Genomic DNA, 72,089 nt, shown 5'->3' on the forward strand with positions numbered 1-72,089 from the left:
ACAAAGAAAAATTGTGTTTTTTTTAAGAAAACAGGCAGAAATGTTTTAATGGAATTCCTCTCCTTATACAGGCTTAATTCCTCCTTAAAATTGTATCATTCCTTGCACATATTAATATTCAAGGTGGGTTTGTATAGAACCTACCTCTTCAAGCTAGAATTTGAGCAAGAACCCCGTGTTTCCTCCTTAAAAACGGCTTACTTCCCCTCTTGTAGAACCTGTTACTGCTCCTATAGAACGCCGATAGGAGGAGGGTGGATGAAAATGATAGAGAACGATGGTTTCGAGGCTATGGAGGTGGTATAGAGCTTGTTGCAACTAAGTGGACGAGGATGAAATGGAAGAAAAGATGGTGAAGGAGTTTCGAGCAGGAGTACTTACGTCTTCTTTGAGATATTTCCGCTGATAAGGTGAGTTGGCAAAAAGGTACGTTGCCATATTTGGACCATTGGTCCCTGCTGCCCTGTCATCATGACTCCTTCCCACAATCACTTTCCATCATTGCACGGAGTTTGTATACCCTCCACTACCAGTTCTTTGTATTTTTTATGAGTTGACTAGGCACACGTGTGGTGGCATCTCCGGATGAGCGCAGTCAACTGGATGAGGGTGGCCAGTTAACTAGCCACCTTTTATCATTCAACCCTAACCATTTCATTCGCTTAAGCATATTTTTGAATTACACAGATGCAATAGAGGAGAGGGTTAGACACTTACATGAAAGTTGAATGTTCGTGTTGTGGTGCATCTTGGTACCTTTGTTGCTGCATGCTTGTATTTCAATTACTGCAAGCCTGTATCTCCTCTATTGTATGCTTTCTGCTCCCCGATGTGTGGCTTATTGCTTTTTGCAGGTATCCTCTGGATGGATCTGGCTTCAGACATAATTTTCAGTCCTATGGTTGCACCTGTTTTGCTGTTGTGGCTTGATTTTAAGGGGATCAGCTGCTACAGGAAATCCTACAAGAGCTCCTGTAGCTTCTTCTCCCTTTAAAAGTTTTAGTTGATTCTTGTGTTGGGAGCTATGAGGATGCTACCAGAGATGTTGATGGTGATGGAGAGGTATTTGGTAAGCTGCAGGTGAGATTTAGAGGTGTTGTTCCTTTTATTTTTTTTATTTTTTTTATTTTTTAACTGGTTTCTGTGTTTTTTTTAGCAGGAAGGGAAGAAATCAATGATGATGAGGTGGTGCAGGTGTGGGATGGATGGGCAGGAGGGTGGATGGCTATAGGAGGGCCTACACGCTCTTCATGAAACTTCTCATCTCCTCAAACTATTTTTTTTAAATCCATTTCGAGCTTTGTGTGATTTCTACAGGAGCCTCTTGTAGAACACACAGGGCCTCCCATAGGATACATAGTGTTCGGGAAAAACACATAGTGAGGTGGAAGAAATGTCATAAATGATGGAGAAGAGTGTGGAGAAGGTGAAATAGGCTTTGTGGCATCTTCTCATGCTTCATGTGGTCCACCTGTAACTTGCAATGCATTTTAAAAGTCAATTTTTCTTCCTTCTTTTCTTTGTTTTTTCTGTTTTTTCCTTTTTTTTTCTTTTTTTTATGAAAGACAACTAGGGCGCCTCAAGGAGGTTTTCCCCTCATTGCCTTCCTGGGTGCCTGTAAGGGAGGTTTTCACCCAGGGATCTTATTCTCTCTCTTTTTTTTTCTTTTTGTCATCACTGGGCCACCTCAAAAGAGGTTTTCAACCCAATGATGGGACTCAAGCGCCTCATGGAAGTTTTCACTTGAGTCTTTATTACTCTTTATTTTTTCTGCTTCTTCTGTGAGTGGGTGGAGTGGAGGCTGAGACCTGCTCCACTACCAACACTGTCTTATTCATATCTTCAATGAACTCTCGCTTGGAGAGGGGCTTCTTGTAAATTTTCAACCTATGTCCATTGACAATCATTGGGATGGCTTCCTCATCAATGGTTTTGATCAGAACTGAACCATTTTCATTGCATTTTTCCACAGTGTAGGGTCCTAGCCATCTTTTCCTCAGCTTGCCTTTGAAGTCTTTATACCTTAAGTCATAGAGCAGTGCCCAATCTCCCTCTTGGAATTGCTTCTCCTTGATATTTTTGTCATGCCATATTTTCCTTTGAAGCTGGACTACCTCTGTGTGGAAAAGGACCTACAATCTTTGTTCATCCAATCCATTGAGCTGGAGTAACCTTTCCCTCTGTACATGGCTGAGGTCTAGGTCCAGCTAAGCTGCCATCCATAGTGTATTTTAGTCAAATTCTATTAACAGCAAAGCCTTCTTCCCATAGACCAGTTCATAGGGTGTGAACCCTATGGTGGTCTTCCATGTTGTGTTGTAAGCCCAAGTGGCCTCTACTAGTCTATCCGCCAAATATTTTTTGTTGCTGCTCACTACCTTGGTCAGAACTCCTTCCAAAGCTCTATTAGTGACTTCCACCTGCCCATTTGCTTGTGGATGGTAAGGGGTGGAAGTCATGTGCTTGATCTTATGATGTGTGAGCAGGTCTTCAATCAAATTGGAAGTGAACTGACTACCTTGATCTGCAACCAGTTCTCTTGGATACCCGAACTTATAAAATATGTTTTCTCTTAAAAAATCAGTGAATTTTTCCTCTATTGTTGCCTTGATTGATTTTTTCTCTGCCCATTTTGTCAGATAATCAGTGCACACAATGATGTATTGCTTCTGTTTTGAAGGAGGGTTGATAGGACCCACAAATTCCATGCCCCACTTCTCAAATGGCTCAAAAGTCACTTGAGGTTGCATGGGCATCTCATCCTTTGGAGTAGGTTTCCCCATCCTTTGGCACCAATCGCATTGGTTGGTATATCTCTTCACATATTGATGAAGAGTGGGCCAATAGTAGCCTGCTTGAAAGATTTTGAAGGCAGCCCTCTTTGCTGTAAAATGGCCTCCACAAGGCCCACCATGACAGGTCAGGAGAATGTCAAAAACTTCCTTCTCCCTTACACATCTTCTCAAGATCTGATCTGGGCCAAGTTTGAAGAGATTGCCCCCAATCCAAGTGAAAGGGCTGCTTTTCATCACGATCTTGCTCTTCTCTTTTGAGGACAAGTGTGGTGGGAACTGTGCTGAAACTAAGTAATTTGCTATATCAGCAAACCATGGAGAGAGTACTGAGATAGAAAATAGGTGCTCATCTAGAATTTGATCATCCACCATTTCTTCCTCACCTATAGGCAAATTTACTCTAGACAAAAATTCAACAACATCATTTTCTTTACCAGGCTTATCATCAATGGTCAAATCAAACTACTGCAGTAAAAGAAACCATCTAATAATGTGAGCATTTACATCTAGTTTATTCATTAAATACCTAAGTGCAGCATGATCAATGTGTACAAAGGTTTGATAGCCTATGATGTAATGTCTGAATTTATTTAAGGAATCTACTATAGCTAGGAGTTCCTTCTCAGTTACCGTGTAGTTTAACTCTGCATTTGACAAATTTTTACTTATAAAGTATATGGAATACTGTAAATTTTCATAAATCTGTCCCAAGGTTGCTCCTATTGCTTTATTCGAGGCATCTATGTGAATGTGGAAAGGTAGGGCCCAGTTTGGACCTCTCAAAATTGGGGCAGTCACAAGTTTGCTTTTCAAGGTATCTAGGGCTTCTTGACAATTTTTAGTCCATATGAACTTGACATCTTTTCCCAAAAGACCAAACAAGAGAGAGGCTAACTTACTAAAATCTTTAATGAATCTTCTGTAATATCTCGCTAAGCCTAGGAAACTTCAGACATCTCTCACCTTTTGAAGAGGTGGGACCCTTTGGATGATGGAAATTTTGTTGGGGTCCACCTACAATCCTTGTTGAGATAATGCATGACCTAGCACGGTCCCTTCAGTCATCAAGAATTCACATTTTTTTAGACTGAGGGACAGGTTCATTTCAATGCATTTGTCCAAAACTTTTCCTAGGTTAGATAAAGCTTCCTGAAAGTTAGAACCATAAGGAGTAAAATCATCCATATATATTTCCACTGCATCATGAACCATTTCAGAGAATATACTCAATAATTCTCTATGGAAAGTGGCTGGAGTGTTGCACAAACCAAAAGGGAGGACCCGATATGCAAGGTACCCCAAGGACAAGTGAAAGTGGTCTTATCTTGGTCTTTCAAGCATATTTGAATCTAGTTGTACCTGCTAAACCCATCTAGGAAGGAGAAAAACTTTTTCCCTGCCAGACCATCTAACACTTGATCTATGAAAGGCAAAGGTAAATGGTCCTTTTTAGTGGCCTTGTTCAGTTCCCAATAATCGACACAGATTCTCCGCTTACCATTTTTCTTTGGCACTAGCACCAAAGGAGAGACCCATTCACTGTCAGAGATGGGGTAGATGAATCATGCATCAAGTAGTTTTTGCAATTCTTTCTTAACAATGTCTTTAAGGGCTGGATTCATCCTCCTTTGAGGATGCCTGACTAGCTTGCAATCTTCCTTAATGTATATGTGATGAGTACAAACTGAAGGGTGCACTCCCTTCATCTCCTTATAATTCCAGGCAAAGGCATCTAAATGCTTTCTCAATAAGCTACAAAGTTCCTTCTCCTGGGAGGTAGATAGGGATGACTTGATTTTCAAGGTTCTTTCTGGGCTGAACTCTATATTCTCAACACGGAGAGAGGTTGGGTCAACCACACAGAGATCAGTTAAGGGATTGTCTTGGGTTTCTTTCACTAGATCTTCTAATGGAAAAATATTGGGAAGTGGATTCTGAATTAAATTTTCGATGATATCATCCTCATTTTGCTATTTCCCCCCCATGACAGTTTCTACTACACACAATGGTGCAGAATAGACTTCATCCTCATCATCCTCCTCCAACCAGAGAGGTAGATCATGTTCTAGCAGGGGTTGGGCAGGAGGGTATAGGATTAGCTGCTTGGACATTTGCCCATTCTTGATTGTCATGTTCCCAACTCAACAGCTGATGTAGGCATCTACAATAGCCAACCAGGGTCTTCCCAGGATGAGAGGATACCTATTGAGCTTTGCCTTCGGCTATAGAACTAGGAAATCAGTAGGGTACTCCCAAGAATCAATGGAGACCATCACATCCTCCACAATCCCGTCAGGGGTCACAGTGGAGCGGTCTTCTAGCTACAGTATGGTCGTAGTCTTTCTCAAGGAGCCCTAGAGGTTGAGTTTGAGCATGGTGTCCTTTGTCATTACATTAATGGTAGCTCCCAGATCAATCAAGATATGCGAGACCATGGTGCCATTGATGTGGACATCAACTACGGGGCATCCAGGGTCTACACCTACCCCAACATCAGGTCGGACAGTTGTCCTATGAGATTGATGATTGGGGCATCTCTCTTGCACCTACCTGGATGCCTGAAGCACTTCTCTTTCATTATCTTATTATATTAGGCACATCCTTTATGGCTTGGAGAAGTGGTATCTTTACACATAATTGTTTCAATTCTCCCAGAAGTTTAGTTTCTTCTGGGGTGGCCTGTGTTGTCCTAGATAATATCTTAGGAAAGGGTGGAATTACTTTTGGTTCACTTTCCTCTTTATCTTCCTCAACCTCCTGAGGGGGAGGCTAGCTATCTGGGAGCACCTTCCCAGATCGTAGGTTAATCTCCTATATCTCCACAGCATAGGTTGGGCATGATGGTTCCCCACTATATACTTGTTGGGTATGTCTGTTGTTTGGGTTCGGGTTTGATTGAGCAGGCATTTGGGGTTTCCTTGGTGGAGCAGGAGGCAATGGTTGTGGTGAGCAGGTGGTGGAGGCAAAAGAGCGAGAGGAGAGTTGTACTAGGGCCTCCACCCTTAATGAGATGCATTCCACTAAGGTTGTGCCTGAGCATAGTGTTATAGACATTTTTGTGCCTTGCATCACTGAGCATGAAATGTCAATAATTAAGGGATCCAAAGTCCCTAAACATGTTGTTCCTACCCCTAGAGGAACAAGGCCAGCAAACCACAGCAATTCACAGAAGTTCTCCACCTGAAAACACTCAAAAACAAGGCAATTCTGGATCATGTCAACTGCTCCACTGAGCATCTGCGCTGAATGTCAACTACTCCACTGTCTACCTGCGCTGAATGTCAACTGCAAAAAAGGCTACCTGCGCTGAGCGTAACTGGACAAGTGGCAGACTCATTTCTCAAGGTGTCAATGCCCAGGAAGCTTCCAAAATGACACTTGGATCAAGGAATTCGACTGGTGATGAGTAAGAGGTTCCAAATCTCCAAGTGAAAGCAAGAACCTCCAAATGGACTCAAGAACTGAAGTGGGAGAGGACACTAGTCAGCTCCATGCCAGCCTCAAGCTGACTCATCCTTTCTCCAAAACTCCTATATATAGATCTCTCTCATGAGGTCATGAGAGGCTGGAATATTGTGAATGCAAAGAATTTCTGTTGGTTTGTGGTTAGATCATTGGGTGTTTATGCTTTGAAAGGGGCTGAAGAAGGAATTCCATTCTGCTGGGAAGGAGATGCTGGGTTGGAACCCTTTGGGTTGTATCTCTTCCTAAACCTTGTTTATCAATCAATAAAGCTTCTTGGTTCTTTCCTATATGCTGGTGTTTATTGTATGATTTACATTAGTGTATTTGATTTACTTCTAATCCTGAATCATTTATGAATATGTATATTTGCCTTTGTATTGTGTCCTTCTCTTGTTGCATGTAGCTGTTCTCTTGTCACAGGTAGTTATTCTCTTGTGATATTGTGGGAGCAAAAGCGAGGAGGCAAGTAGCTGTGGACACGCAAAGAGGAGAGGATCTAGATCGAGGGACAACCGAAAGATAACGGTAAGTCTACCAATCTCCTCTCTTTCATATTTCATAAAGGAAGAAACCGAAGTAGCTGCATTCGTTTGTTGCTAAGGCACTATCACGCCTTAGGTGGATAGGATCGTCCTGCATAGGCATTTTTCCCCACAACAAATTGGCGACTCCGCTGGGGACATTTGTTTTAGTCATTTTGTTTGTGTTTACATCATTGTTTACTTCATAGACTCAACAGCAACAATCGAACTGCTTTGCAAAGTAGAATGTTGTTGCTTTGATCCTTCACTGGGTTTTTGTCTATGATCTCAACAGTGAACTCACAAATGACTTGATGATCCTTTGTGATAGTCTTTAGTACCTTCTCAAAGCATCCCTCTGTTTATACCTTGCTTGTGTTTCTGATTTGGCCTGAAACAGTTGATTTTTGAGCATTTTATGACCCAGAAACCAAGAGAAACAAGAGTTTCTCCTTTCAGCGCAGACACTGTGAAGGCAGTCTGCATTTCAACGCAGGTCCCGTGAAGGCTACCTGCGCTGAATGTCAAACTGACAGTGTTACACCTGCGCTGAACCAGTGTGGCCTTGTGCAGCTGGGGTTCCTTGCTGTCTTTTGCCCTGTTTTGATCTCTGTTTTTGCAGCCTTTAACCAGCATAGGTACCACTTCTGATAACCCCTTTTCTTTGCTTGAATTTCGCCTCATTTTTGTACAAAAAGACTATAAGTGTTTTTATGTGTTTGTGGCGTCATTTACAGTTTTCCTTTGCATGAGCGAAATAGTCATCCTGTAGCCTTGATTCAGATCTGATTGAGTGATTGATTGTGATCTTAGGAGAGAGTTCATTGGCTATTTGCAGTTTGATTATCATTTGCTTTTGCTTATTGGTTTGAATTTGTCACTTTTAAGTGTCGAAACAAGTATTTCTTTCGAAAAATCGCAAAGTGATTGTAATCTCTTCTACCCTTGCTGATTTTGGAAAAAGTAAACTTGTTTATTTTCAGTCATTTAAAAGCAAATTCGAAGTTGTATAAAAAGCTTTCTTTGTAGGCATTTATACTAAGAAAGTGAAAACAAACACCTGCATTGTGCATTTGCATTTTGATGAGTTTGCATGATTGATTTAGGAAGAGTGCATTAGAGTGTGCTGATTGCTCTTTGAGAAAAGGTAGTCGCTCTCTTTTCCCTTAGTAGCTAGGATTTTCAAAGTTGAAAGATTATAAAGCTTGCTTATCATCTTAGACTGCATTTAGGAATTTGTACCAATACATCTCATGGTGATCCTAAAAGACAAACTTTAAAAAGATCAACTTAAAATATATTGAATGAACCTAACAACGCTTTGCAACATAACGCACAACATAGAGGTCTAGGTAGAGATGTGTTCCGGCGTCGTTAAACGTAGTGACTGTCGATCTCTAAGAAGGTGGGTGATTCCTCCTGAGGGACGATAGCGCTAATACGGACTTGTGCTCCCACGTACCGTCGCGTATATATTGGGAGACCCCTATAGGCATATATCCTTTATCCTTAGGAAGCCGTGTCGGCCACCCTACTGATCGCAATGCAGTGAACACAGCATTCACGAAGATCGACCACCCGTACCGTAAAACGTATTCTGTGGTTTTGCGAAAAGTTTGGCACACCCTCTGCCTAGATCTACAGAGCAGTTTCTTTTGGCCTTTTTCAGACTCTATAACAGAAAAAGTCCATCCGAGCATTTGTCACTTCGGGCTCGTTAAAACATCGAAGGAGACTAGAGTCATCTTTAGCTTTTTCTCGACTCTTTAAAAGTGAAAAAGCAAGTTGTGTCTAAAAGCGTCTAATAAAATTCATTCAATTCGGAAACGAAATCTCCCCTTTTGTATTTTAGTTGATCGAGTAATCCGCAATCGTGGAAGAAAGTCAATTGAAACCCCGTCATTCATGGAGGCTTGCGAGTCAACCGTCTTTGTCTCCGGAATCGAAAACAGTACGGACAAAGCGAACTCGCTTAACCAGTTCAAAATCTCCCATCAAAGTTAGGACAACTGTTCCAACAACATCTGAGATTCCGGTTACTCCAAGCATTTCTGGAAACCCTGCCTCTATTGAAGAAGTTCAACAGCCACAGAGGGACAGTAGCACTGATCCTGGTCTAAGAACAAGTACTTGCGTTACTGAACCAGTTCCATTTTTAACCGGTCCAGAGAGTATTGTTCCTCAAACAACTGTCGCTATCGAAACAACCCCTTCTTCGGCACCAGAAATCTTTTACGGACCTGATGGTCTTCCTCTTCCACCTGGTTTGATTGCGATAGAGGAAATTGTAGAGGACCCGCAAGCAAGTACTCCAACTCATATTGGAGTAGGGGTCACTCTTTTTCCTGCAACATCAGAAGTTTTTCCATCACCAGTGGAAGTTCCTGTAGAATCGCTAGGCAATTTATTGGATAGACTTAAAATGTCTGAGCAACCGTCGACATCTAGGACTGTGTCGAACAACACAGCGACGACAGAGCTCCCTGCCACCACTCCGACGATGTTTGCTGGTATACCATCTGTCCCAACTAGCTCTCAACAGCTAGAAGGAGTCCACCCAGGGACTATTTCGACAGTGTGGTCTGTTCCAGTTTGTTCTTCCGGAATAATATCTGGTAATTCTTATGTTGAAACTAGACAAATTGATCCCTATGGAGGTCAATTTGGGCCATCCAGTACCCAAGGGCCAACCATACCCTTGAGTTCCGGATTGCTACCGTATGGGGGGCAATATGCCCTTTCATTACCCCCTCCGAGAGGATACCCATACGGCAGTTCTCAACCGTATTCAGGTTATACTGGAGTTACGACAAGTGGTTGGGTACCTATGCTACCCCAACAGCCAAGAGTTGTGTATTCTATGCAACAATGTGTACCTATGTCGAACATCCCGACGACGCCATTTATTGTAACAGTGTCGCAAGTTCAAACGATGCCTGTTGTGTGTCAACCTCAGATTCCTCAGGTTGTAATGCAACATCCCTTTGACCCTGTGACACAACCACAATCGCCAACTGTCGGGACGACACAGGTCTAAACGGGTACAATTACCCCACATCTTGGTCCGTCGGTTAGTATAGCACAGCAGAACATGGCTTCACAACCGTGGCTGGTGTAATACCAACAACAACAATTCCAGCAGGTGTACCAAGGATCTGAGCAACAGATCTTTGCGAATAGTGGACAACCGTATATTCAAAACAGTTTAAACCAACCGCTTTACAGTGGTCAAGTCCACCAGTCGTATCAGTCATACCAACATCAATTACATTATGCTGGTATGCAAAGGCCTACTGCTCAGGCGATTCCATCGTATCCTGGGTACGCCTCGCCAAACCTGAATCAACAGTTACCATTCGTGGCAACTTTAGAATTACCAGATTTACACCGATTAACGAACGATCCAATTGCTTATGCCCATTGGTGGCCAGCGATTCCTCACAAGCTTCCATCGGACATTCCTAAATTCAATGGAAATCCAGGCGAAGACCCGTCGAATCATGTGATGACTTTTCATCTGTGGTGTTCGTCAAACACCTTGAACGATGATTCGATAAGGCTTCGCCTTTTTCAGAGGACATTGACAGGTCCAGCGGCTAAATGGTATATTGAATTACCTAGAGCCTCTTTCGACAATTTCAGTTCCCTAGCCACGACTTTCTTGACCCATTTTCAGTTACCAATAAGGTATGAAACTGGAACAGAAATCTTAACCAATTTCAAGCAGACAACAACCACACATATATCCGATCATATACATGAGTGGCGTCATCGTCGCAGAATGGTAAAGACTTATGTTCCGGATCAGCTATTAGCTGAGTGGTTTATAAAGTCGCTACTTCCTGCTATAACAGAAGATGTGGCCAAGGGGGGGGTTGTAACAGAGGAGCAGGTTATTGCTCGTGCACAGTATTTAGACTTAGTGTATACTCAGTCTGGCACGCTCTATGACAAGATACCTGACGCCCCCAGACCGGAATTTTCAATTCCTCCTCCTCCTGGATCGAATAGTGACTCTCATGCCGGCGATGGTGCGATTGGCACTGCAAACGCAAAGTCGACAAAGGATTCGTCTAAAAAATCCCGTAAGGCTTCGAATCAAAATGCAAATCAAGAAATTCTTGCTTCGGAAATAAATGCCATATCAGCATATAAAGGCAAAAATTCCAATCAACCAGGAAGAAAGAAGAAGCAAAACAAAGGGAAGAAGAAGAAACAGGGTGAGTCATCCCCTGAGAAAACTTCTTCAAACCCTCCTAAGAAAGGGAAACCAAAAAGTCCATGTTTTATATGTGACGAGGATCATTGGACAGAGTATTGTCCATACAAAGCTAAACTTAAAAAGTTCTTCAAAAGTTCACACACCTCAACTGTGTTAACTGATCCGTTTCCCAATCAAGGTCAAAATCTGGTTGATAGTGGAAATGCTTCCCCGTCGCAAGTGCTAATGTTATTGATCTCTAAGCAACAAAATGATGCTTTGATTTCGACAAGGAACAAAGATTACGGGAATCCACAGGTGTCAAATGACAAAGGTAAAGATCAACCTAGTGGTTCGACAACAACTTCGGCAGAAGTTGTACCCCCCATCATCCCTGAATTAACAATAAAACCGCCAAAGGGAGTAGTACACAAGTCAACATTTAATCCTCGCGCCAGGGCGGCGCAGAATTATAACATAGTGGAAGATTTGGCCCAATCGCCATCCGCTATGTTGAATCTTGAGGTACTACAAAATTGCCCATCCCAAAGGCAGGTGTTGTTATCGACTATTGGTGGAGTGGATCCTAAGGATTCCAATCTTGTATCCTTTGACCACAAAGTATATGATCCTCAGTTACCAGCTCAACTAGCTTTCCTTATCCAAGTGAAAGCCCTCAACAAAACTGTTCACCGAACGATTATTGATGAGGGGGCATCTACATGTATCATGTCGATGAGTTGCTGGAAAACTCTCGGATCTCCAACCTTGTCGCGATCTTCGACGACACTAAAAGCATTCGACGGAAGGACGTACACCCCATACGGCATCCTAAATAACTTGAAGGTTGAACTAGGAGGAAAAACGGTGGAAATTGATGTTGAAGTCATCGATGGCAATCTTGACTATAACATCCTACTGGGAAGACCATGGATATATGCCATGGCAGCTGTAGTGTCGACTTATTTTAGGAAGATCGCATTCCTGTTTGAAGGAGGGATTACGGTCGTCGACCAACAGAACTTCCTCCCTAATGGTTCACAAGTTACAGGAAGCATTCCCATGATCCATGGGAGCGACCATTCAATTCAAGATATCGGAGTAGGACTATTGAAAGACCCCACAATGATGGGAACTTTCGCGCTACCACCTCCTATCTACATAGGAAATATACCGTTTGTAGCAACATGCAACATGATATCTTCCATGAAGGTCACAGAAGACAAAGTCGTCATGGATCATTCGATGGTTTTGCCACCAAGCCCTATAGAAATATTGTAGCAATCAATGTTTCGGGCATGGGAGGCGAACCCAAATCAACGCTCGTCAAGCGTTTGGGTAGATAGGTCTGGAGAATATGGTACCCCATTAGATCCTTGGTCGAAAGTGCATGGGACTGACGAAGGAATCTTACAATCAATGTTGATTGAGGGGACGCCATGGAATGATCACCACCATCGTTCCCTTCTTCCGGAGTGTGAAGAAGATAATCAACACGACCTTTACCACCCTTCAGTTTTTGAATTCCTAACAAATACTGTAAATACGGTGGATTCCGAGCAGTTTTAGCAGCATAGTTCATGCTCGTTAAAAAATAAACATAAGCTTTGAGCAGTTTTAGTGGCGCATTCAAGCTCATTAAAAAATAAACCCATCCCGGTAAATAACCATTGAATATGTAACCTGATCAACCATAAAAGCCTTGGTCGTGTTTGTGTACCGTCACCTCCACTTTTCATTTGGTCGATCGTTTACCTCCATATGATTGTTTACCCATTTTGAGGAACAGCTGCGAAGAGTGATTTCACCTAGCCATCCTTGTGACACTGCCGTGATTGGAAAATTCCAACCTGTACCTGGAATCAGCTGCTATCCCTGTTCATCACTCGTTCCTCAGAAGACGAGTCTTCTTTAAGCTCTTTTCAACTGACTCGTAAAATATGAAAAGATTGCCGAGTTTTGGCCTTCCAGCTCGTTAAACAACCGGAAGAGCTATCCCTCCTATAGATTTTAATCTTTTTGGACCTGAGGGATTATTGCACAAAAAGATCGAGCGCTTGTTTTGTTCGGCTCGTTAAAACTATCGAAAACTCATCCCTTCTGTATTGTTTTATACTTTTTCGGACTTAAGGGATTAGATGACGAAAAAGGAATTGTGGAGTTAACTTTATGTACCTTTTCAGACTCTCTAAAAATGAAAAGGGCCGAGTTTTCCTTGTCGTTAGACTCGTTAAAATCACTAAATAGCGACAAACTTGTCTTTAGACGAGAACGAGTTTCCCTATCGCTAGGCTCGTTAAAACATAGCGATGGGCTTGCCCGAAGGGCAGGTTATAGAACAAGCATATGTTATCCTCCTCAAGCTTGACAAAAATAAAGAGGTATTGGTCAGCAATGACTGGGGAAAAATTGGGAAAAATCAAGAAGTCTTTGATGGTAGCAGGTCGCTCTTGAACATGACACTTTTCCTCCGTACCATATCGGGTTGGGTTGTTTCATTCACCGGTCACATCACCATGGTCTTTGCCACACCATCCATACTTGGGGTAATGCTACCAATCCATCGCATCAGTGTCGCCATATGTTCAAGAGAAGTCGTTCAGAAAGAGTCAACCGGGTCCCATCCACTGCCATACATTGTCCTTCATCCATTCATGACCGCCACCCTGAATCATATGTCACAGATTGTTTTCACCTCCACTAAAATCATTAGCTCCATTCCGTGTCACTGATGTGGGATTCAGTAAGGCCCTCCTTTGACGGATCGCTTCTTGTCGACATCAGCTCATTATCCAAGAAGTTGATCTAGGAACAACCCCTTCAGTACTTTGAAGCTTGCATGCCTCAATGGCAAGTTTCTCACTTCCGGCGACAGGTATACATCAATGACCTTCGACCAGAAGATTTTGCGTGGTGTTCGACGCCAAGTCCTTTATTCACACCACGTGAATTGTACTGCAATACCTTGAGGGTCATTATCATTATCGGTGATTCCTCTCGCGCTTGTTAACGGTTTACATCATTGACCGGTAATCAAGCGATGTCTTTCCATGTTCGACTTCAGCGCAATTCTCACATGGATCGACTTGTACTTAGAGTGAAGATCGAACGAGTTTGAAGACCCCGGATCTAGTTTCATCCATCCGGGCTGCGATATATATTCAAGAAAATAAAGACATTTGACATGTACATCATTGCAGCAGATGATCACCCTTCTCAAAGGATGATAGTTTCGCCAGAACTATCAGTCTACCATCAGACAATCGTTTGTTCTATGTACCAAAATGTATTTATAAAGCTAAGCATGGGAATGCCCGCCTCAGCTAGATCATGAAAGCAGAATGAATCATAATGTATTGTATTGTATCTTATTACAGGTCTCCTCCCAGCAAATGGATGAACTTCGGACTCCCCTGGATAAAGCATTTCACCCGATAAACGGCCTCATACTTTAAGGGGCAACTGTTATAGACATTTTTGTGCCTTGCATCACTGAGCATGAAATGTCAATAATTAAGGGATCCAAAGTCCCTAAACATGTTGTTCCTACCCCTAGAGGAACAAGGCCAGCAAACCACAGCAATTCACAGAAGTTCTCCACCTGAAAACACTCAAAAACAAGGCAATTCTGGATCATGTCAACTGCTCCACTGAGCATCTACGTTGAATGTCAACTGCTCCACTGTCTACCTGCGCTGAATGTCAACTGCAAAGAAGGCTACCTGCGCTGAGCGTAACTGGACAAGTGGCAGACTCATTTCTCAAGGTGTCAATGCCCAGGAAGCTTCCAAAATGACACTTGGATCAAGGAATTCGACTGGTGATGAGTAAGAGGTTCCAAATCTCCAAGTGGAAGCAAGAACCTCCAAATGGACTCAAGAACTGAAGTGGGAGAGGACACTAGTCAGCTCCATGCCAGCCTCAAGCTGACTCATCCTTTCTCCAAAACTCCTATATATAGATCTCTCTCATGAGGTCATGAGAGGCTGGAATATTGTGAATGCAAAGAATTGCTGTTGGTTTGTGGTTAGATCATTGGGTGTTTATGCTTTGAAAGGGGCTGAAGAAGGAATTCCATTCTGCTGGGAAGGAGATGCTGGGTTGGAACCCTTTGGGTTGTATCTCTTCCTGAACCTTGTTTATCAATCAATAAATATGATTTACATTAGTGTATTTGATTTACTTCTAATCCTAAATCATTTATGAATATGTATATTTGCCTTTGTATTGTGTCCTTCTCTTGTTGCATGTAGCTATTCTCTTGTCACAGGTAGCTGTTCTCTTGTGATCTTGTGGGAGCAAAAGCGAGGAGGCAAGTAGTTGTGGACACGCAAAGAGGAGAGGATCTAGATCGAGGGACAACCGAAAGATAACGGTAAGTCTACCAATCTCCTCTCTTTCATATTTCATAAAGGAAGAAACCGAAGTAGCTGCATTCATTTGTTGCTAAGGCACTATCACGCCTTAGGTGGATAGGATCGTCCTGCATAGGCATTTTTCCCCACAACACATAGGAGTGAAATGAATGAGTGGTTGGTTGGGCATGATATTGAGATGGATAGGACCAAGGAGGAGGTGTAGACCAGGAAGGATGAGCAGGGGGGCCCAAGAAGGTATGGAAGTGACTTGATTGGGGTTGTAGTATGCCTAAGATGTCCCCTAAATCCCCTACTAGTATGGTCTAGGTCCATGCGGTCTCCTTTGGTTCATGAAATAGAGTGGTCCAATGGCTCCTTTGGCCCCTTGGTATAAAGCTTTAAGTCCAGGCAGGGAAGGGCACTTATCTGTAGAATAATCTTCTTCACAGACTGAATAAACCTCTATAGAGTTTAATGGACATTCGTTCCTAGGATGCCTTCTGGTGCACCTAGGACAAAAAATGGCCAAAGCCCTCTCTGCTTCCTCTTGTTTCCTTTTGATATGCAAGGTATCCATTTGCATGGAAAGATTCTACAACATCTCACTTTTGAAGTCTTCCAGCATGTGCCCAAGTTCACCTTTGATGGATGAACTAGATGAGGAGGTACTGGCTATGGGTTGACCCCCCCACCTCTCTTTCTGGTTGCCCTAGAATGGATTCTAAAAACAATCTTTATGTCTTCATAAGGTAGTTGGCAGATGTCTCCCCCAGCGAGTAGATGGAGAGTGTCTAGAAGGTCTTCCGAAATTCCCCTGAGTAGGACCAACTTCAGTGATTCGGGGTCAAGTGTGCACCTGGCCCTTTTATAACTAAGCTGGAACCTCTCTTCATAATATTCCAATGATTCATCACTTCCCATGGTCAATTGGAAGATTTCTTCCTTGGTGTCTTTTGACCTACAATAGTCTCGATATTTGTTATTAAAGGCTTGCTGCATCTGAGCCGAAGTTGTGATACTATTGCTAGGTAACCCCATGAACTAGTGTAATGTTGCATCCTTGAGGGTAGAAGGAAATAGTTTCATCTTTTGCTTATCTTCTGCATAGTCATAGGTTCGACAGATAACACCAAACTCAAACAAAAAGGTGTCAGGATCTTCTATAGTCAACCCATGGAAGTGAGGTAGGGCTAAAGGGCTTATGTTCTTCATTTTAGTGTCCCCATTGGTCTCTCGGATGGGAAAGGTACCCTCTACTCTTTCTCCATTCCCCCTAGCATTTATGTTTTCAGCCATTGTGTCAGGAGGAATGTTTTCTTCTTCTTCTTCCCCTATAGGTTCTTCGAATATCTTTGGTTGTTCACCTAAAGGTTCTTCTTGATCACTGCCACTGAAGAAGAGAGAAGGGTGGCTATGTGATGTGGTGGGGATGTTGGGTAAGAATTTTCCTGAATTATCTCTGTTCCTACGAGGCATGAAAGGAAATCTCTTTTTGGGTGGTTTTTGCTTTTTTTGTCTGCATTTACCTGCAAAACCGAAATTGATTGAACAAACAAATTGCAACTAATTGAAATGAACTTGCTGAAATGGAAATTGCAGAATTGAAATGAAAGCAAGGAAATGGCTAATCTACTTTTGCTAGAACGGAAATTGCAGAATTGAAATGAAAGCAAGGAAATGGCTAATCTACTTTTGTTGGAATGGAAATTGCAGAATTGAAATGAAAGTAAGGAAATGACTAATCTACTTTTGCTGGAATGGAAAATGTAGAATTGAAATGAAAGCAAGGAAATGATTAATCTACTTTTGCTGAAATAGAAATTGCATAATTGAAATGAAAGCAAGGAAATGCAGAAATTGAAAGAAACAACTACTCTACTTTTGCTTAGATAAACTACTTAGCAAAATGTTGCAATAGGAAATAGAAAAAAAGCAGTAATCACGAAATACTCTGACGCTTCCCCTGAAACAGCGCCAAAAAGTGGTCAGCACCAGTATTGCAACAATAATGTTGCAACTCCTAGGCTTCCTACTTTACTTTTATCAACCCAGTAGTTCGTAACAAACTTGGAAGCGACGGTGTTGTATGCACAAGTACTAGTTCTTACTGCATGCTGTCACTTGGTCAGCTGGCGCAAGATCACTAGGAGCTCAAGTCAACTTCTATGAATTCTAGAAGAAGCTTTATATGTGATGAAAGAAAGGAAATCTTACTCTACAGAGGCTACTCTACTTGCAGAAAGAGAAAGAAGACTGAAATGTGAAGTAAACCTAGCAAACCCTAATTAACCAACTAATCCTACTTTTGTAGAAAGAGAGATGAAAAACTATGAAATGAATGCCATTACCTACTTAGGAAGTAAACATCATCTACTCAAGCTATTTCTACAAGGAAATGAGAAAAAAAACATATTTTTGGATTTTTATTTCTTTTTAGGTGAAATTGTCTTGCATGTAATTTATTTGTTTGTGAATGTGGTAGCGATTAGGTGGTAATGGAGGGCGAATTTGGAGTTTGCAAAGGTGTAGGAAGGTGTGGAGGGGTCCTAGGAGGTCCCAAGTGGCCTTCTAGAGGCTTTCCCTACAATTGGACTTCAAAAAGACACTTATAGGAAAATCTACAGGAGGTTGTTGGGGATCTACAGGAGGTCTACAGCAGGATGCCGAGAACTGTTTTAGAGGTTTTGAAGGTGGGAAAATGGGTGGAAAGGGTAGCTGATGGCTAGGAGGATGTGTTAAGGTGTCTGAGGTTCATCAAGGAGGATTAGGGAAGAGAAAAATGGTTGGACTTGTTCAAGGAAAGAGAGGAAAGTTCATGAGAAAAGTGCATAAAATTAAGGCAGATTTGTGAGGGACTTTGGATGACATGTGGAACATGGATCAAAGAGAGATGGTGATGGCTGGTTGGTTGACTTATTGTGAGAAGGGATTCACTGTAAGAGAACTAAATATCAAACACTAAGACTGAGCAAGCAACGAAACTAGCTACACTCAAAAACATAATTGTTCATCAAGCTAGTCTAAATGTTGATCTAGGACAGTAAATGTTGAAAAATGATATATGGAAAGAAAACATGGAAGGGAATTTATTACAAGGACATAAATGAGAATGGTGAAATAGATCTACAGCAAAGCATTAACCTTCGAACAAACTGCAATACTAGAAATCCTAGGGAAAAGGCAAATCTGTGTTTTTTTGTGGTAGCAAGAGGGTCTTGACCTCAGTTTATGGTCCCAAAGGGATGAAAGGATGCCAAGGCTCTATTGATGGCCTTTTTGTATCTTTTTCCTATCATTTTTAAACCTTCTATAGCAAACTGAAATGGAAACAACCTTTTAAATCACCAAAAGCAACCTATTCTTAACCAAGCAAGAAATCTATCTAACAGCAACTAATTCATAAACTGAAACAAAACATATAAATACAAAACAAGAGGTTCTTGGCTGCTTGGATTGGGCCCTAACCCAAGAGCTTCGTCCCTCTGAGGTAACTCAGTGCTAGCTCAAAAACAATCTCATCTTCATTATCAAAATAACAGTAAGATTACATGAAACTGTCCACAAAAGTAAGCTCGAAGTTGAGCAGAGCAAAGCTGCAACGAAAGTGAAAAAGTTTGACTAACATCCAACAACCTAATGAGGTCCTAAGACTCTCTACTTGTTGGCATTATGATACATATGTTGTACTTGATTGCAACCCACTCATCTCAGATAATAAATTATAATGTAGAGAAACGTTCACGCACTTATATGCAGAGAAAAGTTTATTTCATGTAGAGAAAAGTTCACGCACTTTTATTCAGAGAAAAGTTTATTTCATGTAGAGAAAAGTTCACGCACTTTTATGCAGAGAAAAGTTTATTTCATGTAGAGAAAAAGTTCACGCACTTTCATGCAAGGAAAAGCGCGTATATGTTGGAGAACTTACCTTTGGTCCATGGTAGTTAGTCCTTGGTATTTGAACCTATGGTTTTGGACTATGGTACCTCGTCAGAAGTGTTGATCCCAAGTATTGGGTTCGTGGTATTGGTTTATTATGGTTTTGGTCCGTGGTATTGCATGTAGAGAAAAAGTTCACGCACTTTCATGCAAGGAAAAGCGCGTATATGTTGGAGAACTTACCTTTGGTCCATGGTAGTTAGTCCTTGGTATTTGAACCTATGGTTTTGGACCATGGTACCTCGTCAGAAGTGTTGATCTCACGCACTTTCATGGTTGGTTCATGGTATTAGTCCAACAGTTTTTTGATCCTATGGTTTTGGACCGTGGTATTGTGGAAGGCCTAAGACTATAAAAGAGGAAGGAGATCATTTGGCAAAGTATCATCGAATGAATTGAATATCTAATAAGTGCTAGATCTGAAATATTTGTGATTGGGTTATGGTGCAGATCTGGATCTGAATGAAGGAGGAACCTTAGCGCATAAAGAAAGATAAGTTCTATTGATGGGTCATAATCTTTATGCTTGAATAATAGTATCTTTGTATGATTTTGATCTGTTATATGAGGCGCATGCTTGATCTATAAATCTGACAATCTAGGTAAATTAGTGTCTGGATATTTGAAAGAAGGAATTATCCTTTATAGATCTGCACGCAGGTTTCAGGTTGTTGAAGTAGCGTATATCTTTAAATTATGATCTAGCTGCCTCTGTCTATTGTTGTAGTATTCTGGGTTCAGAATTTGGTGTGTGGTTACTGTTACTGTGTTCTGGGTACAGCTGTCAGAGAAGTGTTTACTTGATTTAGTGCTAATTAGGAAAAGGAGATTGTTTGATGCAGATATACTTGATGATTGATTGATGTTCATGGATCCAGTTTGAAAATCTATGAAAAGTGGTCCTTGAAAGAAAAGAAGTAGGGGGTTGTAACTCCCTTCCAGGAGAGAGAGTTGTAGCTCTCTGCAGGTTGCAGCCTGCATACTCGTAAAGGACTGCACCAGTACAAAATCATTGTAAAAGGAATTTCTAATTGAAAGAATATAGAGACATATTGCAGCAGGTGGTTTTCACCCACATTGGGTTTCCACCTTATATCTGGTGTTCTTTGGTGTGACTATCTATTTTTCTTGTTCATGCTCATTATTTTATGGTATTGACATACAATAATTCAAAGTATAAATATATTGAAAAAGAATTAGATAATACTGATTCACCCCCCCTCTCAGTATTATTTCCAACAATTGGTATCAGAGCAGGTCCTTCTGAAGAAGCTTGATCGCTTGAAGGAAGATCTAACATCATGAGCAACTACGAGAGGGAAGTATGGGACATTATAGAAACATGGTATAATTTTCCATCAGCTACTCCTACAGATTCAGCTGAGAAGAAGAAATATGAAACAAATGCAAAGGCGGTTAATACTCTTCTAGGATGTCTATATCAATCTGAATTCGTGAAGGTTATGCAATATAAATCCGCAAAAGAAATATGGGACAAGATTGTTTTGAGCTACGAAGGAGATGAACAGGTAAAACGTGCAAAACTTCAAACCCTCAGGATTCAGTATGAGAATCTCAGAATGTATAATGATGAAAGTGTGGCTAACTATTTCCTTCAAGTAGATGAGATTGTTAATTGTATGAAAAACTTGGGTGAAGAAATACAAGAGGCTGTTGTGGTTGAAAAAGTCCTAAGATCATTGTCCCCCAAGTTTGAATCTAAAGTGTCTGCAATAGAAGAAAAGGAAAATCTACGAACTCTTACTATGTCTCAGCTACACGGAATTCTAACTACTTATGAAATGAGAAAAGGAGGTCCATCAGACAGGAGAGAAGTTGCTTTTAAGGCTTCAGGCAAAGGAGGCTACTATGAATCAAGTCACGTGCCAGAAGAAGAAGAAGAATCAAATTTTGTCAGAAATATTCAACGGGGTACTGGAAGGTTCAGAGGTAAGCTACCTTTTAAATGTTTTGCTTGTGCAAGAGTAGGTCATTATGCTTCCAAATGTCCTCATAAGGATAAGATTGACAAAGGAAAGGAAACTGCCAGATGGAACAAGAAACAGAATGCAAATAAGAAAAGCTACTACACTCATGAAGACAGTGATGGTCTATCAAATAGTGATGAAGATGAACGAGGTAATGACTATAAAATTTTAATGGCATTTGAAGATGATGATTACATGGATGCTATAGATGTGGATAGTTTTTATGAAGAGATTTCTAGACTTAAGACATGTATAGAAGAAAAGAATATGATCATTGATACTCTACAATTTCAAATTGATGAAAAAGAAAAATATCTTGAAAAGTTAGAAGGTGAAATTGTTGGCCTTAGAAAAGAAATTGAGAAAACAAAGGATATTAATCTTAAGTTTGTCAAAGGATCTGAAACTCTGGATGAGATCATCAATGTACACCGTTCTCCGTTAAACAAGACAGGTCTGGGGTATAATGGAGAAACATCTCAAGCATCCACCTCAAAGAGTTATCTTGATGCAGCAAGAAGGAATGAGCAAAAGCACAATGGAGATCACCAGGTAAAGCAGGGACGAATTACATCAAGAACTAACAAAGACTACCAGGTAAACCAGGGGCAATCTGTCTTAAGGGTGAACAAAAGCTACAACCAGCCACAGGTAAAATCTTCTCAATTTGCTTCAAGAATGGATGACAATAAGAATTACAATCATTTGGGTGGTAGATTTGATAACCGCAAAAGTTTCTTCAATGGCCAATGTTTCTCTTGCCATAACTTTGGTCACAAAGCAGTTCAATGTGTTGCATATAAAACAATCATGACTAGAGAAGCTCAAAAACAAAGAAGTATGACTGGGATTACAAAAAGGACCTATAACAACTTTTCGGCTCTTGAAAATGAAATTGAATGTTCTATTTGTAATAACTTCGGTCATGAAGATTCTGAATGCAGGAGCAGATTTCAGCAGACAAAGGAACAAGCCTCAAGCACCAGAACATGGAGAATAAAGGAACCACAATCAGAAAGATGTGGGATAGCCTTTTATGCAGAGGGACAGGAAAATCTATGGTACATCGACAGTGGATGTTCGAAGCATATGACAGGTGATAAAGAAAAACTTGAATCATATTCTGCTTTAGAAAGAAAATGGACAAATTCATAACTTTGGTCACAAAGCAGTTCAATGTGTTGCATATAAAACAATCATGACTAGAGAAGCTCAAAAACAAAGAAGTATGACTGGGATTACAAAAAGGACCTATAACAACTTTTCGGCTCTTGAAAATGAAATTGAATGTTCTATTTGTAAGAACTCCAAATAATCTATACATATTTGAAGAAGGACAACAACAATGCTATTTGAGCAAGGATGATGAACATTGGTTATGGCACCAGAGTTTGGGGCATCTAAGCTTTTCACAAATAAGGAAGGCATGCAAATATCAGGCAGTTCGTGGTCTTCCAGATATCAAAATTCCAGACAACACTATATGCAAATCATGTCAGTTTGGTAAGCAAACCAGAACCAACTTCCCGAAGAAGGAAGGATCAGCCAGCAGGCCTCTTGAACTAGTCCATACAGATGTATGTGGTCCTTTCAGGACGAGGTCACCTCGAGGAGAAGAATACCTGATATTATTCATTGACGATTTCTCCAGGTTTGTTTGGTTAGGACTTTTGAAGCACAAAGACAAAGCATTCGAAAAATTCAAATCCTTCAAAGCCTTGGTTGAAAATGAATCAGGTTACAAAATTAAGTGCCTCAGGTCCGACAGAGGTGGGGAGTTTACCTCAAATGAATTTTTCGATTTCTGTGAAGAACATGGGATAAGAAGGGAATTCTCTACAGCTAGAACTCCTCAGCAAAATGGAGTGGTGGAAAGGATGAATAGAACAGTCCAACAAATGGCCCGTGCTATGCTTGATGAGTCTGGAACTCCCGCAACTTTCTGGGGTGAAGCTGCATATGTTGCGGTTGTTATTCTCAATAAAACAAATGTCCGAGTGAACAACACTCAAACTCCTCATGAACTCTGGTATGGTGAGACTCCTTCGGTAAAACACTTCAAAATCTTTGGGAGCAAATGCTATATTAAGAATACTGATGAGCAACTTGGAAAACTTGAACCTAGAGCAGATGAAGGCATTCTTCTTGGTTATTCTCCACACAGCAAAGCATATAAGTGCTACAATAAAAGACTTGGAAGAATTGTTGACAGCATTGATGTAGTGGTTGATGAAAAAGGATACATTCCTAGGCAAGTAAATCATGAAAATATCGAAGAAGATGAAGACTACCCTCAAAGACAGAATGATGAAGAAGAAGAACCTCAAGAAGCACCAGAGGAACAGATAAGGGTAGAAGAGAAGACTCCATCCAGGTACGTTCAGAAGAATCATCCAGAATGTCAGATTTTGGGGCAAAAAGAAGCAGGTGTACAAACAAGAAGAACAATTGCAGAAGCTTCAAGCTATTTGGCATTACTCTCATCCACTGAACCACAAAATGTAAAAGAGGCATGCAAAGATGAATGTTGGGTCAAAGTAATGGATGAAGAACTTGAGCAGATCGAAAAGAACAACACTTGGGATTTGGTTCCTAGACCAAAGGATAAGAATGTTATAGGGACAAAATGGGTCTTCAAAAATAAGTTGAATGAAAATGGGGAAGTAATTAGAAACAAGGCCAGACTTGTTTGTAAAGGGTATGCGCAGCAAGAAGGAATAGATTTTGAAGAAACTTTTGCTCCTATTGAGAAAATGGACAAATTCATAACTTTGGTCACAAAGCAGTTCAATGTGTTGCATATAAAACAATCATGACTAGAGAAGCTCAAAAACAAAGAAGTATGAATGGGATTACAAAAAGGACCTATAACAACTTTTCGGCTCTTGAAAATGAAATTGAATGTTCTATTTGTAATAACTTCGGTCATGAAGATTCTGAATGCAAGAGCAGATTTCAGCAGACAAAGGAACAAGCCTCAAGCACCAGAACCTGGAGAATAAAGGAACCACAATCAGAAAGATGTGGTATAGCCTTTTATGCAGAGGGACAGGAAAATCTATGGTACATCGATAGTGGATGTTCGAAGCATATGACTGGTGATAAAGAAAAACTTGAATCATATTCTGCTTTAGAAAGAAAATGGACAAATTCATAACTTTGGTCACAAAGCAGTTCAATGTGTTGCATATAAAACAATCATGACTAGAGAAGCTCAAAAACAAAGAAGTATGACTGGGATTACAAAAAGGACCTATAACAACTTTTCGGCTCTTGAAAATGAAATTGAGTGTTCTATTTGTAAGAACTCCAAATAATCTATACATATTTGAAGAAGGACAACAACAATGCTATTTGAGCAAGGATGATGAACATTGGTTATGGCACCGGAGGTTGGGGCATCTAAGCTTTTCACAAATAAGGAAGGCATGCAAATATCAGGCAGTTTGTGGTCTTCCAGATATCAAAATTCCAGACAACACTATATGCAAATCATGTCAGTTTGGTAAGCAAACCAGAACCAACTTCCCGGAGAAGGAAGGATCAGCCAGCAGGCCTCTTGAACTAGTCCATACAAATGTATGTGGTCCTTTCAGGATGAGGTCACCTCGAGGAGAAGAATACCTGATATTATTCATTGACGATTTCTCCAGGTTTGTTTGGTTAGGACTTTTGAAGCACAAAGACGAAGCATTCGAAAAATTCAAATCCTTCAAAGCCTTGGTTGAAAATGAATCAGGTTACAAAATTAAGTGCCTCAGGTCCGACAGAGGTGGGGAGTTTACCTCAAATGAATTTTTCGATTTCTGTGAAGAACATGGGATAAGAAGGGAATTCTCTACAGCTAGAACTCCTCAGCAAAATGGAGTGGTGGAAAGGATGAACAGAACAATCCAACAAATGGCCTGTGCTATGCTTGATGAGTCTGGAACTCCCGCAACTTTCTGGGGTGAAGCTGCATATGTTGCGGTTGTTATTCTCAATAAAACAAATGTCCGAGTGAACAGCACTCAAACTCCTCATGAACTCTGGTATGGTGAGACTCCTTCGGTAAAACACTTCAAAATCTTTGGGAGCAAATGCTATATTAAGGATACTGATGAGCAACTTGGAAAACTTGAACCTAGAGCAGATGAAGGCATTCTTCTTGGTTATTCTCCACACAGCAAAGCATATAAGTGCTACGATAAAAGACTTGGAAGAATTGTTGACAGCATTGATGTAGTGGTTGATGAAAAAGGATACATTCCTAGGCAAGTAAATCATGAAAATATCGAAGAAGATGAAGACTACCCTCAAAGACAGAATGATGAAGAAGAATAACCTCAAGAAGCACCAAAGGAACAGATAAGGGTAGAAGAGAAGACTCCATCCAGGTACGTTCAGAAGAATCATCCAGAATCTCAGATTTTGGGGCAAAAAGAAGCAGGTGTACAAACAAGAAGAACAATTGCAGAAGCTTCAAGCTATTTGGCATTACTCTCATCCACTGAACCACAAACTGTAAAAGAGGCATGCAAATATGAATGTTGGGTCAAAGCAATGGATGAAGAACTTGAGCAGATCGAAAAGAACAACACTTGGGAGTTGGTTCCTAGACCAAAGGATAAGAATGTTATAGGGACAAAATGGGTCTTCAAAAATAAGTTGAATGAAAATGGGGAAGTAATTAGAAACAAGGCCAGACTTGTTTGTAAAGGGTATGCGCAGCAAGAAGGAATAGATTTTGAAGAAACTTTTGCTCCTGTTGAGAAAATGGACAAATTCATTGAATACAGAACACAGAGGTTACTGACAATACCTATGGATTTATTAAGTACTACACCAATCATTCAGTAAGTAGAACACAACGGAGAGTAGGTTATTGAAAATATTTCTGGAGAAGTTGAAACAAGTTATAAGGCCGATGAACAACTAAACATTGATGTTCACATTGATCCCATATTGATTAAAGAATGGGAGAAATTTGATCAACATATCAAAAGTCAGAATCATCCTCAAAACATTATCACATCAGCGCCTCCCGGAACACAACGGTCCATTATTCCTAATATTGTGATTGAAGAGACACCCAAAAAAGACATAGCTAGAAAAGAGATAGAAATAATCCCTGAAAATACTTCAGGAGAGATTACATTGAACATTGAGGAAATTCCACCCTTGGATGTGTTTTACAGCCCAAAACATAGGGTTGTAGTCAAGAGGCAGAGGAAAAAGAGGAAAATAGACCAAACATCTGTTGGGTGTAGAGCCTGATTATCTTCTGTATTCAAAATTATTACCGCATTGGACCCCAGTTCGAAATGGGGTGGCAACACCTCCAGTAAAATATTTGCTGCAGGAGGGGTCCAGGGGGGCGGCTACGACCTTTTGGGAGCCCCCCCCTGACGGGGGAATTGGGGGCAGCACCCCTGAAGCTAAGAATAGATGTAAAATTTCCTTGTAAAATGTTGTAATTTTGTAGTCAATCTGGGCCATTCATTAGGCGGAGATCTGATGGTAGAAGTTATGTTTAATTTAGGGTTTTTTGCCCTAGAAGGCAACCCCTCGCTATATATGAGGGAATTTTATTGCATCTATGTAGATCTGTATTCTGAGTGAGGAAGAAAGAGGAGACTGAGAGCAAAGAGGGGATTACAGCGGACCTGTTGTAGGTTGTATCTCTTTAGTTTACTGGATAATATAAAAGGAAAGACTAGTTGTTTCTCCATGGACGTAGCGCAAACTGGGTGAACCACGTATATCTGTGTCTCTCTTGTTTTATGCGTTTTACTACAATATTTTATGTGTTCCATTGCTCTGTAATATATAATTTTCTAACAACATCATCCACATCTCAATCTGAATTTATGAATGTCATATGGAAAGATTCAGAGGTCAATCCTTCTAAGGATTTGACTAAGTTATCTCAATTTGTAGGGGCTTACACAGCTACTACAATTAATAAGACAACTGAAGTTAATCAATTGATCAAAGAAAAGGATCAAAAGATTAATCAGCTTGAAGAACAGTTGGCAGTATAGCATCAAAATATTAATTGGCTTGAGGAACAGTTAATAGTATAGAAACATAAGAATTAGCAGCTTGAAGAACAATTAAACCTGGAAAAGCACAAAATTGACAAGCAAGCCATTCAAAGGCAACAACAGTTGTCTCAAGAGCTCAAGCATCTTAAATTGCCACATCAACAAGAGATTAAATCTAAAGAGAAAATCACCCAGTTACAACTCTCTATAGAACAATTCAAAGATTATCCCAAGGTTGAAGAGTTTAAGAAGGAAGTTTTAGAGGAAAATAAGGCTTTATCTAAACAGCTGAATCTACTCTGCCAGAAAATATCTCTTATTGATCCATTATGCATCACAACGACATCACTGAATGACCAAGAAATTAATACCAGGTTCGAATTTGAAGATGCGGATGATAAAGTCACAAATTATCTCTCCTGGAAAAGCACAGAAGATGGAAGGGCTGCTAAATTACCTAAAATTGAAGAGTCTCATAAAGAGATATTGTTTTCAGAATGGGAAACATAGTTAATAAAAGCAGAAAGAGTTACCTCTAGGGCCAGGGCTATAATGAATAATATTATTGAGCTAGTGAATGATAACTTATATGGTGCCAATTTAATTTCTGATTGTTCACCGGGAAATCTTCCAAAGGCAAAAGTTTTAGAGAAGAAATGGAAGCAAGATTTGGACACCAAGGAGGAGCAGCTCAATAGAATACAAAGTCTTAATTGGGATGCGCATTGGTCCTCTGTGGTCAAGTCACACAGCCAACAGATGACTATCAAGTGCCTTGTTGATGCCATTGATTACATGATGCCCGAGCTCTTAGATGCCACATACATAGGACAATTACACTCCAGGATGAGTCATCCTCCAGAAATCCAAAACATGCTCTCGATTTTTCAGTTGAAGATACAAGAGAAAAAATAGATGCGATTAATCTCTTCAAAGGTTATCGCGATTCTATTTTTGAAATTCAAATCCCATATTTTGATGAAGGCAGTTCCAACAACTCTTAGCAATTTTTATGGATGGTTTGTTTTTAATTTTACTATAAAGACCCTTTCATGTCATTTTAGAAAGGGTCCTCAATTTGTATAAAACTAGACTTGAGAATTTTGCACTTCTTCACTTCTTAATTTATTTTGTATAAGTCGTGGATCGAGGTTCAGAATTGTTGTGAAAGAGCTTCATAAAGACTTGCATTTTTGTATCTTCTTGGAGTTTTCAGAATAAGAAGATTGAACTAGATTGTTACTTGCATAACAAGACCCAAATGTATATGGTACTTCTATCATTTCTCTTTTTGTCTTGTTTTATGTAATTAGCATTCCATTGATTTGTTATTGTTGATATATTTTCATGTTTCAAACAACTCTGTATTATTTCACTTTTGAATGATCTAGAATTGTTATATTGTACACATACGTCAATGATAAATATTAGTCTATTATGAGATATGTTTTCACATTACTTTGTTTAGTTTCTTATTCAAAGCAATCATCATTTAAATGCATCTTTCTGTAGATAAGTGAATAATCTATATTAACATTTGTCTACTAGGAATCATCAAGAATTGCATTAATATGAGATCACCCGGGTTATATAGATATATCTATATATTTTAGAGCTTATAGATTAAACCACTTATCATCTTTTTATACATTTAAAACACCCATTCATCAAATCATACTTTATTGGGAAACTGATCCCATAATATCCAGTTGGAGCCACCATACCAAACGGAGAAGGAGTTGCACTAAGGTCTGGACTGGGTGGTTATCCCCCAATGTTGGTGCTATGATTTTAGAAGCATCAACATGTCCAGGCACCACACACTACCCATCATCGGTGACACGATGCAAGCGTTGAGGGTAAAATCCAATTCGAATTGCAAAGTAAGAGCTTCAGTTGTCGCTCCTCCTAAGGGCTTCTTATCAGCCTTCTTGTGTGGACACTTTGTGGCATAGTGTCCCAGTTTGTGATAGTGAAAACACTTTCTTTTCCACATGTCCTTCTTCTTCCCACCCTAACTAGAATCTGATTTGGAATGGGATGACCTACCCTTCCCTTTCTTCACCTTTCTAGCTAAGAACGGTTCTTCTCATCATCATACTTTTATGAGGATTCATCTCTGGTGTTGTGTCGAATCTCTTCCTATACCAATTCATACCATAATCGCTCCCACTTTTGTAGATTCTCCCTCCCATTAACTAAAAATTGGTAGTTATGCCAGCTCTTGGGAAGTCCTAGAAGTGCTAGGCTCACCAGATCGTCTTCTGCAATAGAAACCCCGACACTTCCAAGCTCATCCTGACATTAGGTGAAATTGGTCAAGTACTTTGGAATTGAGTCACCCTTCTCCATCTTGATATTTATGAGCTTCTCCTTCAGTGCCATCTTTCTGTGGTCACTGTTATTTTGAAACAGGTTTGTCAATTCCTTCCACGTTGCAAATGGAGTTTCCTTACCATGGAGATTCGAGACAATATTATCTCGAACTCCTTCTAGGATAATCTTTCTTGCCATTGCCACACACGTTCTCCATTCAGCCAAATCTTTAACATCATATGTTGGAGGCTTTGGTATATCATGATCTATGAACGCCTTCAACCTGTTGTATTACAACACTACCTCCATCATGTCCTTCCAAGATATGTAATTCGAGTTGCCCTCTAGGGCATACTTAAGTCTCAAACCATAGGATGACATTCTGCTGACTCTGAAGTATGAATCTGCAAATTCAATTTCACCAGCACAACAAACTCATATTCTCCTCTTCTATAGTGATTTCAGCTTCGATACGATGGACAATTTTACTATAGATTCAAAATGTTTATGTAATATGCTAAAATAAAAGACTTGAATCTTCTCTAATCATCAGCAGAAACAAAAATTAATCGATGAAATCACGAAGCAGAAAAGGAAGAATTCCAATCACACATAACACAACATTTTTTCTGGGGAAAGCAATGGTTAAAAACCCCATTATGTGTGTATTGCATTAACCGGAAGATATGAGAAGAAAATACAATGCTTGTTCAACCTGGACAATCTCTACATAAGTACAAACTATCTCACTGCTTCACAAACTAGCTCAAGCCAATACTTAGCCAAATTTGTTTCCTTCCAAGCTCCTACTTCAATGCACAGTTTCCAAGGGAATTAGCCCATATTTAATTGGGAAATTCCTCACTCATAGTTGCACAATCCATCCATAGGCCTTCCTCTAATTGTATGCATCACCTGTTTAATTTAGATGAATTTACAACTAATAGTACATTGTCCCTTAACTCTAATCTCAACTGGGTCTTCATATGAACTGACATGCATGAGCTACTTTGAGTGAATTATCAGTTATCTAGTTGATCACTACATGTGAATTAAATCAAATTTAATTCACTTGACCACTCACTAGTTCCTCCAATAGTTACAACTAGTTTAACTAAATTTAACTCAGTTAAACTAAATTAAATAATTACAACTCAATAAGAACTCAACTTGGGCCCCTAAAATTTAGGGATCACTCTATATGACTCTGGATAGACTTCCAACTCAAATTTATTGAGCTACCTAAGTCAACTTAACTCAGCTAACTTCTATAAGATGCTATGAGACTAGAATTACAATTTAATTCAAGGAAAAATTAAATTAGGATTTTCTTATTGTTATTTTTAACATAAACCAGTACATTTACACATAAGATACCAAGGAAAGAACCTCTTATTAATGAATGCTAAATCCAACCCGATATGGGACTACCACGTTCCACCCGAACATAGATTGGCTGAGCCAAATGTCTCTTCAGCCAATCACCCTTGTGCCACATTCCAAACATGAATGTGGGACTCAAACAAAAAGAACCAATTATGGAATCATGAGGCTAAACCACCTCACCCTCATCAATATAAACCAAGATTTACCACAATCCACACTTGATCACTAGGCCAAAACAATAAACATGTAATAATAGGCTTTACCATGATCTCCACCAGAGAACTAGGCCAAAATAAGCATTGATGCCATTGGATTTCTCCACCTACACTGTGAGGAATTTTCTTGTCTCTTAGTCCCTAGGCTTTACTGCAATCCACACTAGATCAATAGGCCCTAACCAAGACTCCACTCTCCAGGCTTTATCGTATATCCTATCCCAGGATTACTAGGCCTGATGGAGAGCACCCACCTCTAGTCTTTATTGTATATCCCTTCATTCATCGGTAGAGGATTCCTAGGCCCACCGAGGCAACGTAAAATTTGGATTTTCCACAACCCACAGTTTGGTTCATCTGTTACTAGGACATGTGTTCTTTTATTTAGATCCACCTCATTCAACTTCGAATCCATCTAGAAATCCACCTCAACCAAAGCATGAGAACCCCATCACACCATGATTATCTGGAAATGGCAAGGCTAGGCTGAAAAACACTGTCACACTTGTTAAAACCCATATGAATGAAAGAAAGAGAACCAATAACACACATGAAACACCATGCATGCCAAATATAGAAAGGAAACCACACATGCAAATCAATGCCTGCAAAGAATCATGTTGTAGTTGCTTGATCTTGCTCTTCCTTGCTTGCTCCTTCCTTCCTCTTGCCTTCTTTTCCTTTCTTGATACAATGTTGAAATGCTCCAAGAAAAATATGTGTCCAAGAGTGAGAGAGAGAGAGAGAGAGAGAATAATGAGAGAACTCCAAAACTGAACTAACAAAAGGTAACCCTAACAAAAAGGTACCAACTGATCCTGAGAAGCCTTTTTATCAATTAGGCCTCTATTTTCTTCATTTTCCATTATTTTCCTTCATTTTCCTCCTCACATGCAACATGTGACCTTTCACCTTCCTTTTCTTCTAATTTACATTATTTTCATAAATAAAATGCGAATGAATGCCACTTTTCCTTTCCAAATGGCTTAGCCTTTTCCTTTCCAAATGGCTTAGCCAATGCCTTTTCCAAATTCCTTAGCCATAATAAACCAAATGAACACCCACACTAGGATGTTTTTCCCAACATTCATCTTGGAATAAGTGTCCCATAACCTGTGGTTATTAGTTTTCCTTTATTAACTTTTATTACATGGAATTTTCACTAGGGTTGTTACAAAGGTCACAATGGGAGATGAGGAGTCATCTCATTTGTTATAAATAAACCCTCATAACTCAAGCAAAGGGCTTGGAACCAAAGAGGCTTGGAGACTATGTTTTGGAGCCTTAGCTTCTCTAGTTTAGCATAGGAAGAGTATCATTCTTTGGAGAAGCAAGTGTTGGCTTCATGTTTCACTATTGGGGATAGTGCTACATCAATGTAAATGTATGCTTGGAACTTTCACTTTATAATGAGAAGCTCTCAGAGTTGGCACGCTTTCATGCATATGTCGTGAATGTTGTAAGACTATTATTTATACACTTTTTATGTATATGGTTTCATTTATGATAATGTTAATGAACTAATTTTTTAACCTTGGTATGTATCTTGTAGAATACATGTTGTTCATACTATCATGCATGTTGTTATCTTGTGAACCAATTTTCAGGTTAACTAATGATTCTCATGTGCCTCTTTTGATGCATGTGTTGTTACTTTCTTTTAAAGGGGCCACTATTTCCCCTTTCATGTGAATGAACCTTTCATACATTACACTTGATATAGCACAAAGTTCATACACTTGTTATCACCAAAGTCATGCATATTTTATCTTATGTGTTTGTTGCAACAAAGGCCTATCTTTAAAACCACCACTTTTTGCAACCCATTGTATTATGTTTAGGGCTCCTACTCGAAACAGTGTGGGGTCTAATTAGGACTTCACATCAGGGAGACCCCCTTCCCTATTGGTGGATTCTACCACCGCCAACTCGAAATTTGAAGGCAAGGATCTCGTAACATGGATACTACAGGTGGAGCAGTTCTTTTATCTGCACAATTTGCAACACACACAAAAGGTACACATTGCATATTAATATTTAGAACCCAATTAGTTTTTGTGGTATTTATGCCTTTGTTCTCGTAAATCACTTGTCACTTGGAAAATTTTTACAAAGGAATTGATAACACATTATGAGGATACAAAGAGCAATACCTTCTTTAGCAAATTGATAAATCTCAAACAAAAGGGTTCATTTGGGGACACATTGAGGACTTATAAAGATTGAATATCAAGGTAACTAATATTATAGAGGAGCATCTTTTTGTTTTCTTCATAGGGTCATTAAAGGATAACATCCAACATGAGGTTCACCTTTGGGAACCTAAGTAATTAAAGAATGCATTCAGGGTGGCAAGAAAAGTTGAAAGAAAAATTATGGAAACAAAGGAGGTATACCACTCATAACTATAAATATGGAAGCGTCGCTACTCCTAGCCTCCCTGTAACACCCTCCTCCCACATCTACCCAAGTAATTGGCCAACCGAAGTAAACATGTGATGAGAAGTTACTATGATATGATTCGACCTCCTAAGTCACGTTAAGGAAGTGGAACTGACAGAAACACACCATACAGGCCTTCCACAACAACAAAAAGACCCTCAGAAACCATCCCAACCTCTTAGGTAACTAGCCCCTGAGTCCCATTGAGTTTTTAGACCAATTTACCCACAAATGCTCCCATGACATGGGCATGCCAGCATCTAGAAGGCTTCGGATGCTCCCACAGCATGGTATGTCAACATACAGGGACTATTTTGATTAGTCTTGTGCTAGCATCCCTAGGATTTGAGCCACTTTTTCAGGCCCAGAGCCCAGGTCACTACCCAGAATTCAATGAAACCTTCATAACATAAAAATAACAACACAATTATGATACAAATACAATTACTTAATCAAACCCTTGACTAGACCCATACTAGCCATGACAATAATTTCGTCAAACATATCATAAATATGTAATCTACAGGTGTAAACAACATATCTAAGCATAGGGGTCTTGTACTCATCTAAGAACCACTAAGAAGCATTGATGCCTCAACACATTAGCTATAGATTCATCCATTAGGTCATAGTTACATTGTTCATTCATTTACAAGTAAAAGCATGATGAGAGCCATACATAGCTATTGTCATAATACATGTTCATAACCAGCATAATAACAACATAAATACTAAGGAAACAATAGCCATTTAATCCACATATAGACCAGTACAATCCTCATGAAATAACAAGGAGAAATAATATCATATTTATGATGCAAAGGCCAACCCGGTATGTGACTACCACATTCCACCCAACCGTAGACATGGTTGAGCTAAATCTCTCTTCAGTTAGTCACCCATGTGCCATATTCCAAGAATGAATGTGGGATCTCCTAAAACACATCAATCAAAATCATCCACGGCTTCTAGATGCCAAACCACCTCAACCCATTAAACAGTGACTCCACCTCATGGTCGAACATCACAAAACCATCATCAGATTGGTCTCTACCCAAGCCTTCCAAGTGTTGGGTTGTGTTATATTCTTTCCAAGACTAGCCCACATAGTTAACTACGGGGTTAGAAGGGGAGCAGAGCCCCCCTTTGTTGCGTCGATTTTGTAGCAGGGGGAGTCACAGGGGGGTTGAGGGGTGCAGGTAACCCCACTCTATGGGGTCCAAAATTTTGGTTTTGGACCCTATATTAGGTTAGGTAGACCTGCCTATTTTTTTGTGCATGTTTTTCGCACATGGTTTTGGACACGATGGTTTTCGGTCTATGGTTTTGGACGTGATGGTTTTTAGTCCATGGCATTGGATGCTTCAGCATGTATAAATATGTTGGGTAGCAGAAGCCCTGCGTAACAGTTTTGGGGTTCAAAGCCCACAATTTTGGGTAAAGGTATGGTAAAGGCTTCGCGAGATGCGCTAAGCGCGAAGTGTAATGAGTCAAGTCAGAGGGTTGTCCACCCAAAAATAATGTAAATTGAGTCGGCCCACCCATGGTCCGCGGACCATGGAAATGTATAAATAGAGCAAGGCTCTAGAGTTAGGAGTTAGTTTTTGGATATGCATTGTTGATCTGAAATGTAATGGCTTTATGAGGCCAGAAGTTTTGGAGCATATGTAAGTTCGAGTCAAGGGTGTTAGTGGGTAGATAGAGGCTCTGCAGCTGTGTGCACAGAGGCCTAGTAGACTCCACAGTTGTGTGCACGGATGCCTGCAACTGAGTGCACAGGGCAGATCTGGATGTATTGGTGAAAGAGTTGAATAAAGATAAGTGGTTCTGAAATACTCTATTGAATCCAAAATATTGTGGGTATAGATAATTTATGGTTGATATATCTATTTTATCTGTACGCTTATGCTTATGTAATGAGTTTATGCAAATCTATAACTTTTCTAGGTGCACACACTGGTTATCTCTATTAAATTTTTGCTTAAAGACCGTAAAAAGTAGATCTGATCTATAACAATTCATTAATAATAAGTATTAAGGAATTGCCTTGTTCTGGATCTATGTGGAATCAGAGTGGCGCAAGGCCACAGACAATGCGTGAACCCTCCAGACCACGTCAAGACGATGAGATCATAGGCTGAGACGATGGCCGAAATACTTTACTAAAACTATAATTTTCTGTCAAAATTTTGTAGAGAGAGAGAAGCTTCGGGCGGTAAGGAAAACCCAATACAACACATACATATAAAACAGCTAAAATCATGTCCTAAGTCGGGCATTTCCATGCTCAGTAGCTATGTTAGAGTAATTTTCTCCAAAGAGATATAACAATGTTGGCCGCCAATAAGCACAAAGTGAATCCAGTGTCATAATAGAATCATCCTGAAACAGCTGTCTCCAAAAAACAATATCTGCAGCTTGGGAGAGGAAACAAGGTTGAATGATGCAAGCCTCTACCCAAGGTCTTGATTTCCACTTCACCAAACAGCATAGATGGATACATGTGATGAGATGTGTTGACGTCGAACATGTACAAAATCATCTGATTACCAGTCAATAATGGAGACCGTTAACGGACGCGAGGAAGGCCGCCGATAATGGTGATGGTCTCCAAGATGCACAGTGCAAACTAGTGAGTGTGAAATATTTCTTTGTCGTCAAACACCCGTAGAATCACTTAACCAAGAGCCAATAATGAAAACCCTTGATCAAACACAAGGTAACCTGCCACTAATGTCTACAAGTTCCAAGGCACTGAATGTGTTTTTGGGTTATCTTCCTAGATAGAGTGTTGAAGTCGATAGGAAGAAACTTGTTGAAAGGTAGGCAATGACGTGTCCTACATCAGTCGACACAAAACTGGACAAGAATGATTTTGTTTTTTGAGGAATATTTTGAGCATTTGGGTCCAAACAACAGAGGGCATGATGAAAGGATATGTATGATCAGTTGATGGAGGAAACAAATAGGTAACCCTTGAACAATAGAAGGCACGACAACTGTTTTAACCAGACAGCACTAGACTCATGAACACTATAGAGTGTTAGGATACGAAGATGCAATTACATCAAGGTATATAGGCTAAAACTCATAGGATTGTAGGGTTCATATTGAGAGGCCATAAAAATGAAGGTTTATCTGAGGGAGTTCCATGTTTAAGGGAATGATTGTTGCCAAACCACGCTTTCAAATACATAATATAATTGTATTGTCCACTTCCCCATCTGATTAATTTAATGAGTCCAGATAGGTAAACTCTTCGATATTGTCATGTTTAAAGAGTCTAAAAAGGATCGCAAAAAGAATGACTCTTTGCCCTATCTGATTAGTTTAATGAGTCTAGATAGGCAAACTCATCGATTTTTTCATGTTTTAAGAGTCTAAAAAGTATCGTAAGAAGAATGACTCTATAGGTTGTATGTGTAATTTAAAGAGTCCAAACTAGACAACTCAGTGTTCTTTTCATATTTAGAGAGTCTGAAAAGATCGTAAAGTGCAACTCCATGGTGGTCCCTTTGTCACAGTTGTTAATCGGGTGCGACAAAAGGTTAATAGTATACCCGGATCAGTTACTTTTCTATTTTTTAATCTATTGAACCCGGATAAAGAGAAACCTATTTTCAATAGATGTCGACCTCATTCTGTTACGAGTACAAGGCAACGGACTAAACTCATTTTTCAACGTGAATTTTTAATGAGTCATGCGATGACAAACTTAATACCATCATCAAAAAAAATTAATGAGTTAGATGAAGAAAACTCAAGGTATCTTTTTCAGTTTAGTGAGCAAGAAAAAGAGGGAAAATAACGGCTCATCCCTTCTTCATAGTTTTACGAGCTCGAAGGAGGGAAAAAGCTTGTGGATTTTTCGATTTAAGAGCGAGAAACTGTCCTAAAAAAGAAAGTGCTCTTGCTGCTGCCATATATTTTTAACAAGCCTAGTAACAAAAACTCAGGATTTTTCAGTTTAACGAGCGAGAAAAGTACCTAAAATAATGCTAGGGTCATCTTTATCGAGTTTAACGAGCCGAAAGACATAGCTCGGGATTTTTTCAGTTTAAAGAGTGAGAAAAAAGTGCTAAAAGATTTGGTCTTTTTCTATTAATGAGCTGGAAAAAAATCAAAAAAGAGTTGCTCAGAGCATCGTTGTATGGATTTAACGAGCACAACGATGAAAACTTGGAGATGTTTATATTTTTTAAAGAGCAATAAAGTATCACAAAAAGTGCTCTAACCATCGTCATATAGATTTAACGAGCTCAACGATGAAAAACTCGAAGATGTTTATATTTTTTAAAGAGTAATAAAATATCCCAAAAAGTGCTCTAAATCTTCGTTGTAGTAGTTTAACAAGCCCAAAGAATGAAACTCGAGGTTTTTTGGATTAACGAGCAAGAAAAATACCATAAAAAGAATGATCAATTTTCCTTGATCTCATGCTTGACAATAGAAGGGTCTATGCCATGCATTTCCTCATAAGACCAAGGAAAAAACATCGTAGAAGTCCCTAAACAGGTAGGTGAAGCTCATAATTTCCTCAGGATTGTGATTGGCTCTAATCTGTATGTCTTCCATAGTGCCTATCTTGACAGAAATATCGATGAGCGGTGTTTTTTAAGCATTTCCCATGTTTCCTTCCACCTCCAAAGTTTGGAGGATCGTATAGGATGAGGAAAAAAGTTATGGTATGTCAGGGGACAGGATTTGAAGAGGCATCATGTCTGAATCAGATACCGAAACATGATGGTGGGAGTCCTCCCAAGGTCACTCTTCTAAACTCATGATCTCTCTAATAGCTTCATCCTTAGGTAGGATTTTATTGAGGGGATCGAAAGAAGGAGCAGTTATGTGAGGGGCAGTGGTACCATTCACTGAAACCAAAATGACCAGAGATTCAAATGCAAATTGAATGGCTTGATAAGCTGATTCAACTTGTGACAGCGGCATTTTCTCTCTGTATGTGTCAATGTTTGGAGCCAATAGGATCCATGGATTGGTCTGTTCATGAGGAATAGATGAAATCATATTGACCATCTGTGAAACCTTTGGCGGCTGAAGAGGGAAACAACCCATGAGGGAAGAAGGCTTCAGTAGACCAGTACCTAAACTGACATAAGAGTCAGGCACACCACCTACAAGGGGTACAGAGCTGCTAGGTAACGGAGAATAATCTGGGGTGCACAAGGACAGTTGGTCGACTATCACTATCTTTCCATCCAAGGGAAATAGGATGATACAGAAGACCAAAGACACAATGGCCTTCATGGCATAAGTCCAAGTGCGGCCCAAAAGCAAATTATAATCAATTTTATGATCCATGACTTCAATATCTACCATTACCATTTTCCCACTCAATGTGATGGGATAGCTAGCTAGGTATCCTTTTGGGATAAAGGTATGACCGTCAAAAGCTTTCAAGGAGTTCAACGGTAGGGATAGGGTTGGAGAACCCAGGGCGAGCCAACATGAAGCCGATATGACGCAGGTAGAAGCACCTTCATCGATGACAGTTCTATGTATACCTTTACCTTTCGAAGTTATATGCACCTGGAATGCAAGCTGGTGAGAAAGGGGAGGTTTACACTTGTCCATGTCAAAAATAGCAAGCATGGAATCCTCTGGGTCGATACCACCAATAGCTGAAAGCAAAGCTTTTCATTGTGTTGGGCATGTTTGTAATACTTCGAGCACCGACATAGCCAACGGCGCTTGCACCAAATCTTCTACAATGTTGTAGTGTTGGGTGGCACATGTAGATGCATTGTGCGTTGTGCATTGAAGTGCCCCTTTTAGGGGTTGAATTACAAGGTCCACAACCGGCCTTTCGATATGAAAATCGTTGGGCAACAGTGGGTTTTGACTTGAGGATGGTTCTGCTGCAGGAGTGATAGGAGCTCCATAAGATTTGGCTCTTGTGGCGAGTTTTACCATTTCAAATGTGAAAATGGTAGAAGATCCTTCACTAGCTGAAGGATGTTGTGAACCATCATTGCCCCCTTGTGAGGGTTGTGGTTGGTTTGCAATAAGGTTTTGCTACTGCTGAGTGGGAAAAGGATTATTCAGGACATCGGTGGTCCTACTAGTATCCTTTCTAGCAATGTATTATGTGCATTCCTAAAGACATAGACAACGCCAGGTCATGTGGTCTTCAGCACAGAGTTTGCAAGGAAATGTGGTAGGTTTATCCTTTCCATCGTCAGTAGGCGTAGTGGCCTTCTATTTTGGGTTTGGTTGCTTTATTGATTGCTCTTCAGAAGGAGCGGCCTTTTCCTTATTCTTCTTTTTCTTACCATCGAGACTTTATGTAGACTGCACAGAGTTTATCTCAGTGGTAGGAAGAGTAGTCGATTTGATAGTAGTAGAAGCATTGGGGTTACCAGGGGCATGGAGGATTATGTCATAAAGAGTGCTATACTATGAATATATCAAATCTAAGTGTTGGGCACAACATATGGATTGATCTTCAGTGACCGCACCACCTAGAGCAACATCTCTAGCGATTTACGGAAGTAAGGACCTGCAGAACCAGTCCGTTAAGAGAAAGTCTGGGAGGGGAGCTTTGACTAACCTCCGCCTATGTCTCCATTCATGAATATGATTGGAGATGTGGGTGGCGCTATCCAGACAAAATGAAGTGAGGAGCTCTATCCCAGTCTCATATCAAATAGGCAGCTGGAAGTGCTTTAGGAATTCCATTGCTAAAGCATCAAATGTGTTTACTGATGCGCATGGTAATTCAATATACCATTTCGTTGTGTTTCTAGTGAGGGTGCAGGGAAAAAGACGTAACCATACACTATCATCCACCATGGAGTTAGAAACACTCCAAAGATGGTAGGTGGTGATATGGTGCCTGAATCCTCCCCTTGTTTTCCATCGAACTTTGGGATGTATGTTGGTATTTTATGCAGGATCGACGGCCATTGTAAGTTGTGATAAATGGGGTCGTTTGTCAACTTGTATAAGTCGTGTATATCCAACGTTGCAAAAAAAGGTAGAGAGTTAGGTTCCCTTGACTCGGACCATGGTGATGACGGATAACTTGAGGAGCTTTGTGCTCCTCCCATCGTTTAATTCCCCTTAGTGTACATGGGTTGCGTGGTGTAGCAGTTGCTTTGCGGTATGGTGTTTTAGAGTGGATTTCCATGAGAATTTTGATACTAGGGTATGAAATTTCCCCCAGTATAAGTGGTGCCCCCTTGACTCATTTGAGTATGTCAGTAGGGTGCCCCCATGGACTGGTTGGGAATCCCTTGTGGATTCCCGCCCGACACAGAACTAACCATTTGACTTTGATTGACAGAGGGAAAACTCATGTCAATTAGCGACTGACCATGCATACCTGAGAACGAAGGGGGAACTGTTACATTCCCTACCGGCATGTGCATATTGGGAACCCTCCCAGTTATATGAATCTGGGGGTTGGAACTGTACATTACCGCCTGACCATATTGTTGGTAAATGAGAACCGCGACCATAGTGCCGCATTGAGTGTTATATGGAGCACTATATGTGGCACTTGTCGAAGGTATGCAGTGTGGCACCATAGGAGTCAAACCTGGCATCTGATGGGTTCCACTTATAGAGGGTGTCATGTGAGTTGTTGTACCTGGGACGAACAGGATAGCGAGATTCGCCATTACCAGTGTTGTGATGACTGTCGACTAGGGAAGTGGTAAAGGACCAAAAGTGTCCCTAAAGTTCCACAACCCATGAGTCGTTGACTAGAAAGATGGAAATGTTCCAACTACCGAAGCAGGAAGTACAGGTACCACAGGAGCCAAGATAGGTTCCAACAGATTCGTGAGCAGAGGGTTAAAGGGGGGAATAAATCCCTCAGTAAAGAAATCCTCTCGCAAACTCGAATCGTTGGTAATCTAAATAGTTCCCATGTGAGATCTAGGAGACTGATCCCTCAAAGATGAGGAATCCGGTTCAGTGGCACTCGGCGGATCTTCCATAATGAGTGGAGGAAGTCCTAATAATCGTCTGGAGTGATGACGAGGGCTGGATGTAGCCACGGTGACCGTTAATTTTTATCAAATAAATTTTATCGTGATATTCTTTAAAGTCTCAAAATGGTAGCACTCAGGTACCTAAAAATATAAAAAATAAATTAAATATATCAATCAGCAAACAGAGGGAAATTACCTCATCTGATAAGCACTGATCACCGGAGATGAAACCCAGTATCTCAATGAATAACAGAGAAGGATGGCCAAATGTACGGTTATGGTTACTCTAGAGCTTCGCTTGAACCTTAGATTGAGGGGCCAAGTACTCTCGTGAAGATGAGAACCCCCCTAAAAACTGAAGATAGAGTAGATCCGTCTGTGTTAGGTACTAGGACAACCCGTCCCAGTCACCTTGTGTAAGTCCCTATAAGTTTGGCCAGCAGAGATACCTCAAATCACAGACATTACCAGGGGGGACATTGTCATAGACAGCATGCTATGTGGGAAGGATACCTAAGTCCCCGACTCAGTTCTGAAATCCCCGAAGGGACCCCCAGTACACAGACTGCCCAAAGGATTTGTAAGAGAAGGCGGGCTACCCTCAACTACAATCCGAAGTTGTCTCGTATTTCGCTCCGTTGTTAGTGGAGTGGTCCCGGTAATATGAGTGCGGAAGGAATTTTTCTCTCGTTAATGACACTAGTTTTGGTTTTCAACCTTGGGCAGTTCACTCACATGCTTATCCCAAGATCCTAGCCTAGCTAATGTTGGTTTGCTCAAAAGAGAAACTGATTGATTTTAATATATATTTTATGTGTACTTGATTATTTGACTTCGGTAGGGGTGTTGACGTATGAAATATGGTGAGACTCTTGACTCAATAAATCATGTAAAACAATGCTCTGAAAAAAATTTCAAATTTTATGCAAACAAGCTTTATTCTACATATTCATATTTTTCACATATTCATAGTTTCGTCTGTGCATCTATATCCTTTCAACACTTGCATAACCAAAAGATTCTTTTCCAATATTTCCTAACAACTACTGAAAACCAAAATGAAGCAACTTACAACTATTTCGATAAAATGATGAATACAAATTGTCATTCTTTCTTTCAAAAGAAATTGTTTCTAAGAGAGAAAAACTAAAATTTTTTCCTAAAAATAAATTTCTAAGACACCAATTTTGCTAACATAATATAGTTATAGATCTTATTTCAGCCCATGAGAAGATTTTCCATCCCTTTTGGTCCACAGACACTACTGGAAATCATGGAAATGGGAGACTAACGCTCTGTAACAGTGGCTACAGAGAGTTAGTAGGCCCACTAACGCTCCTTGTACATAGGCACAGTGCTTTATAAAGCTCTATGTAGCCTAGTAACCTACATTAGTGTGGGAAATCAGTCAAACAAAGGGCTTTCAAGATCAGTTTCTGAGATGAATGTATACTAGTAGGATGTAGCAAGATATTTGGTGGATCAAAAAAGGATTACAGAAGAGTAGGGAGCTCTTAGAAGGAAGAGAGAACTAAGAAGAGTCTGGGTAAACCGGGAACTAGATGTATAGTCCCCAGTGGAGTCGCCAATTCTGCTATTGGGTAAAATGCATGGTGTATGGAGAATGAAAACTACCCTCAAAGGCCTTCCCGGGACATTTGACAAACTGTAAGACTATCTGCATGAGCTACCAATTTATACACATGTTCATCTATCAAACATCAATTGACAAGGTATGGAAAGAGGATTACCTCAAGTCTCCTTCTAGATTTGTTTGGAGATCTCAATGCAGCCAACAAGAACTCCTTTAAAGCCGGCTCTAAGACAATTCCTGCATAAAGGAAAGGAAAACACAATCACATCATACAATCTTGAAAACTAATATAAGAATGCACAATGAACATATATTTGTATATAGATTAACTACTCAGCTAAACAAGTATCGAAATGAACAACTCAATGAACAATGTTACCGACACTATGGAGTAGGGAACACATCTGCAGTTCTGTATTAATAACGGAAGAGTGATTACAACCATCTGTTGTATCAGTCTTCCCTTGCCCCTTCTTCTTCTCTCTCTCTCTCTCTCTCTTCTAGCTCACTTCTTCAGATTTGAGTCAATGCTCAACAACTTAATAGGCTATCATTTCAAATGCTTGGACCCCTTTCACAATGGCCCTCTCACTGCTTATGTAGCAATCAAGTTAGGGCTGCCAAGATCCTCATAGAGTTCATTAGGGCAAAAGCAATGAACCTGCCCTGTTTTCCAGCTCTTTCCCATTTGCCTTCTTTTTCAGATTGGAATTTCCCCAAATAGTTTGATTTTTGGGAATTTCCTTGCTTTTCTTGAGCAAATTTAGGGATAAATATCTAGATATTTGTGAGAAGATTTGTTGGTTTGACCCACTGAACATCCCTTAGTTTCACTAACGCTACCCCTGGTCTAACAACTTGAGTTAGCAGGGTCACTAACGCACCCTTAGGCTTGGTAACAAGCTTTATAAAGTAGGTTTACAGTGTGCAACCAATGTTAGTGTGGAGTCAAGGCCTGCAATTGTGGTCTTTGCTTCAGTCATGCTATCTTTCACCTCTGAATTGATTAGGAGGTCATTTTTTATATAAAAACGCATGCATAACAACATGTAGACACTAACGTGCATAACAAATGCATATATAACCATACACTCATGACGAGACATCCCACAACAACACCATCAACCTTCACATGGTGAAATCACTGCAACCATAATCAACACCATGCAAATGCAACAAGCACATGGACTACAAGCATAAGGAACACATATGCAACTGGCGTGAATGCATGACCAACACACTTCCCATCTAGTCTGAGGGGTGAACCATGCTCTGTTATGACTTTGTAACACCCTCCTCCCACATCTAGCTAAGAAACTGGCCAATAGGGGTAAACCTATGACAAGAATCTACTATTATATGACTTGACCTCCTAAGTCATGTTCAGGAAGTGGAACCAACGAAAACACACCATATAGACCTTCCACAACAACAACAAGACCCTCAGGAACCATACCAACCTCTTAGGTAACCAGCCCCTAAGTCCCACTGAGTTTTTAGACCAATTAACCCCTGGATTCTCCCATGATATGGGCATGCCAACGTTTAGAAGGCTCTGGACGCTCCCATGGCATGGTATGCCAGTGTCCAGGGAATATTTTGGTCAGTGTTATGCCAACATCCCTGGCATTTGAGCCTCTTTTTCGAGCCCAGAGCCCAAGTCACTGCCCTAAATTCAATGATACCTTCAGAACATAAAAATAACAGCGGATTGACTTCGCCTCTACTATCCATGACAGGAATTTCGTCAAACATATCACAAATATGTAATCTATAGGTGTAAACAACAAATCTAAGCATAGGGGTCTTGTATTCATCTGAGAATCACTAAGAAGCATTGATGCCTCAACACATTAGCTACAGTTTCATCCATTAGGTCATAGATACATTGTTCATTCATTTACAAGTAAAAACACGATGAGATTCATACATAGCTATTGTCATAATACATGTTCATAACCAGCATAATGGCAACAGAAATACCAAGGAAACACATCCATATAATCCACATATAAACTAATACAATCCTCATGAAATAACAAGGAGAAATAAACTCATATTAATTAAAGGCCAACCTAGTATGGGACTACCATGTTCCACCTGACCGTAGACATGACTGAGCCAAATCTCTCTTTAGTCAATCACCCCCATGCCATATTCCAAGCATGAATGTGGGATCTCATAAAACACATCAATCAAAATCGTTCAGGGCTTCCATAGGCCAAACCACCTCAACTCGTCAAATAGTGACTCCGCCTCATGATTGAACATCAAAAAACCATCATCAAATTGGTCTCTACTCAAGTCTTTCAGGGTTCTAGAGCGTTTGTTCCAACTAAAGCTTCTAGGACTAGTAACCCAACCCACAACTAACATCGGGCTTCTAGAGCATTTGTCTAGCCAAGGCTTCCAAAACTAGTAACTCAACCCACTAAGGGCTTCCAGAGCGTTCGTCCAACTAGGGCTTGCAGGAACTAGTAACTCAACCCAAGCTAAAGGAAACATGAGAACCAACAAAAAAAACAAAGAAATGAACCCACAAAACCATGGTTATCTACGAAATGTCAAGGCTAGGAAAAACCATTGTCAATCCATGAAATCCTCCATGCTAATGACAGATACTAACCAAGAAACCACATGCATGTGCCATGCATGCTAGAACTAGCAAGGAAATCATACATGCAACTCAATGCCTGCAAGTAAAGCCCACTGTAGTTGTTGATCCTGATGTCCTCTTGCACTTTCCTACTCTTCCTTTTCCTTCTTGCTCTAAAACTCCAAGTATGCCACACTCTCCAAGAAAACTCTAAGCGTCCAAGAGTATGAGAGAGAGAGAAGAGAGGGAGAGCTCCTAAACTAAACTGACCAAGCTTTCCAACTAATCCTTGGAAGCCTTTTTATCAATGAGGCCTCTATTTTCTTCAATTTCCATTATTTTCCCTCAATTTCCTCCTCACATGCAATCTATGACCTTTCACCTTCCTTTTCTCCTAATTTCCATTATTTTCATAAATAAATGTGCCAAAATGCCATTTTTCATTTTCCAAATCCTTTCCGAGATTCCTTAGGCATTAATAAACTGAATGAACACCCACTAGGATGTTTTTCCCACCATTAAGCTTGGAATAGGTGTCCCATTACCATGGTATTATATATTTTACATGGATTTTTAACCAGGGTTGTTACACTCCCACAACCTACAATGTCGACACCACAAAAAATGGAGGAAAAAGGAGTAAAAGGACTTTGTTACAGTTGTAATATCAAATACACTAAGGGTCATAAGTGTGTTGAGAATAAATTATTTTATATATATTTTGAATAGGAAGAAGAAAAAGAACAAGAAACATTAAAAGAAGAATATATACACTAGGAACCAACCCCAAGGGTTGAAAAATAAGAAATGAATTCGACTATATCTTGTAATGCATTGGCAGGAATTACCACTCCTCAAACTCTCAAAATAGAAGGATATATCAAGAAGAAAAACATAATAATGTTGATCGATTTAGGTAGTACCCATAATTTTATTCATTGTAAGATAGACAAGGACTTGAATTGCTTTCTATATTCAACACTAGAGTGTCAAGTGATGGTTGCAAATGGAAGAACTATAAATTACTCAACGAAGTGCCATAATATCAATCTAACCATGGGGGAATATGTATTGAATAGTCTAATGCTTTCCATTCCAATGGGTGGTGTTGATTTTGTATTAGGATTCCAATAATTACAATATTTGGGGATGATAGCTTCAAATTTTCAAGAATTTTTCTTGAATTTATTTTGGGATGGAAAGGAAATTAAATTAAGGGGAATCACAGGGAATCATGGGAAGATGATCATCTCTAATGGCATAACAAAAATTTTGAATAAGGAACAACAAGGGGTAATTACATAATTATGCTCATTAGATGTTAAAACTTCTAAGTAATCCATTTCTTGGGATCATCTCCAAAGAGTCCTTGACAATCATTCCAAGGTATGTCTCCCACCTATTCATGATCATGAGCATGATATTCACTTTATTCCGGGAAGTGTTCCTCCAAACAACAAACCTTATATATATATTTATGCCAAAAACATTGAAATTGAATGTATGGTTGTGGAAATGATAGAGGCAAGTATAATTCAACCTAGCCATAGTTCTTTCTCTTCTCCAGTAATATTGGTGTGAAAGAAAAATGGATCATGGCATATGTATCCAAACTATAGTGAGCTCAATAAGCTTACTATTAAAGATAAATTTCCCATTCCTGTTATTGATGAATTGTTGGATGAACTACATGGAGTAATTTACTTCACCAAGTAGGGTCTTTGTTCAGGATATCATCAAATTAGAATGAAGATAGAATACATTCTAAAAACAACATTTAAAACTCATGAAGGTCATTATGAATTTTTGGTCATGCCTTTTGGCCTTACTAGTGCACCTTCCACATTTCAAGCTTTTAATGAATTCCTCTTTCAAACCCTTCCTAAGAAAAATTGAGTTAGTACTTTTGATGATATACTAATTTACAACAAGTCTTGGAAATATCATGTTAAACATCATTGCAGGGTGCTAAAACTATTAGAGGAGAAACAATTGTATGCAAAACCCTCCAAATGCTTCTTTGGAGTCTAGGAAGTATAATATTTGGGTCATATTGTATCTCTCGAGGGTGTTAAGATAGAACCTAACAAAATTAGATCCATCAAGAAATAGAAAATCCCCACAACCTTAAGGCATCTTCGAGGATTTCTCGGGTTGACAAGGTATTACTGTAATTTTATTAAAGTTATGGAAAAATAATAGCACCTCTAACAAAATTACTGAAGAAATATGCATATGCTTGGACTCCAGAAGTAACTAATTCCTTTGAACATCTTAACGAGGCAATGTTTTGAGCTCCAGTGTTAGCTACACCAGATTCACAAAAATGTTTATTGTTCAATGTGATGCCTCAGGAAATGACATTAGTTTTGTTTTAATGCAAGAAATAAGACCCATTTCTTTTTAGAGTCATCCAATCAAGGGAAAATATTTACACAAACCTTTTTATGAGAAGGAAATGTTGGCAATATGACATGCCCTTAAGCAATGGCACCCTTACCTAATGAGAATACACTTCAAGGTAAAACCAGATCATGATAGTCTGAAATACTTCTTGGAACAAATATTATCCTCAAAAGTGCAACAAAAAGGGGTCACAAAGATGTTGGGCTATGACTTTGAAATCATCTACAAAAAAGGGAAGAAAAATGTTGTTGTAGATGCACTCTCAAGAAGGGATATGGATGTGGAGGCATTTCTCTGTGTCATTTCTATTATCCAACCTGATTGGATAACTAAAGCAAGGGATGAATTAAAGAATAATGAAGAGGTGTGGAGAGTCATTCAAAAGTTGCAGCAAGATCCTAGTGCATTTGACACCTTTCTTTGGAAAAACGATTCACTATGGTACAAAGATCACTTATTTCAATGTAAGAAATCCCAACTCAAACAAAAGGTTCTTTTGGAATTTTTCACCTCTCCTATAGGAGGACACTCAGGATTTTTTAAAACTTACAAAGGATCAAGAAGGAATTTTTTTGGGATGGCCTTGAATCTAATATTCAAAAGTTTGTGGCATAATATTTGGTATGACAACAAAATAAAGTTGAGACAAGTAAGACCTGAGGTGTTTTACAACTATTAGCCATTCCAAGTTAGCATTGGGAGGAGGTGTCAATCGATTTTATCACAGGTTTACCCAAATCTAAAGGAAAGAGTGTCATCATGGTGGTAGTTGATAGACTTATGAAGTATGCACACTTTTGTGCACTAACTCGTCCTTTCAAAACCAGTACAGTCGCTATTGCATTTGTGGAAATAGTTCGAAAGCTACATGGAAACCCAAAGGTTATTATAAGTGAAAGAGATCCCATTTTCACTGGAAATTTTTTGACATAATTGTTTTCTTTTCTTGGTACTCAATTAGCTCATAACTCACCTTAGCATCCTCAATCTAATGGGAAAACTGAGATAATTAACAAATGCTTGGAAGGATATCTTCATTGCTTTGTATCTGATCAACAAACATAAGGGGTCAAGTGGTAACCTCTTGCAGAATGGTGGTATAACACTTCCTTCCATACCACAACAAAAATGACTCCATTTACGGAACTTTATGGATATCATCCACCATCCATCACATCATCTTTAAAAACAATTCTAAGGTTCAAGCATCAACAACAAGTTCTCCAACTTTGATAAGATGACCTGACTCTGGGGCATAATCAAATGAAACAACGAGTAGATCATCATTGCAGTGAAAGAAGTTTTGATGTGGGTGATTGAGTATTTTTACGGCTACAACCATACAAGAAAATGTCTCTCAAGCAAGCTAAGAAGGATAATAATTTATCACCTAAGAACTATGGCCCTTACAAGGTGTTGAAAAAGATTCATAATATGGCATGCAAATTGGAGCTACCTTCATCTTCGCGAGTACACCCAGTTTTCCATGTTTCATGCTTAAAGAAGGTTATAGGTGACAAGCTCCCAGTTCAAACTATATTTCCAAAACTTGATGAGGAAGGAAAAATAATATTAGAGCTTGAAGAAATAATGGAAAAAAGAATCTGGTAGCTACAAAATCCATCAATTTAAGAGTATCTCATTAAGTGGAAGAACTTACCTATTGAAGATTACAAATGGGAGGATGAGTATTTTATACAAAAGCATCCATAACTACTTAAGCATTAAGGAAAACACTTTTTTTAAGGAGTGGGCTATGTTAGGTCCCTATAATACTAGTGTAGTCCCCATATTGTTATTGTTGTGCCCCATAGAAGCCCACTATTGTTATTGTTGTGCCCTTACATTATTATTGTTATGTAGGCCCTAATTATATTTTGATCCTTTAGACTCCTATATATACCAAGGAAGTATTTTCATTTGAATCATCCAATAATTTTTCATGTTGGAAATCTAATCCTCTATGGGTTGGTGTGGAATGTGAACAGCCACCGGAGTCCAAGAGACCTTGGAATATGGAATCCAACGGTCACTCCAATGTACTATAAATGTATATCATTTCAATAATATATGAAACTTAATTTTTATCATTCATATTCTACCTCTGCCATGTATGTGTTTAAAATGGTATCAGAGCAGGCATTCTCCTGCCTTGCTTCATTTTGAGCCATTAATTTTGTGATTTCTATGTGCATGAAATTTCGGTTATGAGTCTTGCATTTTATGAATGTCCTATCAGAGGTATTTTAGTTGCATTCTCTACCTTAGTAACTCGCATTTGATGAATATCCTATCAACTATATTTTAATTGCATTATCTTCCTTAGTAACTCCTTTTTGACGTTATGTCTATTATAACGATATGCTTTCTAATGCTCTGTCCACTCAAAGGCCTTGACATCTGTGCATCACTTATGCACATAATGTTCTAGCTTGCAGACCCACATCGTTGTATGTTGGTGCATTGATTGAAATTTGTTGAATCCATGTGCATTGAGCCAAGTCCTTTTAATCGATTCATTAATTAAGAATTTGTCTTGTTGTTGGTCACCATGGTAGTTGTTGTGTTACCAAAAATTGTGATTAGACAGAGCACTGATAGCTGACCAACGAAAGTCACCATTGCTTCAAAGATGAGCACCAAATAAATGTAGAGATGTTGGGAGCAGGAGGTCCATGCTCTGAACATCTTAGTCCCATGGGTATGATCAAAAGGGGTAGCCCAACTACCATTGAACAAAACAACATTTCCATCTATGAAGTGATTGGATCCATTTTAAATATTGCCTCTTGTAAGTTCCCAAGGAAATAATCCGTTATCAGAGCTCCAGAGACCATTATCACTCCCAAAACATTGAAATTCAGGGACATTTGAGCATATGTGAGTGTGAAAATGATTAAACCAACTACGAGAAGTAGAGCAGAAACATATTCATGCGCAGGATACTTCTGCCTCAGCCCAGGTATAAAAGCTCCCATCACCATAACCAGTATATTCGAAGGTTCTTTAAAGGGTTGTACATTTAACGGAGCTTAAGCTTTGGGTTGATTGTGAATGAATTGCCTCGGTGGTTTACGGAGTGCTTTTAGAGCCTCGGTGGTTTACGGAGCACTTTTAGAGCCTTGGTTTTTTACAGAGCGCGTTTAGATTGTTCCAAATGTTATATTAAATATTGTACAAAGCGTGCGAAAGGAGAAACTATGGGAGATCTTTTGGTAATACCTATAGGACGAGAATAGTTGAGACAAAGATTGTAGGGTACTGTCTACGACGTTTTAAAAAAAAACTTCAAACATCCATCCAAAGTATGGAAAGCAGGTTTGAATGTCTGTGACCTATGTGTTGACACATATTCCTATGCATTGGTGTTTCATTCATATAGTTGAACAATCATTCATTTTCATATGCTAGTGTTGTGATATGCTTTGAAGACTGTATTGGTATATATATTATTCGATTGCACTAGATAATGAGTTGAATTTCAAAGCATATCAAGATTCATTGAAGAGTGTGTAGAGAAGCCTTTAAAAAAAAGGTTGTAAGTTGCAGCTACTAAAAAAAAAGAGGGTTTTGTGCAATTTCTAGCTTGAGATATTATTTATAAGGTTGGAGAAAATGGCTAGACTTGATGATGCATTAGAGTTGCTAAATACTCCAAATTATTCCATTGTTGATGAGATGGTCCAAATCACTAAGGACACTCTCTCCGATATTCGAACTTGTTTACAAAATGCAAAAGAAAATATTGAATTTTTACAGCTTGAATATCAGTTATAGTAAGCAGAATTACAATAATGAGGTCATCGTTCTAAATCTGTTTCTATTCATAAAATTAAGACAGACTCCCATCATCTGCCAGAAATTAATCATATCAATGAGATTAAGATTTATTCAGATGCAGTACCCATCTCAAGAGCATAGTTGAATGTAGAAGCAGAAATTCAACATACGCTTCCCAAGCCCATCATCAGACCTTGGGAAGAGCTTGTCCATAACAAGCACAGAACATGTATTGGATATGATAAGGAGGTTTCCTTTCACATTCAATATTACTCAAATCCCATCCAGTTTCAGAGTGTTGGATTCCTTCATGACAGTTCACCTTCACCTATTCCAAATTATGCTCCTCCACATTCGCAGCCAAAAATTGTTAAATGCCAACACTGTGACCGAGTTGGCCATATGAAATATCATTGTTTTGATATTCATCCATGTGAGAAATATCATAAAACCACTCATTCTTCAAACATATGCTTCAAAAACAAGCCTCCTGCAAGAACAAATATTCATCTTGGATGGATTGCTTCTTGGCAATGGGCTTCAACAACCAAGAAGATATTTCAATCATATATCAAAACATGTTTTAGAGTATTGAACAATCTTGTAGTTGAGTTTTCTCCATCATCTCACCTTGTATCTGACAGGGGGGAATTGATGGTCATCTACAATCTTCAAAGCCACATCAAGTGAGCCTGAGCCACAACCTTCCATACCAGATTCAAAGTTGTAGCCAAAGATAAAGATGCCCATGAGCATGCCTTCGATTGATGATTAGGCTTAAACCATCTATGCGTGATTGAGACATCTCTTCAAAATAATTGGGGACACTTCCTCTAGCAGAAGACTTCAGCTTCTTGCCAATTTTGGAAGAGTTCCAGGAATCGCATTAAGCACTCCAGAGTTGTTGGTCATCCTTAAACCATCACAGGTTGAGACCTCCCTTTTCAGGTTGAGGTTCTCCCTTTTTATGTAGGGTGAGACCTCCCTTTCAAGGTTGAAGGTTTACCTCTTCAAAACATGAGGATCACTTCCTCTAGCAGAAGACCTCGGCTTAATGCTAGATTTGGAAGAGTTCTGGGAACTGCACTAAGCGTTCCAGTGTTGGTGGTCATCCTTAAACCACCCCCTTATACTAAGATGTCAGAGAGCACATTCAGCCTAATGCTGCCATGCATTTTTGTACATTTTGTATTACAGCTCTCTTCTTGGACTCATACATACCCCTTCAGATTAAGGGGGGGAATATTGGACACCTAATCCTCTATGGGTTGGTGCGGAATTTGAACAGCCACCGGAGTCCAAGAGACCTTGGAATATGGAATCCAACGGTCACTGCAATGTACTATAAATGTATATCATGTCAATAATATATGCAACTCAATGTTTATCATTCATATTTTTCCTCCGCCATGTATGTGTTTAATAGTTCATTTATGTGATGTAAAATGAGGTTTCCCCCTTGAAGTAGCTTATTATAAAGTCGTTGATCTATATTTTCTTAATATTTTGTGTTATTTTAGTTTGGATATATAAAAAACTTGCTATACTTTGATATTTGGAACTCACATAAATAAAACTAATATTTTAGCAGAGGAAAGACCATTTTGACGAAGACCTGAACTTTAGCACCCATCTGTCAACTCCTATGAGAAATCAAGGGGAAATATCTCTACATCACAATGCATCCTCGAAGTTAAAAGAAAAACCTTGGCCTGTGGTGGCGGAAAGGCAATGACCATATCATGATAAACCCTAGATACCAGCACGAACACCATTTTTTCCCCTATAATATAAATAGTATTATAAATAACAAACATATATCCATCTTAATTCCTAATCGCTAAGTGTCGAGTGCGTTCAATTCTCTCAAAGTGTAAACCTATACATATTTTATCCTTGTAACTAAAATTTTTACATATGATGATATCAATTAATAGTATTTTCTTATTACATGCTCTGTTATGAAACCAGCTCAGAAAAAGATAGAAAAGATAGTTGAACGCCTTAGAATTCAGCCTCCTCGAGGGGGCAACCTCCTTTACATTACACAAATGAACAATTCTTGGATGATACAAATGAAAAGACCTCCTTTTTATATATAGGTGTCTAAGGAGTCATAATATAGTCAGAGCTGACATAACAATAATTTTGTAAGGGCACAATAATAACAATAGTGGGCTTCTATAGGGCACAATAGTAACAATATGGATACTGCATGGGTACAACAATATAATAAGGGGGTTGTACTAATAACAATAAGGGATTATACTAGTAGTATAGGGGCCTAACATGCCCCTCTCCTTAAAAAAGTTTTGTCCTCAACGCTTGAGTAGTTATTGATGCTTCTGTATAAAATTCTTGTCCTCCCATGTGGAATCTTCAGCGGGTAAGTTCTTCCACTTGATGAGATACTCTGAAATTGATCGATTCATAGTTGTCGGCTTCTTGTTTCTGTGACTGCTCCAGGTTCCAATATGACTTTTCCTTACTCTTCAAGCTCTGGTAATATTGTTTGAATTGGGATCTTCTGCAACTTTTGAATGAGTGGCCATACTTCTTTGTCCTTCTTCCATCCATCCCTTGCTTTGTTTATCCAATCTGGTTGGATAATAGACATAGCACAAAATAATGCTTCCATATTCTCATCCTTTCTTGAGAGCGCATATGCAACAAAATTTTGCTTCACTTTTCTATAGATGATGTCAAAATCATAACCCTACATATTTGTGACCCATTTTTTCTGTTCTTCTAAAGATAATAGTTGTTCTAAAAAGTATTTAAGACTATTATGATCCATTTTTACCTTGAAGTGTCTTCCCATTCGGTAAGGTCGCCATTTCTTAAGTGCATGTAGTATTGCCAACATTCCTTCTCATAAATAGCTTGCTTGAGATGTAGCAGTAAAAATACCCAATCACCTACATCAAAACATTTTTCACTACGATGTTGATCTACCAGTTGTTTCATTTGATTTTGTACCAAAGTGGCGTTATCCTTTAAAAGTTGGAGAACTTCTTGTTGATGCTCGATGTGATCTTTTACTGCTTGAACCTTTTTCTTCTTGATATGTCCTTCTATCTTGAGAGTTTGAGGAGTGGTAATTTCTTCCAATGCTTTACAAGATATGGTCGGATTCATTTCTTGATGCTCGATATGATCTTTCACTTCTTGAACATTTTTTCCTTGATATGTCCTTCTATCTGGATAGTTTGAGGTGTGGTAATTCTGGTCAATGCATTACAAGATATGGTTGGATTAATTTCTTCTTTCTTGATGTGATCTTTCACTTCTTGAACCATTTTCTTCTTGATATGTCCTTCTATCTTGAGAGTTTGAGGGGTGGTAATTCTTTCCAATGATTTACAAGATATGGTTGGATTCATTTCTTCTTTCTCTAGGGTTGGGTCATGGTGTATATCCTCTTCTTTTGATGTTTCTTGATCATGTTTTTCCTCCTCTTCATACTCTATGTAAAATAATTTCTTCTCAACACACTTATGACCTTTAGTGCATTTGCTATCACAATTGTAACAAAGCCCCTTTTCTCTTTTTTCTTCCAATTGTTATGGTGTAACCCTTGTAGGTTGTGGAAGGCTAGGAGAAACAACACTTCCATATTTATAGTTGTGAGGGGTAGAATTCCTTGTTGCCACAATTTTGCTTTCCACTTTGTAACAAATCCCTTTTTCTCTTTTTTCTTCCAATTGTTGTGGCATTTCTCTAAAGAAGGTGTTGCTCTTTGTATTCTCATAATGTTCTATAATTTCCTCCGTGAAAATTAACCACATAACAAGTTGTTTATGAGAACAAAGCCCTTTATACCATAAAAATTGATCTTGTTCAAAATATGAAGATGAAATACATACCTTTTGTAATAGTGGTACACCATGTAGATCAAAATATTTCTCCATCTGTAGTATCCAATTTACTGGATCCTTCCCATCAAACTTCCTCATCTCACTTTTTCTTGATTTTAGGAGCTCGATCTTGAAATGACTGTAACTTTGTACTTTCGGATCTTTAAGTTATAAAATTGCGACCTACAGTAGCCCTCTGCCTCTTTCCAATGCCACCAGTCTGATCGAATTTAGATTCTCCAAGAAAGAGTTATGCACAATCTCCCAAGATGACCTGATTATATACCTTTTCAGAAGAGTGAACTTGTATGAAGTGCCACGTGTCACTGTTTTGACCTTAGGATCTGAAAAATATACACAAGAAACTACAGTTCGTCCTCTTTCTATAACTTCTTACAAAATTTCAATTTGATGCTCAAAACAAAAGTTATGACTATTTTCCCCAGGTCACCTGTTTGGAATGTAATTCGGGAGTCTGCAAAAAGGCCAACTTCCTCAGATCATATCTCTGCAAATATAGCACGAAAAGCTCTGAAATTTGGACCCGAGGTTCAGAATGATTTCAACCCAAATGGGTTTTTTTTTAAACATCTGAAATGTCGCAGAAAAAATGTTATAGCGAAAATTCCACGATGACCTGTTTGGAGCAGCGAAACCCTAGAATCCAAAGCTCTGATACCAAATGTTATGAAACCAGCTCACAAAAAGATAGAAAAGATAGTTAAACGCCTTATAATTCAGCCTCTTTGAGGGGGAAACCTCCTTTACATTACACAAATGAACAATTCTTGGATGATACAAATGAAAAGACCTCCTTTCTATATATAGGAGTATAAGGGGTCATAATATAGTCAGAGCTGACATAACAATAATAATGTAAGGGCACAATAAAAACAATAGTGGGCTTCTATGGGGCACAATAGTAACAATATGGGGATTACATGTGTACAAAAATATAATAAGGGGGTTGTACTAATAACAATAAGGGGTTACACTAGTAATATAGGGGCCTAACATGCTCTCTGATTTCCATCGAGGATTATTTATCCATCCATATTCAACTATTTTTTGTCTTGATTTGTTGGAAATTTTAGAAACTTGTAGATTATAAATGATTTTCCTTTAACTTGATAATTAATTTTGAAGAACAGAGAGCTAATCCATCAGAGCAATTATATCAGAGAAGTGATACCTAGGGAGCGCCCTGAACAATGTTTCCACTGCCGCGATCTGCAGGCAGAATTTGAGGAAGTGCGCGCGCAGCAAAGGACTCTGGAAGATCAAGTTCGCAGCATGGAGGCAAGGCATGCAGATCAAATCCGGAATCTGGAAACAAAGCTTGATGAGCAGTGTAGAATCCTTCATGACAAATATCGAGCCGAGATGAATCTATTCCTTCATAGAGTTCACTCATTGCACGAGCAATTCAACAACCTTAGCAACAGATGTGCTCATGCCGAAGAATCAATCACAGTCCTCAGGTATATGATGGACAAGAAATTCAAAGAAGCTTCATCCTCCTCCAGTGCAAAACCGAACGAGGCTGACCCAAACCCGGAAGATTCTACTGCGCGAAAGATTAGTCACATAGAAATTGATTAGTTATGTGTTGCAGCTGTAAGTTTTGGTGTTTTCAGTTTGTAAGAATCTATAGTAGCAAAAGATGTCTCATAGCTAGAAGCAATAGGATCAGGATCAAGGAAAGGAACTATTTTGTAATTCCTTGGATCCGTAATGCTCAAGAAGCACTCTATGTATGGCAAGATGCCTCCCTCTTTTTTCAGACTAATACATAGCAACCGAACTTGTTAAAAAAAAAAAGATAATTAATTTTGATATGTGTTAGCCTTTTATTACTTTATTTTATCCCTGTTCATTAAGAAATTACCAAAACAGTGAAGATCACAACAAGACAAAGTACACAAGATATAGGCTCCAACCTAGGTCAAAATTCCTACAAGGGGAAAACCAAGAAAATGCTTTGCTTCTTATTTAGAATATACTTACAAAGAGACTTCCAAGGCCCAAAGGCCAAAGCAAACAACCCTACCAAGCACCAAGTCAGCCCCCAACAATATCTTCCTCAAAGTAGCTTCCAGAACTTCAATACTGCAACTTCTGCCCCTGTAACTCCTTCATAAATTTTTGTCCCTACAACTTCGGCCTCCTACAACTAGAAACTTCAGAATCCCTAATAGTGAGACAAGAAAAGATACTTCAAACTTTTACTTGTGCTCCTCTTCTTCATCCTCCCATCATCTATTCTTCTTCTTCACTATTGCAAATCGAACTTGTGCTTGTTGTGTGTCCAAATGAGTCATGATCCTCTTCTTTATATAGCCTTTCTTGAGCGTCAAATTTCCTCCCTTTATGCCGACTTTATTTTCTCCTTGGGATGACTTGGTCTTGGGCTTATAAGTGGCCTTTTCTTGATAGAATAAATATTTGTCTTTATTACAATGAGTTCAAATGGGACTATAACACATGACAAAACTTATTATTTATCCTAGAAATACCTAAAATAATGAAGAACATGGTTTTGACTCAAACTTGAGTATGAAACCCATACTCCAAAAATAAAATATAATTTATCTTTCTTTATTTATAAATAATATACATTGTCATGATTACAATTAGGTCATTATGAAGATCGAACCTAGTTACAATTTTCAACACTCCATCTTAACTAGGGAAGTATTCATAATGGTACAAGGAATCTCAATCTTGAATCATTCTCATAAGAGGGGTCAGATTGATAAGCCATCATTGTCAAGCATATTTATCCTAACCAACATTTTCCTTGAACGCCTTAACTAGACAAGTTCATTCTTATTCGAGAGAATTATTTTGGGAGGCTTTACATGAGCTGTCACATTACCTCTAAGGCACAAACCCCATATGGAAGTTCACTAGGTATCTTATCTTGGATTTCAATTCTTAAATCCTCAAATAATATTGGTCCTCTTCGACTACTCTTATTCTTGGATGCCCTAGCTCATCCTCAAAGAGTATCGATCAACAAATTCTTTTTCCTGGATTCTACAATCCATAAGAAGTTCTAATCTAAGATGCTTATCCAATCCTCCAGACTCCATTCTTCTTTATTTCCTTCACTAAGACTTATGGTTGTTAGTCCTAGTATAGTTCCTAACCCATAAAGACAAGAATTATCCAATATCACTCCCTCTCAATTAGGGAAGAGATATCCGCAAAGCCAAGCTTACCTCTCAGGTACTCAATCTTCATGTTTGGTAATGTTTTAGTCAAAATATCTGCTACCTGATCATCTGAAGGTAGAAAGTGCAGATCCATGACCCCATCTCATATCAAGATTTTGATATAGTGGTAATTTTTCTTTATATGCTCGTCCTAGCATGAAACAATGAGTCTTCCATCAATCTTATGTAAATCTTATTATCACAGTCCATCCTTGTAGGTCTAAGTGGTCCTTCAAACAAGTCTAATAATAACTTCCTATGCCAAATTGCTTCCCAACAGACCTCACTTGTAGCAACATATTCAGCATCAACACTACTCAAAGAAACTATATCCTTCTTTTTGTTAATCCATGAGAGCATGGAAGACCCTAGGATGAAGCATCCACCTATTGTGCTTCTTTCGTCTATCTCACTTCCACCCCAATCTGAATTTGTATATCTCGTGAGTTGGATTTCATTACCAGTATACTGGAGACAGTGATGTATGGTTCCATGCAAATATCTTAGCATATTCTTGGCTGCAATCCAATGATCATGTTTTGGCTCCACCTGAAATTGACTAGGGACATTCACTGCAAAACAAATGTTTGGTCTCATATTTACTAGATACATGAAGGACCCAAAAAATTATCTATAACAAGTATGATCCACTCGAATAGACTCTGAACTCATCAACTTCTTCAAATTTGTAATCATAATTCATCATAGGCTTATTATCCATCATGCCAAACTTCTGAAGTATCTTGATCACATATTTACCTTCACCAAGATATATATCACCTTGTTTTTGTCATACTTCTAGTCCAAATAATAATGCATAATCCTAAGATCCTTCATATTGAACTCAGTTGTTAACTCCTTCTTGCATTCTTGAATCCAATGCTCTACACCTATGACTAGTAGATCATCCACATACAAGAGTATGATTATTGGTTCACCCTAGACCACCTTGATATATAGGTTAGGACCTATAGTACTCTTGGTAAAACCAAGTCTCAATAGGTATGCATCCATTCTTGCATACTGTGACAACCTCACCCATGGCTCTCTCACAAAATGAATTATAAATACTTTACAAAAGAAATAAAAATTGAAAAGGGGACTGAGTCCAAGGGACATTGATTCCAGAGTTAAGGAGGAGGTTGCTTGCCTAGGATTTTGATGTTTTCTTATGCTAAAAATATGAATGGTTTGAATATCTATTAAAGGTTGGTTAGTGCATATTCATAATGAACTAGCTTATGAAGTAACTGGGTTTAAAATAAAGGTACAAATCCCATTTTTCTTGAAAAAAGAGTAACAAGAAAATAGGACAATAGATCAAGTACTGACAATACATTATAGGTAGAAAGGACGAGGCAATAAATGCAAGCCAGGAAAAGAAGTCAAGGCAGGTGTAGGAAAAGGAGAAGGATGAGAAAGGAAAGGGGCACTTGAATCCATGTTGGGGCACTAGAATGTAGGCTAGGGAATTCAAATCCATGTTGGGGCGGGATAGAAGACACCCATTCAAGCATCCAAACAACAGACACTGGTTCAATCAACAAGTTGGAGAGAACATAAGAGAAGAGAGGAGAAGGGGATTGGTCCTGAGGTTCCCTGAAGGCTATGGGTTGAGTTGCTAGTCTCTAGATCCCTGTAACAGCTTGGGTCCCTAGAGGTTGTAGGTTAAAATATGATCCCTAAATCTCTATAACAGCTTTGGTCCCTGGAGGCTATGGGTTAAGAAAATATCTCTTGAGCCTTGTAACAACTTGGGTCCTTAGAGGTTGTGGATTGGGATGAAATATTTGGAGCCCTATGATAGCTTGGGAAACTTCGAGGTTGTGGGTTAAGATAGAAGACTTTGGAGCCCTTGACAACTTGGGAAGAGGCTAATCCTGGAGCAAGATTAAAGGAAGACTTGCATGAAGAACTCCAGTAAATGTGTTACTGTTATGGTGGATTATTAACTCGCTGGAAGGGAGTGAATCATTGTGTGTGCAATTTGGATGAGGCAAAGGGCCTCTGGACTTCCTATGTTGAAGAAGGCGATAGTAGTTAGTGGGTGAGAATGAACAAGGAGGTCCCCTGGGATTCCCTGTTTCATCTGGTGGCTAGTATTCAAGTCCCTTAAGCAAGCACCCCCTCAAACTTTCGAATCTAGCTCGGGGGCGACACCTGCAAGTAAGTGTGACTACAGTTGTCTAGGGTTGGGTGGATAGTCCTTTTTCTAGACTCAAATACCCTACATGTTTAAAAGATAAGTCATATTATGTACCTATTTACATGTTGATGAATTGTGATGCATTTTGGTTGAATTGGCATGTATTTTTGGGACTGTAACAACATTGTTAACATGATGAGCATGTGAATACCTCTCTAAGAAGAGGCAACCCTTCTAGTTATGATAAATAAAGCCTTTGAAATGAATAGTGTTGTTAAATAATTTGAACTAGTGTATATGGTTGTATTGAAATTAATATTTTGAGTTAAATGTGTATTAGTGTTGTTTACAACATATAAGAAGCATTTGAATGTGTCTTATCTATACATGAGAAAAAGGACCATCATATGGCCACGAGTTGAACAATACTCTGTATGAAATGTTCCCTAACATTGTCAACACCACATATGAAAAATGATACAAGTATGTTAAGAAATGTGACAAGTAGAAGATCCATAAGGGTATGGATTTTAAACCTACAACCTTGGGCTTAAGAAACCTTCTATTAACCTAAAATATTTCACAGGAGACCACTTGCTTGGTAGGGTTTGTGGTTACACACATATAATCATTTGTATAGCTACAAGCCTATGATTTTTACACAAGAGGCATTGCTTAAACACTAGAATATTTACCACATCCCTTCAATGCAAGGATATTTGAATCCCTTGCATCAAGGCCTAGTTGACCTTGTATTATGAGAAGCATGGATGTCTTTCGCTAGCTTCCTAACATCTTTAGTTAGGTGTTGGAAGGTTATGCATAAGGCCATAGAGTTGATTGTAAGTCAGATTTGGATTTTGAAACCCTCAATGTGTGGTAGGAGAGGTGAAGCTCTTCAGTGTTTCATTATAAGCCCACGTTAGATTGCAGTTGCAAGAATGCTTATGTCAAAATGTCGAGAAATACCCTGCTTCGATACGTGGAATATCAAATGGCCAAGAACTTGTTGGAGAGGCCTTCGCCCAAGCTCGGGAGGGGTAGAACTGTGGGTGTGTTAGTGAGAAACTTTCGCCATCGTCACCTCTGAGTAACGATGTCATTTGTAATGGTCACTAAACTCTTGTACCAGAGCCTTGGATGGATTAACCAAAGAGGAGAAATCAGTGAAGAGTTAGGGCAAGCTCGAGTGATGTTAGTCAGAATCCACATGAAACTCATGGCTCAGATGTTAACAAAGTATTCCTGGTTGAGCCATGGAAAGTCCCATTTGTAAGCTTGATGTGGTGTAGGTAGATAAGACCTCAAGATTATAATGTGATCTGGTTATCCTTATCCTTTCTCTTGTCAAAACCTAGCCACAGAAGCATTTCATTGGCGGGGCTTGAATTGTCCCTAATGTGATTGATCGCGAGTGCGCTGACATGGCTCGGAGGTGGAACCTGAAGGGTTCACCCTAGAAAATCATGTTGAGCGGTGAAGGGATGAGGTGTTAGGATGTTGCAGCAAGATGATGTGTGCGTCGGTAATTATTCCATTGGCTAAGAGGTGGCCCACTACCCACATAAGCCCAGAAGCATTGGCTCAGAAGGAAGGAAGGGAGCGCATGTGGAAGTATCGGGAAAGGCCTTACAGGATGACATAAGGGGAATATACAGGTGGTATTAGAGCATCCAAGTTCAACACTTGGACTATATGGGCTTTGTCACAGGCGAGCAATGAATTTTAGAGATTAATCGAGTAATGATTTAGGCGTTAAAAGTCGATCTAGACAATTTTATTACAAACCAACTTGACAATATTCACACTATGATGTGTTTAGAATAGAAATGATTAAACAGTTTTCATGTCTGAGTAGGCATGCAGTTGTAGAGGATGGATTTATGTTTTGTTGTAATTATGTGCTAATATGATGATGGTGTTGTTGGTTGATTGTTATGGCAACCTATAAGGGTATAACCTTGTGTTCAATTGGTTTATTACATAAATGATGATGGACTAATATCCTAGATGACTTGAATCATATTGATTCATATCATAAATCAAATCTAACATGGCTTTTGTGATGCAACAGGGATCTCCATGAATGCAAGTTCGTGATCATGATTTTGTGTTTATTTATTTATTATGAAACATCTTACAGTTGGTGTGATTGACAACACATCACAAGCAACATAAAACAATGGAAATACAACAATGAGGACTGGAATGGTTGAATGCAATTTTAATCAATCACATCATCATAGTGACTGGGTCAGGGTGAATGAATAAGAAAGGTCAGTGGACCAAGGGGGGGGGAATCACCCTCTAGATTGGATGGATACTTTGAGGAACCTAAGGGCCAAAGTGAGAAATTTAAAAGTAGATAATGAGAGGTTGGTAAGAGCTTAGGAAGAACAAGCTGAGATAAATGCAGTGATTCTGCAATGTCTCTCAGATTTGCAGAGGAAGAGGTAATCTAAGATGAGGGCTAGCCATAGAGATAGAAAGGGCCTTCATAAATCAGACGAAAATACAAATGGGTTAAATGGTAGTGGGTTCAGTTTGAGGCATAGGCTTGAGAGTGAGGATATTGTGAAGGGTAATGCACTATTGAGTACTCCAAGAGGAGGAACCAACACACATGTACATCATTCCAATAGACCATCTAGTTCTACTACCAAAAGACACCATCACTCTCATCATCACCATCACCATCATTTTGGAAGTAACAGAAAAGAATACATGCCTGAAGAATTTAAGAAATCTAAGCCACCCACATTTGATGGGGATATGAAGAAAACATAGGATGTAGAAGCTTCATTGTTGGGTATGAAGAAGTTTTTTAGGGTACTGTTGTGGTCACCAACAACCCCCCTCTTTGTTTAGTATTAGCAATAATATCAAGCAAAGGGGGACCCTTAACAAAAAATCCCAGAAATATTTTTATCCAAATTTTTGTATTTAACTCCCTAAAAGCTATATCGCATCACAGAGAGAGAGTGAAGAGCTTTCCTATGCGCGTAAATAAGTTGCAGAGATGCGATGCGAAATTCATCGCATCGCATACTTTGAAAGCGCCCTTAAAGGAAAATAAAAAGGAATCGCCGACGGCCGATATGCGACGTCGCATATCGCAAATGTCGCAAAAGTAGCACACAACGAGCAAATGAATGTTGCGATATTGCGATTTGCGATCTGCGATCCTACAAACTGCGATTTTTCGATTTGCGACCTGCGACGAATGAAACTATTAATTGCTACGATACGAATCGCAGAAGCCACTCATCGCGAAGTTTCTTCGGCATGATCTGTAAACCCAAAATCGAGCACGCACCCTAAGGGAAATTAATGATTGCACGCCTGAGTATCCAAAGATGATCATGTTGCATTTTTCGAAGAGTCAAGTCATTACGAGTGTCGTGATTATGCATTCATTAGAGTTTAAAGCTTTCATGTCAATCTTTTTGTCATGTCTCGTTTCCTTTGCGTAAACTGTAAGGCAGCAACTAATATAAATCCATATGCAGGAAACATCTAAGGAAAAGGGGAAAGCGCCAATACTTGAAGGACAGAGAAGAGATGCCTTCGTAAATGAATGCCGCATGCAGCAGAGCCGCGGATTCCAGAGTATCACTCCACAGACACTGATGAAAATAGACTATCCAAGACTCAGAGTCAAAGGCGCACAAAAGCAGCATGTTTGCAAAAGATCCTGAAGCTCAGATTGGGTAAAGCAAAAAGAAAAACGTTGAAAAGGGATGATGCTTCAGAAAAGCCTGGAACAAAGAATGGAAGCAATTTTCAATACGCAAGATTGTTCAGGCAACGAAATCCCTAACTCATTGAGTCATTCACACGACCGGAAACCGAAATAGCAACAGCACAATCAATTTGAAAGAAATCTGGGTTATACTAAGTATACACACAACAAAAAACACCCAGTCAGAGGGAGATTTTCAAAATATCTTCTAAGTTGCCAGAAAGAGGTGCCAGCTTTTGTTATTTCTACTTTCATCACCCGAGCAGAAGGAAAAGACAACCAGCCGACTCTTTCCAGGCGAACCTCACATTGCTTACAGCACTAAGGGGCAGATACATAAACGGTTAGAAATTAGATTCAATTTTTAGAAATAAATTTGCTTTAGTGAAAGGGCGGTCATTTGAAGTCGTTCCCTAAATTTGTGTAATTAAGATTAGTTAGTTAGTAGTATTTAACCCTTCTCATGGCATTTGGAGAAGGGTCCGGAAATTTGTCAAAAAACTTGTCCTCAGAACATGCACTTTTGCACCCTCGGAGGTGGTTTTTGATGAATGGATGGATCGAGATTTATTTATGTTTGCATTTTAATATCTGCTACTGATGTTGCACTTTTGTACTCTTAGTAGATGTTAGAAGTAAGTAGAGATAAATCGTTATTGCTTGAAGTTTGTGAGTGAAAATCAGTCATAAATGGTACTTTTATCTCTTGATTAATTTCTGCTCATATTCTTAGAGTGATATACAGCTGATTTATTTATATGTTAATGTATGAATGTCTGGATTACCATTTGGCACTTTTGTACGGTGGAATCATTTGTTTGTGCTTGACATATGAATAACTGATTATGCGATATGCTGTTCACAACTGTTTTGCCTAACTTCTTATGCAGAATGGTTCATCTTAATTGATTTATATTCTTATGATAGCTGAATGATCTTTATTACCAGTTGTTGTATGAAATCTTTTTAGATCGCATAATGAAAGAATCTTACAACGGGTTAGTATAGATTAGATGTGCTGTTTTTGTTAGATTACAGTAGCATAGAGTCAGTTTAGAGTCTAGAATTAAATTAGTTTAAAATTACCTTTTGATTAGTATCTTCAAAATCTACACACACACACACATCTTTTAGATTGGGAAGCTGGTCCCATCATCCCCAGTCAGACCCGCTACACCAAACGGGCAAGGAGCCGCCAACCAGGTTCCCGACCGGGTGGGTATCCCCCTTGTTGTTGACCTGATTTCGAGGCCCTCAACATATTTGGCGCTAGAAGGAGTGCACGAACTATGAATGGCAACTAAGTCAAAATCTAAATGCCATTCTGAGAGTAAATCACCCTCATCAACTCCCCCGACTTCTCCACTACGGTTAAACCCGGAGTTAGAAGTCGCTCGAGTATCCACCGCTACTACCTACTCCAATATATCAGACCAACTCATTATTGAACCCCCTGAAATTTAAACTTTGATTCGTAAACTCCAGGGATTCTCTATTTTTCCTCATAGGTCTGATAAATCCAACAGCAGCGTGACTTCGCAGTACAATCCTGCTCATCCTCTGACCAGATTGAAGAGTGGAAAATTTGGTATTCAACCAAGTGAAATCCCTCTCCCTACTAGGAAAAGAGCAAGGAAAGCACCACCAGAGTCTGACCGTGAGACTCTTTCATCCACTTCGTCCATTTCAACACCCTCACCGCGAAGTCAACCACCCACATCCTCATCCCAAATCACTCATCCATCTTCCACAACACTTCCTCTTCAATCATCAAAGATCATAATACCTGCATCTTCTCAGCATCAAGGACCGTCTTCTGCACTCTCATTAACTAGCGGCTCAACGATGGCCCAGTCTCCATGGAACAATCCTGGGGCGGTTTTAATGCCTCCACCCCTAAGCCCAATACCGGCCCATCCTGCGAAGTGGCTACCTAAATTCAATCCAGAAACAGGCATGCTAGCTGAAGAGCATATCAATAATTTCATGCTTTCTGTTAATCTCAACGGAGTTACCAACGAAGATGCTGTCGTCCGACTTTTTCCTTACACAATGCAAGGAACAGCCGGGTCATGGTACTTTTCGTTACCTTCCGGGTCCATCACAAGTTGGGACATTTTTCAAAGTCAATTCCTCACCAAGTTTGGCGATGACAGATCAACAGCGACATTGATCAATGACCTATCTAATCTTAAAGCTGAGGCTAGAGAACCCATTAAAGATTTCAATTTACGGTTCAACAAGATCCTCAACAAGATTCTCGCTGCTTCTCAACCCAGCGAGGAAGTAAGATGTGAATGGTACATCACGGCCTTACCATCAAACTTGGCCATCTTCGTAGATAGGGAAAACAAGACGACTTTAGTTGAAAACTTAACTGAGGCATTAGCAGTAGAAAAACGCGTAGTTGCCCTAGAAAAGAGATCTGCAATAGAAGAACGCAAATCTAAGAAAATCTCTTTCAAAGAAGACACCAAGAAGAAGCAAACGAAAGATCCTTTCGATATGGAAGGATTACAAAAGGTGTTAAAGGCCATGTCCAACGAGATGATTGACATAATAAAACAAGTAGCAGAAACTTCTTCAAAAAAGCCCTACAGAGCTTTTAAAAGAAATCTTCCCATGGAGGTGAAACCACCCAATGCTGTCTCAAATGTCGAATCTGAAGAAGAAGAAGAAGAAGAGAATACCACTGAAGGGCAGACCGATGATGAAGAAGTTGTGGAACTACAAGGAATGTGGGATTTCATCCTCCCACAAGAAGAGGATCAAGAAGCATTTCCGGTTAGCACACGAAGCAAAAATCAACTTGATCCTCCCCAAACTACCCCTAAACAGAAGGGCGCAAGCCCTGCAACAAAAGATAAGGTCGCAACAAAGAAAACAACTGCTAGAGCGACCCAATTTAGCCCAGCCCAATCAGATCAAGTACCTCCATCAAGAACACTGATAGTGTCGGATGAAATGGAGTATAACATTATCAATGACATGAAAAAGACTAGGGCTAATATCACTCTTTACGAATTGAGCAAATTGAAACATCAACAGAAAATAATGATGAAGGAATTACATGTCGTGCCTACTACATCTTTACCTACAGTTGTAGCTTCCCACAACATGGGAAGACCTCCGACCAACATGATCAATAAGATTGATCCGAATGACATTGCCTGGATTGGAGGAAGGTCAAGATCCCATACTCCTCCTTTTCTCCTCACTTATGAAATTTTCAATAAAAACGTGCACAATTGCCTGATTGATTCTGGAGCTTCAACGAATATTCTACCCAGATCAATATGTGCCAAATTGAATGTTCAGCCTCAGAAATCTGCAGTGCGCTTAGTTCAACTTGATCGATCTCAAGTCGAAGTGATTGGTGAACTTAACCAAGTGACCATAAGATTGTCGTCTAACCCGAAAGTATGTCAGGTTATCGACATTCTAGTGGTTGATATCCCTGAATTCTATGGTTTAATTCTTAGCAGGGATTGGTCCGAGAAACTCCACGGATATTTCTCAACCGACTGGTCACACATGTGGTTACCCTACAACGGCAAACCCAATCAAATAAAGGTTGAACGAGAATTGCACCAAAAGTACATAGTGACAGAATTGGAAGGAGAAAACGAAGCAATAGCATACAACAGCAGTATCATAGGCAACTACTCGGTAGATTATTTCCTCGGCAATTTCAATGCTCACACTTCACCTTACTTAGAAAATTCAGTTGTGTCCCAAGTTGAAAACTTTTCCCAAACTGATGATTCAAGGTTTTTTAATTTTTTAGATAGTTCTGTAAATACATCTTTATTTTGGAAATTATATTTTGATGGCTCTAAATCTAACGAGGGAGTAGGAGCAGGATGTGTTTTGATTAGCCCAGATGGGAACAAGACCATGCTCACGTGCAGACTTGAGTTCGATTGCACAAACAATACAGCGGAATACGAAGCCTTGGTGCAATGCCTATACAAAGCAATCGGCTTGAATGTTAAGTATCTTCAAGTCTTTGGAGATTCTGAAATCGTCGTCAAACAGGTACATAACACCATACATTGCCTGTCAAATCATTTAAAGCACTATCAATCTTTAGTACAAGATCTGACTTCACATTTCATAGCATTCAATATTTCGTCAATCCCAAGACTCCAAAATGCGAGCGCAGACCTGTTAGCTAACGTAGCCTCTAGACTGATTCCCTCCGAAGATTTTAGTCCCGATAGGTTTTCAATAGAATTAATCTTTAAACCATCCATCCCTGACAACATCACCAACTGGAGAGTATTCAACGATGACCCTGACATTGTAAATTTCCTCACTTCTGAAGGAGCCTACTCAAATCAAATAATTGACGAAGACCATCATGATCACCAAATTCAGCAAAATAGCACTGATAACGCTATACCTAAATCGGTGGTTAAGTTAGAAGATTTATATGATTTGAAGAGTCGGTTTAAAAGGTCTGCCAATTCTAAACTTTACAGTTCAACTCTGAACTATGAATTAGTGAACCTAGGAACCGATCAGAAGCCGCAAAACGTTAATCTAGGCCACGGCCTAGCCCCTGAAGAAAAATCAGCATATATCTGTCTTCTGAGACAATAAAAAAACATTTTTGCATGGAATTACGATGAGCTAAAAACATACAACACTTCTATCATTCAACACACTATCCCTATGATTGAAAATGAAAAACCTGTCCAGCAGAAGCTCAAAAAAATCCACCCCAACTTAGAAAATCAGATAAAGACTGAGCTAAATAAATTATTGAGAGCCAGAATAATTTTCCCAGTCAGACACTCCAAATGGGTATCCAACATGGTGCCTGTTAGGAAGAAAAACGGAGATATTAGAATCTGTATTGATTTCCGGAATCTCAACAAAGCCTGTCAGAAAGATAATTTTCCCCTCCCACCTATGGAGCAAATACTACAGGCAGTAGCAGGCTCAGAATTAATGTCTTTCCTGGATGGATTTTCAGGATACAATCAAGTGCCGGTACATCCTGATGATCAGTTGAAAACCACATTCCGAACCAAGTGGGGCACATACGCATATCGGAAGATGCCATTTGGTCTGATCAATGCCGGTGCTACCTTTCAGAGAGCCATGGACATCGCGTTTAAAGGTTTAGTCAATAAATCGGTAGTGATTTACCTGGATGATATAACAGTGTACTCCAAGAAGCGAAGCGACCATCTCAAAGATTTGAAACAGATCTTTCAAAGATGCTTAAGGTATGGAATTTCACTTAACCCAAAGAAATCTTTTTTCGCATTAAGTGAAGGGAAATTGCTCGGATTCATAGTGTCGAAATCTGGTATTCACATTGAACCTGACAGAATCAAAGAAATTTCCGAAATATCCATACCCCATAACAAAAAGGCCATGCAATCTTTCCTTGGAAAAATCAATTTTGTAAAAAGGTTTGTCCCAGATTTTTCACGTATTATTTCTCCTTTACAAAATATGATAAAAAAGACTTCAAATTTTAAATGGGGCATAGATGAGCACGAAGCATTCAACTTGATCAAACAAGCTATCATCAACGCTCCATCTTTAGCTACCCCAAATTTTTCAGAATCTTTCATCTTATACACTTTTGCCTCAGAGAAATCTTATGCCGCGATTTTGACTCAAGTAAATCAAGAAAAGGCGGAAGCTCCAATCGCATTCTTTAGCTCGAACTTACAAGGTGCTGAAATCAATTACTCAGACGTGGAGAAACAGGCTTATGCTGTTTTCAAAGCGATCAAATATTTCAGACCTTTCTTACTTAAAGCCCATACCAAAGTCGTAGTACCGTTTCCAGCGGTAAGAAACCTTTTGGTACAGAAGGATGTGGGCGAAAAGAGAGCAAATTGGATTACCGCTCTACAAGAATACGATCTTGAGATCAAACCAGCAAACATCGTAAGAGGTCAAGGCTTCTGCAAGATGTTAGCTGGAGCATCGCAAATTCCTGAGAACTCATCTGAAGAGGTACACACGTATGAGGTAAGCCTAAACGACGCAGAATCATTATATGCAGACACCATTTATTATCTTAAGAACGGGTATGCTCCATCGCATTTGGATCACACCAAGAAAAGAGCTCTAAGATTGAAAGCTAAACAATACCAGCTCATAAATGATGTTCTGTTTAAAAAGAATTACGATTCTGTACGAAAAGGTTTTGCAGGAACTCCACGATGGACCAGCAGGTGGACACTATGCTTGAGAGACTACTGCGCATAAGATCTTACGTGCAGGATATTATTGGCCCACGTTGTTCAAAGACTCATACAATTACGTGAGGAAATGCCAAATCTGCCAGACTGCTGCAGGGAAACAAAGGAAATCATCCATGCCACTACAGCCGGTCAACATCGAGCAACCATTCAACCAATGGGGCTTGGACATAATAGGTGAGATCGTTCCTCACTCTTCTAAGCAGCATAGGTATATCCTCACGGCAACAGATTATTTTACTAAATGGGTAGAAGCAGTTCCTCTCAAGACAGTTAATTCTGAAAACATTATTGAATTCATAGATCAATTTATCATCACTAGGTTTGGATTGCCAACGGCCTTAATGTTTGATAATGCATCATACTTTTTTGGAAATGCAATGACTGAGTTCGCATTAAAAAGAGGGTTCAAATTGAAATATTCTGCTAATTACTATCCACAAGGTAATGGGTTGGCTAAATCAACAAACAAAAACCTAATCAGGATTATCAAAAGAACAGTCGACCAAAACCAAAAGAATTGGCACAAAGCACTGGTTAATGCTTTATGGGCAGACAGAATTACGAAAAAAGCTTCAATCGGCACTTCTCCCTTTAACTTAGTTTATGGGAAAGAAGTGGTTCTTCCAACTCACTTAGTCATTCCCTCTTTGTCTTTAGTACAATACATCGATGAAGTATCTACTTCCTCTTTGCAATTAAGACAAATGGAAATAATCAAACTAGAAGAACGCCGAGAACAAGCTAAGAAAACCCATGCTCACCACCAAGCTCTAATAAAATCCTCTTTTGACTCAGCCATCATAACCAGAAAGAACTTTCAGATGGGAGATTTAGTTTTGAAATGGGATAAGGCTCATGAAGAAAAGGGCAAACATACGAAATTTCAGAAGCTATGGCTTGGTCCTTTTCA

This window comes from Pinus tabuliformis, chromosome X (genome assembly GCF_031772625.1).
Source record: "Pinus tabuliformis cultivar Carrire ecotype Pingquan chromosome X, CPIR1, whole genome shotgun sequence".
Taxonomy (NCBI): domain Eukaryota; kingdom Viridiplantae; phylum Streptophyta; class Pinopsida; order Pinales; family Pinaceae; genus Pinus; species Pinus tabuliformis.